The sequence below is a fragment of the Phyllobates terribilis genome, unplaced genomic scaffold (assembly GCF_046119375.1).
Source record: "Phyllobates terribilis strain yellow unplaced genomic scaffold, ASM4611937v1 Scaffold_12__6_contigs__length_324123572, whole genome shotgun sequence".
Lineage (NCBI taxonomy): Eukaryota > Metazoa > Chordata > Amphibia > Anura > Dendrobatidae > Phyllobates > Phyllobates terribilis.
In genome coordinates, this window is record NW_027362772.1 from 134,881,598 (window position 1) to 134,953,686 (window position 72,089).

General features: G+C 43.4%; 1 protein-coding gene across 1 annotated transcript; it reads right to left on the reverse strand.

The window, feature by feature from the left end:
* Positions 1-21,526: 21,526 nt before the first annotated feature.
* Positions 21,527-51,770, reverse strand: LOC141171727 (uncharacterized). Its single transcript, XM_073655374.1, has 5 exons — positions 51,641-51,770; positions 51,310-51,524; positions 49,689-50,908; positions 21,659-22,414; positions 21,527-21,538 (listed from the first exon to the last, which is right to left on the reverse strand). The coding sequence occupies exons 2-5, from the start codon at positions 51,503-51,505 to the stop codon at positions 21,527-21,529; spliced, it is 2,184 nt and encodes a 727-aa protein (XP_073511475.1). The 5' UTR covers positions 51,506-51,524; positions 51,641-51,770.
* Between the last annotated feature and the right edge of the window lie 20,319 nt (positions 51,771-72,089).

The window sequence follows — 72,089 nt, forward strand, 5'->3', positions numbered from 1 at the left end:
AACATTTTTTCAAAGAGGAGAATGCTTGACAAGCCTTGTCAGACCACCTAGAAAAATCCGTCCCCTTTTTAGTCATGTCAGTGAGAGGCTTAACCATGGACGAGAAATTACGAATGAACTTCCGGTAATAATTAGCAAACCCCAGGAAACGTTGTAGTGCCTTAAGATTCTCTGGCCGATCCCACTCAAGAACTGCCCGCACTTTCCCAGGGTCCATACGAAAACCGGACGCTGAAACCAGGAAGCCTAAAAACTGGAGTTCCTGTACGGCGAACACACACTTTTCCCACTTGGCATACAGTTTATTATCCCGCAAGATCTGTAACACCTGCCTAACGTGCTCCTGATGAGACACCAGATCCGGCGAGTAAATTAGGATATCATCCAGATATATGACAACAAACTGTCCCACCAAGCGACGAAAAATGTCATTAACAAAGTGTTGAAACACCGCCGGGGCATTAGTCAGACCGAATGGCATGACAAGGTTCTCATAATGCCCCTCCGGAGTGTTAAACGCCGTCTTCCACTCATCCCCCTCCTTCATCCTAATCAGATTGTACGCCCCCCTGAGATCCAACTTAGAAAACCATTTGGCGCCCACGATCTGATTAAAGAGATCGGGAATAAGTGGGAGCGGATACGGATCTCGGACCGTAATCCGATTAAGTTCACGGAAATCCAGGCAAGGGCGTAGGCCTCCATCTTTCTTCTTAACAAAGAAGAACCCCGCAGCCACCGGTGAAGATGAAGGTCTAATATGCCCCTTAGCCAGACTTTCTGAGATATAATCCTTCATGGCCTGCCTCTCAGGACCAGAAAGGTTATACAACCTAGCTTTAGGTAACTTGGCCTCAGGGAGCAGTTTTACAGAACAGTCATACACGCGATGAGGAGGTAGTTCCTGACACCCTTTCTCCGAGAATACATCCTCAAAGTCCGCCAGAAATGGAGGTAAGACCCAAGGAGTAACCGCACCAATGACCGTGTTCATGCAGTTTTTATTACAGAATTTACTCCATTGGCTTATCTCCCTGGTTTGCCAATTAATAACCGGGTTATGCTTAGCTAACCAAGGAAGGCCCAACACTATAGGAGTGGGAAGACCCTCCAACACGTAGCAAGACAACAGTTCTTTATGTATTGCCCCCACTTGAAGTTTTACGTCCTGCACAACTTGCAAAAAACTTCCCTGCCCGAGAGGCCTGGCATCGATCGAGAATATGGGGATGGGTTTAGCCAACTCACTCAACCGCATACCTTGAACTCGGGCAAACCGAGCATCAACCAGATTAGCCCCGGCCCCACTATCCAGAAGAACAGATATCCTCTCAGTTCTCGTACCCACCACCACCTCCGCCGGTACGAGAAACTGAGACGAACCTAGGGACGAAATACCTACTCCCAGATTGGCGTCCACCACACAACCTGGGATCAACAGTTTTCCGACGACTCTTCACTCTGCAAGGGACGGGATGGACACCCCCCAATAAAATGTCCCTTTCTCCCGCAGAAGAAACACCTTCCTGCCTTATGGCGCACCACCGGTCCCCTCCCCCGAAATGATGTCCCTCCTAATTGCATAGGCTCCTCTGGACTGACCAGGGGAACCACCATATGAGGGGACCTTGTAGGAGGTGGAGTCATCACAGGGGGTAGAGTTATCCCGCACCTCTCCCGAAGCCGTCTGTCCACGCGAATAGCGAGGGCCATAGCGGCTTCCAGAGACACGGGAGAGTCATACTGTGCCAACACATCCTGTAATTTGTCGGATAAACCATGACAAAACTGGCTCCTAAGAGCCGGGTCATTCCACTGGGTGTCCGTGGCACACCTACGGAACTCCGAACAGAATTCCTCTGCCGGACGATCTCCCTGCTGGATCCTACGTAACTTAGACTCAGCAAGGGAGATCCGATCTGGGTCATCATATACGAGTCTCAGGGCAGCGAAAAACCTATCCACTGACTGGAGAACCGGGGAACCCGGGGGAAGAGAGAACGCCCAAGATTGTGGGTCCCCTTGTAGGAGCGAGATGACAATTCCCACCCTTTGTTCTTCACTCCCTGATGACCGAGGCCGCAGCCGAAAGTACAATTTACATGCCTCCCGGAAAACAAAAAACTTGTCCCGCCCCCCAGTGAACCTATCAGGGAGAGCTACTTTAGGTTCTGGTCCGGCTTGCTCCTGAGGATGCCAAACCTTGGACCTAACGTCCGCCAGCTCCATGGACAAACTCTGCAATTGCCGAGCTAGACCGGCTACTGGATCCATAGTAGCTGGAGAAAAACTAAGTGGGTCGGTGAAAATGTCACGCTGTCTCTGTATACTGGAGGTAGGAGGCCTAAGCTGACCCTAAGCTGGGGCCCTGACTAATCCCTCAACCTGGAGGTACTGTTAAAGGTACAGAGGTCCAGGCCGCCAGCGTAACCCCTACCTCCTGAAGATCCCTGCACCTCAGTAATCTAGTCCTGAGAAGGACCCCAATCACAACCAAAGGGAACAAGAAGTAATATGCCCAAACACAGTATTTAGACGAACGAGACAGTACAAGGGAAAAACCAAAACCACCTTGCATACAAACAACTACTCAACTACAACAGAGGGAAAACCAACGGGAAAGGAGATAAATGATAAAGCGAGGAAAGGGAAAAAACACTTCCAAGTACACTTATCTCAGCAACTCCAAACACCACGATCCGCTCTGTCAGTCTGAATGAAATGCTTTCACCGACACCTCCCAAACAGACCAGCAGGTATATGAAGGAGTCTCACTACAGAAGTATTGATTGCAGCTGGGCGAGGCTGGACCTCATCTAGCCCAGAGAGAGAGAGAGAGAATTAACTCCCTCACTGCCGAGAAACACAAAGCACCAACAAGTCAGCTGCGAGAAGTCAGGCTGTGTACTCGTGACGATCTTCGTGGCAACACACCCGTGACAGGTGTTATGTATGCCTTTTTTTTTTCGTCCCCTCACTGAATCCTTTGGCGTTCGGTAACGTTCGATGAACATTTGACGAATAAATCGGCGAATATATGCAAATTCAGCAATCGTAATCCGAATCGAATATTGAAACATTCGCTCTTTCTAGTAGTAACAAACTGTGCAGACCAAAATGTCACAAATAACCAAATATCCCCTTAAAAGAATGTAGATGTAAGCAAAAAAAATGATCCATCAGAATCAATGTTATGGTCAAAGATGCAGCAGACCAAAAATAAGTATATGTACTTATCTTATCTTATCTTATATAGTAGTTGTCCAAGCCCATTGGATCGGGGGGATTTCTGTCATTTGCCAGTGTTTTCGCCATTTGAAACACTACAGACGTACTGGTGTGAAAGGGTAAGTAAGTCACATATAAAACTGTCCCTTTATCTAGAAAACAGCATATCGATCCACGAAGGATAAAATTTGAGTCAAATTTAATAAAATTCATTGGTCATAACAAATCGAACAGTCTGTGGTTCGATTTACAAGGATCTCAAAATAAAAATGTCCAATGCCATTTCAAACACTGCTGAAAACTCAGTGATTAGGCTAATGAGACAAGCATGGCTACTCAGGCTTCCCCATAATGACTTACAGCTATAACATCAGATGGTCTAGCCTAGGTAATCATGGTGGACTTTTACAGCCTGGATAAAAGATGGGTGAAGGCCAATCAGAGCCATTTTAAACTTTTCTAGTATAAGAGTAGGAGGTCAGATTACACATTGTTGTGTACTTGTGTACTACTTCATTGTTGAATCACATTGAAAATGGAAGTGGTAGTCTCAGTCTGTGAATATAAAAGCCAAAGATTCAAGTGATACAGGTAAGTTCTGTAACTGTAAACTGAATTGATTGATGTGAAATATACTGCAGTAACAGCATCTTAATAAAAGCCATTTTTATGCTTCACACACTACAAAGTGGGCAGTATTAGACCCATCAGTGCTAATTTTGTACTAAACCAAAATCCTGAAACCAAGCCTTGTGTATCACAGAAAGTGATCGTCCTGCATTGAGAGACGAGCAAGCCATATATATATTTTTTAAGCCAAAAGAAATATTTCCATTATCCAAAAATTCAAACACAACTGTCTACCTCACAAGTTGTGCGTGTTGTAAAAACACACACAATTTCCACACTTCCTTGTTATAGTAGTCTAATATTAGACCTGTAAATGTCACCAAAATAAAGATTTTGTTTAGTGGTGATTACCATTCATTTTCCTCTAGCCAAATACATTGTGGTCACTAAAAATTTGGTACAATAGAATTCTAGGAGAACTCAGAGCATTATACATATATTTTATTGTCGATTAGAAGCTTTTCAGTATTGCGATTTCTGAGAATTTTTTTCCCCGCAAATCAATTTGTTTTTGAAAATTCGGCAAAGCTGGTGAATTTGAATTTCCAATTATCCGTCCAACTCTACCTGTAACTAGTGATGAGTGAGCATGCTCGTTACTCGAGATTTACGAGCATGCTCGAATGTTTTCCCAGTATCTTCAGCGTGCTTGGTGTTATGTTTGAATCACTCCCGTGTGCATGATTTGCGACTGTTTGACAGCTTTATTACATGTGAGGCATTCCTCACATGTAATAAAGCTGTCAAACTGTCACGGGTGTGTCAGAGGTGAAAGACAGTCGCCCTGCAGTGGTTTGCAGGAGATCTCCACTTTTGGCAATGCAGTCAGCTGCGGAGCCTGTATAGGGACGTTAGGGGGAGACAGGGTGACGCTAGTCCAGATTAGGAGGTCACTTCTTCCCCCTTTCCCTAGTGTCTGGGCACCCTTTCCCTTTCCCCCTGTGTTGCACTCACACCTGGCATGACTCTCAGTGTTGCACTCACACCTGGCGTGACACAAACAGTCGCAAATCATGCACATGGGAGTGATTCAAACATAACACTGCGCACGCTGTAAATACTCGGCGAGCACTCGCCTAAAGGGTTAACAGAACATACTCACTCATCACTACCTGTAACCAAACTGATGTGTAGAAATCAGAACATTCCATCTGAGACATATACCACTACCCTGCACATATCCAATTTTAGATGAGTTCTGTGCACATTGTATTGGACTTCTAAATGTTATTCATATTCATTAGACTTTCAGAAGCTATTTTCAATTTAGATATGCTATTAAAAAATAATCTTTTAATGAAAATGATTAAATCGTGTACATTTCTATTATGCATGCAAAGAAATCAGAAAGTTAAAAGAAGCCAAACTTTGGTTTGTCCAAATGAAAGGCCAATAGTGTTTGATTAGTGGGGTTCACTAATCTCTTCAAGATTTATTAAGGTACAGCGCTGATCCATATATGCCAAAGTGCCTGCTACTGCATAAATGGACGAGTCTGCATATCTAATGTGCCAGGAACATTAAGGAATCAGCTGCACTCACTTTAAGGACCCATTTGATTTGAAAATCAACAACGCTAACACTAAGTACAGTAGGCCATCAAAATACAGTGCCTTGAAAAAGTATTTATATCCACATTTTTCTAAATTTTTATGTTACACCAACAAACTTAAATGTATTTTATTGGGATTTTATGCGATTTCAAAGTAGCAAGCAATTGTGAAGTGTAAACGAAATGAAACATAGTTTTAAGTGATGAGCAAGCACTAAAATGCTTAGGAACTCGTTGCTCGGGTCGAGTAAATTGGAATAATTGAGTGCTCGATCCGAGCAACGGGCTCAATGTAAGTTTATGGGAAACTCGAGCATTTTTCCAGCGGCTTCCCCGACGGTCTGCAGAGGGCCTAAAAATTGCCCAAATCGATGGGAACAGTGCTCACATGACATGAGAACAGCATGGGGGAGACCCCTGGAAGCATCTCTGACTCCCAGGTAACTGCTGTCAACAATGTTGCTATTGAGTATTACGCCACTTTTACGGACTCACAATAAAACATACAATAACTAAACCAAAATGTTTTTTTCCTGGGAAAAATGTTAAGGAACATCCTTTCCAGGGTAATGTCTTATACATAAGTCAAAATAAATATACAAAAGCAAAAATGCTCCTCCACACCTTGGGCTATGTTCACACTTAGCGGTTTTGATACGTTTTTGTACTTTTGTATTGCTTTCAACGGTGAAAAATGCATTCACCAGTAAATGTAATTTTAACATTTTACTACCATATCTTGCCATGTGGTGTGTGAGACATCATCAGACACATCCTGTTTCAATTATGAAGGAGGGACTCTCAAAGTCATAAACACTATTTTTATAGGGCCATCAGGCGGCCTTACTATTCTTAAAGGGCCAGCAGTCAGCGCTCACTATTGTTAGAGGGCCATCAGCCGGTTATGCTTTCTTGTTCCCATTATTAAAGAGCGGGTCTCCTATACTGTTATTACGTATGCAGTGACTGCAAGGGCTGCCAAAAATTTGGATGCACTCCAATACCCCTTTGAAGAGACATAGAGGAGTGATTCAGTAAAAAAAATGTTCTCATTATAAAGGAGTGGGTCTCCTATAGTGGAAATGCCCATGCAGTGACTGCAAGGGCTGCCAAAATTTGGAAAAAAAAAACATTAACAATTTAAAGACACATAGAGGTGCCCCTCAGTAACGAGTATTACATGTTCCCATTGGAAACGAGCGGGTATGCTATCCAGTTATAGCGTATGACGTAAGTATAACGGCTAACAAAATTTTGGAAAAACCCCAATAACAATTTAAAAACACATAGAGGTGGGCCAGAGTAACAAGTACGACATGTTCCCATTAGAAATCAGTGGGTCTGCTATCCAGTTGCAGGTTATGCAGTGAGTACAACGGCTGCAAAAATTTAGGAAAAACCCCAAAAACAATTTAAAAACACATAGAGGTGGGCCACAGTAGCGACATGTTCCCATTAGAAAGGAGCGGTTCTGCCATCCAGATAGAGGGTAGGCAGTGAGTTCAACGGCTGCCAAAATTTAGGAGAAACCCCAATAACAATTTAAAGCAACATAGAGGTGGGCCTCCCATTAGAAAGGAGTGGGTCTCTAATACTGTTTGCCTATGCAGTGAATGCAATGGCTGCCAAAAATTTGGAGGCACTCCAATGCCCTTTTCAAGAGAAGTAGAGGTTGGAGGGCCTCCGTAAAAAAATGTTCCCATTATTAGGAAGTGGGTCTCCCATACTGTTTGCCTGTGCAGCGAATGCAATGGCTGCCAAAAATTAGGAGGAACTCCAATGCCCCTTGCAAGAGATGTAGATATGGTGATATGGTAGATATGGTGGTGATATGGTGGTGGAGGATGAGGAGAAGGAGGAGGACAAGAGTTAATACACAAAATCAGTAAGCGTATACTCATGTCGGGTTGTGAAGACAGAGGTGCATGGGAATAGAGTTAGACCTCACAAAAAAAAGACACTGTATTTGAGTTTATGTTATGCTCCTATCATTCGGTGGTGTTGAGAAGTCTGGCCCAATCCAGCCCTTATTCATTTTTATAAGAGTCAGTCTGTCAGCATTTTCAGTTGACAGGCGGATATGCCTATCGGTTATAATTCCTTCAGCGGCATTAAAAACCCGCTCTGACAAAACGCCAGCTACAGGGCAGGCCAGGATCTTCAAGGCGTAGAGAGCCAGTTCATGCCACGTGTCCAGCTTGGATACCCAATTACCCAATAATTATAGGGCACAGAGCAATTATGGAGGACGTTGGTACGGTTGGCAAGGTACTCCCTCAGCATCTTCCGAAACTTTCCCTCCTTCTGAGAGTACCCGGCGCATCAGGGCCTGTGCGATGGGGGGGTCTTTAAAAACGGTCCCAGAACTTTGACAGTGTTCCCCCTGCCTCTGCTGGGTTGAATCTGTGTCTCTCTCCTCCTCTCTTTAGTTGTCCAACGAACTGTGACCTCTATTGCCAGAGTTTACAGATGTGAATTTTTTTAATAATTCCACAGCAAAGGGCCTTCTGGTAATTCACCATTTTATTAGGCCTGCCTGGCGCAGCAATAAGAGAGAGAAAGTTCTCCATGTAGAATGCGTATAGAAGTTTCACCAACCAGTAATGACTGTAATCCAAAATTTGGACAATGTGAGGGTCACGGGAAAGGCAGCGTAACATAAACTCAGCTACATGTGCCTGACAGCTAACAGGCAAGACTTCCATGTCCTCACCAACAGGATGACTGACCATGCACTTCTCCTCCTCCTCCTCCTCCTCCTCCCTGTCCTCAGGCCATCCACGCTGAACAGACGGTATGACAGTTGTGCCATCTATACTGTGTGCAGAATTATTAGGCAAGTTGTATTTTAGAGGATTATTTTTATTATTGATCAACAACTATGTTCTCAATCAACCCAAAAGACTCATAAATATTCAAGCTTAATATTTTTGGAAGTTGGAGTGGATTTTTTTTTAGATTTGGCTATCTTAGGAGGATATCTGTTTGTGCAGGTAACTATTACTGTGCCGAATTATTAGGCAACTTAATAAAAACCAAATATAATCCCATCTCACTTGTTTATTTTTACCAGGTAAACCAATATCAGTGCAAAAAAATTAGTGATCAATATAGCCACCTTTCTTTATGATGACACTCAACATCCTTACATCCATAGATTCTGTCAGTTGCTTGATCTGTTTTCGATCAACATTGCATGCAGCAGCCACCACAGCCTCCCAGACACTGTTCCGAGAGGTGTACTGTTTTCCCTCCCTCTAGATCTCACATTTTATGATGGACCACAGGTTCTCTATGGGGTTCAGATCAGGTGAACAAGGGGGCCATGTCATTATTTTTTCTTCTTTTAGACCTTTACTGGCCAGCCACGCTGTGGAGTAGTTGGATGCATGTGATGGAGCATTGTCCTGCATGAAAATCATGTTTTTCTTGAACGATACCAACTTCTTCCTGTACCACTGCTTGAAGAAGTTGTCTTCCAGAAACTGGCAGTAGGTCTGGGAGTTGAGCTTCACTCCATCCTCAACCCAAAAAGGTGCCACAAGTTCATCTTTGATGATACCAGTCCATACCAGTACCCCACCTCCACCTTGCTGGCATCTGAGTCGGAGTGGAGCTCTCTGCCCTTTACTGATGCAGCCTCTGGTCCATTCATCTGGCCCATCAAGAGTCACTCTCATTTCATCAGTCCATTAAACCTTTGAAAAATCAGTCTTAAGATATTTCTTGGCCCATTCTTGATGTTTTATCTTATGTTTCTTGTTCAAAGGTGGTCGTTTTTCTGCCTTTCTTACCTTTGCCATGTCCCTGAGTATTGCACACCTTGTGGTTTTTGATACTCCAGTAACTTTACAGCTCTGAAATATGGCAAAACTGGTGGCGAATGGCATCTTGACAGCTTCACGCTTGATTTTCCTCAATTCATGGGCAGTTATTTTGCGCCTTTTTTGGCAAACACGCTTCTTGCGACCCTGTTGGCTATTTGCCATGAAACACTTGATTGTTCGGTGATCACGCTTCAAAAGTTTGGAATTTTCAAGACTGCTGCATCCCTCTGCAAGACATCTCACAATTTTGGACTTTTCAGAGCCCGTCAAATCTCTCTTCTGACCCATTTTGCCAAAGGAAAGAAAGTTGCCTAATAATTAAGCACACCTTATATAGGGTTTTGATGTCATTAGTCAACACCCCTCCTCATTACAGAGATGCACATCACCAGATTTACTTAATTGGTAATTGGCTTTCAAGCCTATGCAGCTTGAAGTAGGACAACATGTATAAAAAGTATCATGTGATCAAAATACTCATTTGCCTAATAATTCGGCACACAGTGTATAGCACTGGAAACCAGCTCCTGTTCTTCCTCCTCCTCCTTTCCTCTTCCTCATTGTCACCCAATCCACGTTGGGATGAGATGAGTAGAGATGAGCGGTGTTCGACTAGAACTGTTCGCCAATCTCAAATTCGAGCTGTTTTGGGCGGTGTTCGAGTTGTTCGACGAACCCGAACGATTTGCAAAAAATTCGGCTGTTCGAGGTTATGTTCGATAACTGTTCGTGCACCAAAAGCGTGTCCTGCATGTCTGGCGCTATTTAGAGCACCAATCATGCAGGGATTGTCTGCCACTCACTGTAATGCCACAGCCATGGTGGTTGTGGCATTACAGTGATTGCCCAAATCGATGGGAACAGTGCCAACAGTGAAACATGAAAAGCCGGCAATTCAGCAGCGGCATACACCGGTACCCGACAATTTAGAACCGAAAGAATAGAGCTTCACACATAGATTAGATAGATATAAACATGTCAGCCACATATATACGAAGTACAGTGAAAGTGCTGCTTACTGTACTTGTCATTTAGCGTAAAGGATTTGTCAAAAAAAATAATAGTGTTTTCATGCACTGTCTCTTTAAAAAAGCCGGCCGGCAATTCAGCAGGGTACCCGACAATTTATAACAGACAGAATAGAGCTTCACACATAGATTAGATAGATAGAAACATGTCAGTCACATATATATGAAGTACAGTGACAGTGTTGATTACTGTACTTGTCATTTAGTGTAAAGGATTTCTTAAAAAAAATAATAGTGTTTTCATGCACCGTCTCTTTAAAAAAGCCGGCCGGCAATTCAGCATCTGTACCCAACAATTTAGAATAGAAGGAATAGAGAATCACACATAGATTAGATAGATAGAAACATGTCAGTCACATATATATGAAGTACAGTGACAGTGTTGCTTACTGTACTTGTCATTTAGTGTAAAGGATTTATTAAAAAAAATAATAGTGTTTTCATGCACCGTCTCTTTAAGAAAGCCGGCTGGCAATTCAGCATCTGTACCCGACAATTTATAACAGACAGAATAGAGCTTCACACATAGATTAGATAGATAGAAACATGTCAGTCACATATATATGAAGTACAGTGATAGTGTTGGTTACTGTACTTGTCATTTAGCATTAAAATAAAGGATTTATTATTAAAAAATTTGGCGTGGGGATCCCCATAATTTTAGGCTCTAGCGGAGGTTAAGCAGACGGCTGGGGCAGATGTTTGAAGCCTGGGAAGGGGGTAATACCCACGGAGCTTCCCAGGCTACTAATATCAGCCCCCAGCTGAATACATAGCCTTTACTAGCTATTAAAATGGGGGACCCCCCAAAAAAAATGACGTGGGGTCCCCCCTAATTTAATAGCTAGCAAAGGCTAGGCAGACAGCTGGGGGCTGATATTAATAGCCCAGGAAGGGAGCCATGAATATTGGCCCCCTCCCAGGCTAGAAACACCAGCCGTCAGCCGCCCCAGAAATGGCGCATTCATAGGATGTGCCAATTCTGGCACTTAGCCTCGCTCTTCCACGCTGCCCTGGTGCGGTGGCAGGGGGTAATAGGGTTGGGGTTGATGTGAGCTTATAATGCCAGCTGACATCAAGCCCAGGTTAGTAATGGAGAGGCGTCTATAAGACACCCCCATTACTAACCCCATAGTCAAAGTTAAAAAAAACAGAAACACCCAGAATAAAGTCCTTTATTTGAAATAAAGACACAATCCTTTATTGTTCTAAATTAAACCATACTTACCGTCACGCCCATTCCAGCTGAAGCCAACGATCTCCTGCAATAAAAGAAAAATAATAAAGCAACCTCATCCTTACCTTTCCATGGTTCCCACGACAGCTTCAGCTCTGCTACATCGAGATGACAGGCTGGACCGCAGCAGAACGCTGCCATCCAGCCTGTCATCCCGCAGACACTGAGAAGTGCAGGCATGCTTGCGCTCTGCAGTGTCTGGCTGTGACGGCATCCAGATGAGCCGAGTTCATGTCCAATGAACTCGGCGCACCTCATGCACGTCACTGACAGCGTGGGAGAATTCTCCTGCACTCAGCACTTCAGCGTGAGAATTCTCCCACGCTGTCAGTGACGTACATGAGATCAGCTGAGTTCATTGGACATGAATGAGCTCACCTCATGCACTTCACTGACAGCGTGGGAGAATTCTCACGCTGAAGTGCTGAGTGCAGGAGAATTCTCCCACGCTGTCAGTGACGTGCATGAGGTGCGCCGAGTTCATTGGACATGAACTCGTCTCATCTTTATGCCGTCACAGCCAGACACTGCGAAGCGCAAGCATGCCTGCGCTTCTCAGTGTCTGCGGGATGACAGGCTGGATGGCAGCGTTCTGCTGCGGTCCAGCCTGTCATCTCGATGTAGCAGAGCTGAAGCTGTCGTGGGAACCATGGAAAGGTAAGGATGAGGTTGCTTAATTATTTTACTTTTATTGCAGAAGACATTGGCTTCAGCTGGAATGGGCGTGACGGTAAGTATGGTTTAATTTAGAACAATAAAGAATTGTGTGTTTATTTCAATTAAAAGACTTTTTTCTGGGTGTTTGTGTTTTTTTTAAATACTTTACTAGAAATTCATGGCGGTCATGTCTAATATTGGCGTGACCCCATGAATTTCGGGCTTAGGGCCAGCTGATAATGCCAAGCTGGCCCTAACCCCTTTATTACCCAGTGAGCCACCGCACCAGGGCCCTGGATGAGTTGGGTACAGCGCCAGAAGATGGCGCTTCTATGAATGCGCCATTTTCCGGGGTGGCTGCGGACTGCATTTTGCAGCGGGGGGGGACCCAGAAAGCTTGGGCCTCCCTGCGCTGCAGATTCCAGCCCCCAGCTGCCTGGTTGTACCTGGCTGGACACAAAAATAGGGCGAAGCCCCACGTATTTTTTTTTTAAGTTATTTCATGAAATTCATGAAATAATTAAGAAAAAAAGGGCTTCCCTATATTGTTGTGTCCGGCCAGGTACAAATAGGCAGCTGGTGGTTCGGGGCAGCCCGTTCCTGCCTGCTGTACCTGGCTGGACACAAATATAGGGCGAAGCCCCACGTCAATTTTTTTTTAAATTATTTCATGAAACTAGATGTTGGCCCGATTCTAACGCATCGGGTATTCTAGAATATGTATGCGGCAGACCCGACGCAATCAGCAGAGCGGTGTTTAAATTTGGCGCCAAAATCGCTGACTGGTCGCGGCCAGCAACCGCGACCAATCAGCAAAGCGGTGTTGAAATTTGGCGACTATATCGCTGATTGGTCACGGCCGGCGGTCACGACTAATCTGCAGAGCGGGGTTTAAATTTTGCACCAATAATGCTGATTGGTCGTGGTCGCGACCAATCAGCAAAGCGGTGTTTACATTTTGCGTCAATAATGCTGATTGGTTGCCGTCGCAACCAATCAGCAAAGCGGTGTTTAAATTTGGCGCCAATAATGGTGATTGGTCACGACCGCGACCATTCAGCAGAGCGGTGTTTAAATTTGGCGGCAACAATGTTGATTAGTCGCGGCCGGCGGTCACGACCAATCAGAAGAGCGGGGTTTAAATTTGGCGCCAAAATCGCTAATTGGTCGCGGCTGGCAACTGTGACCAATCAGCAGAGCGGGGTTTAAATTTGGCGCCAATACTGCTGATTTGTCGTGGCCGGCAACCGTGACCAATCAGCCGAGCAGGGTTTAAATTTGGCGCCAATACTGCTGATTGGTCGCGGACGGCGACCGCGATCAATCAGCAGAGCGGTGTTTAAATTTGGCGCCAATAATGCTGATTAGTCGCGGCCGGCATCCGCGACCAATTAGCAGAGCGGGGTTTAAATTTGGTGCCAATCTCGCTGATTGGTCGCGGCTGGAGTCCGCGACCAATCAGCAGAGCGTTGTTTAAATTTGGCGCCAATCTCACTGATTGGACGCGTCTGGGGTCCGCGAAAAATCAGCAGAGCGTTGTTTAAATTTGGCGCCAAGCTCGCTGATTGGTCGCGGCCGCTATTTAAATGTGGCGCCCAAATCGGTGATTGGTCGCGGGCAGCGTCCGCGACCAATCAGCAGAGCGGTGTTTAACTTTAGCGCCAAGATCACTGATTGGTCGCGTGCGGAGAGCGCGACCAATCAGCTAATCGTATTGGTGAGGACCGGGGAGCGCCGCTGCCTGGTTGGATACTTCCGCTGCGAGAACCCGGGACATGAGCGACTGGTCGCAGCAGAAGTATCCCGACCCGCAGCGCAGCTCCCCGCTCCTCCCTTGACACCCTAGCCGCTGATGTCCCCACAGTATCCGCATGGTGTTACAAAGATCCGGACATTTGTGTTAAAAATCGCTGATTGGTCGCTGGCGCTGCCAGCGACCAATCACCGATTTGGGCGCCAAATTTAAATATCAGCCGCAACCAATCACCGATCTTGGCTCCACATTTAAACACCGCTGAGCTGATTGGTCGCCGACGCTGGGCGCGACCAATCACCGATTTTGGCGCCACATTTAAATAGCGTCCGCGACCAATCAGTACAGCGGTGTTTAAATGTGGAGCCAAGATGGGTGATTGGTCGCGGCCGATATTTAAATTTGGCGCCCAAATCGGTGATTGGTCGCGGGCAGCGCCAGCGACCAATCAGCGATTTTTAACACAAATGTCCGGACCTTTGTAACACCATGCGGATACTGTGGGGAGATCAGCAGCTAGGGTGTGAAGGGAGGACCGGGGAGCGGCGCTGCGGGTCGAGATACTTCTGCTGCGAGTACCCGCTCATGTCCCGGGTTCTCGGAGAGGAAGTATCCAACCAGGCAGCGCCGCTGACATCCATGCGGCTAGGGTGTGAAGGGAGGACCGGGGAGCGGCGCTGACATCCAATTGGTCGCGGTCGCTATTTAAATGTGCCGCACAAATCGGTGATTGGTCGCCGTCTTGACCGCGACCAATCACTGATCTTGCCGCCAAAGTTAAACACTACTGTGCTGATTGGTCGCGGACGCTGCCCGCGACCAATCACCGATTTGTGCGCCAAATTTAAATATCAGCCTCATGCACGTCACTGACAGCGTGGGAAAATTCTCCTGCACTCAGCGCGAGAATTCTCCCACGCTGTCAGTGACGTACATGAGGTGAGCCGAGTTCATTGTCGGCTCATCTGGATGCCGTCACAGTCAGACACTGAGGAGCGCAAGCATGCCTGCGCTTCTCAGTGTCTGCGGGATGACAGGCTGGATGGCAGCGTTCTGTTGCGGTCCAGCCTGTCATCTCGATGTAGCAGAGCTGAAGCTGTCGTGGGAACCATGGAAAGGTAAGGATGATGTTGCTTTATTATTTTTCCTTTATTGCAGGAGATCGTTGGCTTCATCTGGAATGGGTGTGATGGTAAGTATGGTTTAATTTAGAACAATAAAGGATTGTGTCTTTATTTCAATTAAAGGAATTTATTCTGGGTGTTTGTGTTTTCTTTTAACTTTGACTATGAGGTTAGTAATGGGGGTGTCTTATAGACGCCTCTCCATTACTAACCTGGGCTTGATGTCAGCTGGCATTATAAGCTGACATCAACCCCAGCCCTATTACCCCACTGCCACCGCACCAGGGCAGCGTGGAAGAGCGAGGCTAAGTGCCAGAATTGGCGCATCCTATGAATGCGCCATTTCTGGGGCGGCTGACGGCTGGTGTTTCTAGCCTGGGAGGGGGCCAATATTCATGGCTCCCTTCCTGGGCTATTAATATCAGCCCCCAGCTGTCTGCCTAGCCTTTGCTAGCTATTAAATTAGGGGGGACCCCACGTCATTTTTTTGGGGGGGTCCCCCATTTTAATAGCTAGTAAAGGCTATGTATTCAGCTGATATTAGTAGCCTGGGAAGCTCCGTGGGTATTACCCCCTTCCCAGGCTTCAAACATCTGCCCCAGCTGTCTGCTTAACCTCCGCTAGAGACTAAAATTAAGGGGAACCCCACGCCAATTTTTTTTAATAATAAATCCTTTATTTTAATACTAAATGACAAGTACAGTAACCAACACTATCACTGTACTTCATATATATGTGACTGACATGTTTCTATCTATCTAATCTATGTGTGAAGCTCTATTCTGTCTGTTATAAATTGTCGGGTACAGATGCTGAATTGCCGGCCGGCTTTTTTAAAGAGACAGTGAATGAAAACACTATTATTTTTTTTAATAAATCCTTTACACTAAATGACAAGTACAGTAAGCAACACTGTCACTGTACTTCATATATATGTGACTGACATGTTTCTATCTATCTAATCTATGTGTGAAGCTCTATTCTGTCTGTTATAAATTGTCGGGTACAAATGCTGAATTGCCGGCCGGCTTTTTTAAAGAGACAGTGCATGAAAACACTATTATATTTTTTAATAAATCCTTTACACTAAATGACAAGTACAGTAAGCAACACTGTCACTGTACTTCATATATATGTGACTGACATGTTTCTATCTATCTAATCTATGTGTGAGGCTCTATTCCTTCTTGTCTAAATTGTCGGGTACCTGTGTATGCCGCTGCTGAATTGCCGGCTGGCTTTTTTAAAGAAAGTGTCTTCTGAGCAGTTTGTCAGCTTTTGGACACCTTTGAAGGTGTTTTCTATGTGTTTCTATGTGTTTTTGTTTGCCTGCCATTGGTTTTAACGGTGTTCGACGGTGTTCTAAGGTGTTCGACGAACAGTTAGACGAACAGTTCCTCGAACATCCCGGTGTTCGACGAACCGAACCGAACCTGAACACTACGGGGGTGGCTCAACACTAGAGATGAGGCTGGGCTGTGTGGAATCACGCTGTATGGCTCCTTGCTACCTCATATCGTGCTCCGCCTGCAATGCATCCTCTTTAATTGTGAGCAGAGACCGTTTCAGAAGACAGTGAAGTGGGATGGTGATGCTAATTATGGCGTCATCACTGCTCACCATCTTGGTGGAGTCTTCAAAGTTTTGGAGGATGCTACAGATGTCCGACATCCATGTCCACTCCTGAGGTTTTATGCGTGGAGTCTGACATGAATACCGACGACCTTGTTGATGCTGGTAGTCAACAACTGCCCTCTTCTGCTCACAAATCCCTCCCAACATCTGCAATGTAGAGTTCCAATGTGTGGGGTCATCGCACACAAGTCGGTGAGCCAGAAGCTGCAAATGCTGCTGAAGCACGGTGAGGTCGGCGGAAGCTGTAACTGACTTTCTAAAATGGGCACACACATGGCGTATTTTGACAAGCAGATCCGGCAGATCTCAGTAGGTTTTGAGAAACTGCTGAACCACGAGATTAAGCACATGGGCCAGGCATGGTACATGTGTGAGCTTGCCTCGCCTCAGAGCCGCCACTAGGTTATGGCTATTGTCACACACAACCGTGGCTGTATGGTCAGCTGTGTCAGCCACAGATCTGCCTGCTCTTTCAGAGCTGTCCACAACTCTTCAGTGTTGTGCGGTTTGTCACCTAAGAATATTAGCTTCAGCACAGCCTGTTGCTGCTTGGCCTAGGCAGTGCTGCAGTGCTTCCAGCTTGTGACTGATGTGGTAATTTTGGAGATGGAGGCTGAAGAGGAGGATGAGTTGCAGAAGCTGTAGAATTTGGGGGCAACCCTGATTGACCCAGGGCCCGCAATCCTCGGCGTTGGGAGGACATGTTCCGTCCCTAGGGCCGATAGGGTCCTGGCTCTAACTACATGAACCCAGTGTGCCATCAGTGAGATTTACCTTCCCTGCCCTCAAGCACTTGTCCACATGTCCATAGTTAGGTGGACTTTCCCAGTAACTGCCTTGTTGAGGGCACGACTAATGTTGTGGGACACGTGCTTGTGTAATGCAAGGACAGCACACCGGGAGAAATAGTGGTGGCTGGGGACCGAGTACCGAGGGATGGCTGCCGCCATCAGGTTGCAGAAACTTTCCATCTCCACGAGCCTAAAAGGCAACATTTCGAGCGTAACCATTCCCTAAATGTGTGAATTTAGTAGTGTGGCCTGTGGGGTGTTGGCTGCATATTTGCGATTGCGTTCCAAGGACTGGGGTAGGGATGTGGATGTGCTCGCTGATGGTGCTACTTGAGAGTGTGCAACAACAGGTGCAGGGCAGGAGGCATCTTTGCATGCGCCATGGGCAGGGGATTGGCATGCACCCATGACAGCAGAAGAGGCAGTGGTGTCACCCAAACACACTGTTTCTGGACCCTGGGGTTTGGCCCTCTTAGTTGTGTGCTTTACTGCCATGTGCCTGATCATGCTGGTGGTGGTCAGGATGCTAGTTTTGCTACTCCTGCTGATGCTGGCCTGGCCTTTTTGGGGTTATCTGCAGAGTCTTTAAAAAACAACCACTGTAGAAAAAGAAAATCCCGGCACTCACGTGTTGATAATCAGTTGATTTATTCCACAACTCACACAAGACGTTTCAGCCTGTCCAAGGATTTTTTCAATTGTGGTTCAATACATTCAGTCAAGATATTTATAAACAAATCCACGGAAATGACATAATTCTCATTAACATAAAAAAAGAGTAGACCAATAAAAAAATTATATATAACAGAATTTACAACAACATACAAAAAATTAAGTAATAATAAACTCAGGTTGCACAATGAAAAAGAACAAGTGAATTCATATATTTAAATAATCCCCGACTACACATAAAACCATATACATCGCAGATTGTAAAATTTATTGCATGCATATACCACATTATATCTTTATTTCTCCATATTCTTTTAGCTAAAAATATGTAACATTTCATAGTTTTTCCAGAAAAAATCCTTAATGTTTTTAAGATTTTTTAATATTTCCCATGGAATCAAATATATCAATGACAAGTAAATTCATATATATAAATAATGTCCAACCAAATATGAGAAAATAAATCCTAAAATATGGATTCCATTTCATAAATGTATCAAAAATATTCCCATCTAAATTTCTCAATGTTCCTTTTATTAAACACATTCAACATTATATAATTTTTCTGGAAAAAATTCCTTGATATTTTTAGATTTTTTCAAAAAGATTTTTATTAGAACAATACTGTTTATTACATTTGTATATACAACTGATTCCTCATGAACAGCCTGCAACAAGTGACTAAATCTATCTTTTATTCTCTTGCCCTTTATAATTCTATTAATAAATACCTTATAAAGAGATCAGTATACTGCCATATTCCCATAGATCCCAATTCACATAGTAGAAAAAATTCATCATATTATTTCTATATCACTTTATATCACATTATAAATTGTAACTACATATAAAGCTACTGCTGAAAGAATAATCACAGACATACGGGAATAGAGAACATCTATGTCCTAAGTGATTCTCACCTCCCCCAGATCGTTGTCTGAGATAAGAGTGACTTTTTAAATTTATCCTTTGTTATCCTCTATTCCCTAAATTAGACCTTATTTATTTTGTTAAAGGTGACAGTATAAATAACTGTCCACCCGTGATTCCTAGAAATACATAGGGAAGCCGTCCAGCTTACATCATGTCTTATCTCCGCATTCAATCTTATTTAACCCGACAAAATGTGGCAAGTATAATATGCATCCCATTTGTTCCTATGCAGATACTTCAGGATTTCATCGCATCTGAGATGTCTAGAAAGACAAATAGGATATATATGTATATTACTCATTATCCTAATCACATAATACCACTAACATCATATTCTCGATTCAGGCCATTCGGATATAAAGTTCCCAAAGTATAAATCCAAAAGGCTTCTCTACGTAAAAGGATTTTTTTGATACTACCTCCTCTGCTAGGTGTATCTATTTGTTCTAACACCTGATATTTCAATTGGGCTATTGAATGTCCTTTTTCCTTAAAATGTAATGGAAGGGGAAGCGAAGTATCTCCACACCTGATAGTGGATTTATGTTTATTAACCCGTGTTCCTACTGACTGCATTGTTTCTCCAATATATGAAAAGCCGCACGGACATTTTATCTGGTAAACCACATTTGTAGATTTACACGTATAGAAGCCCTTAATATTAAATCTTTTACCTGTCCTAGGATGACTAAAATATTCCCCCTTAATTACATTACTACATTGAGCACAATTCAGACAGGGATACGTTCCTTTATTTTTTGTTGAAAGAAAAGTTTGTCTTGGAATTATTGCATCGCTCCCAACATCCGCCCGTATTAGTTTATCCTTCACATTGGGCAATCTCTTGTTACAGATGAGGGGAGGTGCATTAAATTCCATCACACTCGGATATGCCTGTCCTAGAATATACCAATATTTCTTTATAATCTGATCTACTTTTAAATTGACCGGATGATATTCCCTCACAAAGCATATACGTGATTCATTCCTTCTACGTGTTTTTTCATCAATAACCACCTCTCTTAATGCCCCATCTAGAATACGTTGGGGATAGTCTCTCAATCTAAAATTTTCACACATTTCCTCAATTCTTTTTGAACAGATGGAGGGGTTGGTAACAATCCTAGTCACTCGCTGAAACTGTGATTTGGGGATAGCCTTTTTAACAGAATATGGGTGTGCACTCCTAAAATGTAAGATACTATTCCTGTCCGTATCTTTTTTATATAAATCTGTCTCAAAGTCCCCTTTCTCATTCCTAATTACCATAGTGTCCAAAAAATTTATCCTCTCAGTGCTATATGAAATGGTAAATTTTAGTTCACTCCATACACTATTCAAATCATCATAGAATGTCATTAGGGTTTCTTGTGGCCCCTCCCATACGCAAAAAATGTCATCTATGAACCTAAACCAGGCTCTTCCATGTATCTTGAATAGAGGATGTTCATAGACATAATGCTCCTCAAAAAATTACATATATGTATTTGCGTATGGGGGGACCACATTCGCACCCATTGCCGATCCCCTCTTCTGTTTATAATATACATCTTGGAATAAAAAATAGTTCTCATACAGAACCACCTTTAGTAACTACATCACTATATCTCTTTGAACCCCTGGAAATTCATTAATCTCAAGAAGCCACCTCACTGCGTTTAATCCTTTTTCATGTTCTATTGATGTATATAAACTTGTAACATCTATTGTAGTAATGATGGCATCTGAAGATATATTATGAATAGTTTTAATTTTTTCCCAAAAATCTCCTGGATCTAATAAAAAAGATTTATTTTTCTTTACTAGAGGGGTCAAAATGTGTTCCAATGTTATAGATAGAGGGGATAATACTGACTCTGTGGACGCCACAATTGGTCTGCCAGGAGGATCAATTAAAGTTTTATGCACTTTCGGTAATATATAAAATACTGGGGTGATAGGATCATCTTTAATCAAAAAATCAGCCAACTTTGAATCAATATTACCCCCTAATTTATATCTATCTATCATTATCTCAATTTTCCTTTGTATATCTTTCAATGGGTTCCCTTTTAATGGTTGATAAGTTGTAGAATCTGATAATTGTCTCATTATCTCCCCAATATATCTCTCCCTATCCATTATTACAATTGATCCCCCTTTGTCAGCGGGCTTTATCTCTATCGTCTTATCATCCTGTAAAAGTTTAAGGGCTTCCCTTTCTTTCATGGTTAGATTACTACTGTAAGAAAAACCTCCTAGTTGTATCCGATTTAATAAAGATTCAACTTCTCTTGTAACAAAGCTAATATATGTTTCTGTCGGGTGATAAATCTTAGGTGGCGAAAAACTGCTCTTAATTCTCAAATTTAAATCTACTAACTTCAAACACTCCTCCTTATCTACAACAGATCTAATTGGTGCCGGTGGTGGTATAGTGGAGAAATGTGTTTTTAACCTTACATTTCTAAAGAAACGACTTAAGTCCAGATCTAATTGAAAACCATTAAGTTTAGACATAACACCAAAAGATAAACCTTTCTGTAGCAGTTCTATTTGTGACGGTTGTAAAGTCTTAGAGGAAATATTAATAACTAGCATGTCCTTAGTACCTGCGACCTTATTGTCATCGCTGGAGTAGTTCCTCCTGTGATGACGACCGGCTCTCCTCGATTTCTTCTGAAATGTCGTCCTCTTCCTCTCCTGAAAAAAGGGCGCTGCGGGTTCCAAGATCCTGAAGTATCACTCCCAGAATCCGAAGAATATTGACTGCTGCGGAAAAAAGTTCTGGAGTATTTTTCATAACCAAAAGCCGGGTCCCGCCACTTGTAGACCTTATTCATAAGATAATCCTCTGTGTCTCTAGCAAACTTTCGGCGTTTTCTTTCCTGTAGATCCTTACGAAAATTATCCATGGAGATATTCAGAGAGTCTTTCAGGGCAGTCAATTCATCCACTTTTAAGCAAGTACTCAATTGAGTCTCGATATTATTAATTTCAGTCCCCAAATCAGTAATAGCTTTTTGTAATCTATCAATTGTCAGGAGAATTAAGTCCAGTGAACACTTATTTATAATCTGTTCAAATCCGTCACAAAAAGCCAAATCGTCTGAGAAAAGAGTTGGGCGTAGGTGCACTCTCAACCCTCGTGGTATTCGTTTCTCCTTGTAGTATTCAGTTAATGTTGCTGCATGGAGTTCATAAGAAACCAGCCTTTTCATCTCTTTTTCCAGATCTCGTCTTTTAAATTCACTTGTAGGTATCTTAAGAAATTCTGTCGAGATTGTGGATAACGAAATAATCTTTGCAGCCTCCTCTTCATTAAAAGTTTTGCTTACCGCTGCCATCAGGAAAGACGTGTGCTCGTACTTCAAACGATCAGCATCAAAAAGGAATAGTCAGCACTCCGTATAGCTAGAGAGGTGAACGTGGAAAACAATGTCTGTAGAAAAAGAAAATCCCGGCACTCACGTGTTGATAATCAGTTGATTTATTCCATAACTCACACAAGACGTTTCAGCCTGTCCAAGGCTTTTTTCAATTGTGGTTCAATACATTCAGTCAAGATATTTATAAACAAATCCACGGAAATGACATAATTCTCATTAACATAAAAAAAGAGTAGACCAATAAAAAAATTATATATAACAGAATTTACAACAACATACAAAAAATTAAGTAATAATAAACTCAGGTTGCACAATGAAAAAGAACAAGTGAATTCATATATTTAAATAATCCCCGACTACACATAAAACCATATACATCGCAGATTGTAAAATTTATTGCATGCATATACCACATTATATCTTTATTTCTCCATATTCTTTTAGCTAAAAATATGTAACATTTCATAGTTTTTCCAGAAAAAATCCTTAATGTTTTTAAGATTTTTTAATATTTCCCATGGAATCAAATATATCAATGACAAGTAAATTCATATATATAAATAATCTCCAACCAAATATGAGAATATAAATCCTAAAATATGGATTCCATTTCATAAATGTATCAAAAATATTCCCATCTAAATTTCTCAATGTTCTTTTTATTAAACACATTCAACATTATATAATTTTTCTGGAAAAAATTCCTTGATATTTTTAGATTTTTTCAAAAAGATTTTTATTAGAACAATACTGTTTATTACATTTGTATATACAACTGATTCCTCATGAACAGCCTGCAACAAGTGACTAAATCTATCTTTTATTCTCTTGCCCTTTATAATTCTATTAATAAATACCTTATAAAGAGATCAGTATACTGCCATGTTCCCATAGCTCCCAATTCACATAGTAGAAAAAATTCATCATATTATTTCTATATCACTTTATATCACATTATAAATTGTAACTACATATAAAGCTACTGCTGAAGGAATAATCACAGACATACGGGAATAGAGAACATCTATGTCCTAAGTGATTCTCACCTCCCCCAGATCGTTGTCTGAGATAAGAGTGACTTTTTAAATTTATCCTTTGTTATCCTCTATTCCCTAAATTAGACCTTATTAATTTCGTTAAAGGTGACAGTATAATTAACTGTCCACCCACAACCAGACTGGGGAAGACCTAACAGTTGTACTGGTAACTTCCGTCGTGTTGGCGTTACGGGGAACGCTTTCCCACCTTGTGTCTGCGGCCACCACACTGCTTCTTTCTGCCTGTTGTTGTGTTACGCCTCCCTCCCCCTGTGTGCTGTTGTCCCCGCTCTGCATGTCCCCCTGCCAGGTTGGGTCAGTTACTATATCATCCACCACCTCGTCTTCCACTTCCTCACCCTGGTCCTCCTCCTGACTTTCTGGCAATTGTGTCTCATCATCATCATCCACCTTGTACAACAGTAATTGCACTTTCCCACCTTAGCCTTTGTTTGACCGTGGCTGCTCAAATATTTGCCCATTGCTGCAAGCGTTCTCCTCTTTACCCACTTCAAGTAGACCAGACGAGAGGCCCGAACCTATAAATGTAAAAGTGAACAGCTCTGCTGAGTATCCGAGTTTGGGATCACTTGTCTCCGGGCACTCGGCAGAGTGGGAGGAAGGAGAATCAGGGTGAGAAATATGTGGTTCAGACTCACAGCTACTGAAATTTGACAGTGTGGAAGACAGGGCTGTGGTGGTGGAAAAGTGACTGAAAGCATTATCTGCTATCCAACCAACAACCTTTTGACACTGCTCTGTGTTTAATAATGTGGTTCTGCGGTCCCCTAGTAATTGGGACATGAAGGTCAGGCATCTGGATGTTTGTTGTGGCACAATTTCAGCTTGCCCATGGTCGCAACCTTGGCCTCTGCATGTACCATCACGTCCACTTTCCTGTCCCTTGCCACGCACCTTGACCATTTTAAATGGAGGACAATATTTTCCACGTTAACTACAAAAAGCTGGATTTAAACCGCAGTTATATGTGATACGTCTGATGGACAACCACGGTTTTAAATAGCAGGCCTGTAGTTTACTAATACTATTATTCACAGCGACATCATGTGAATAACTTCACCGGCACACTGCAAAAAAAATGGAAATGGAAGCCAGAAATGGCTGATTTTGGAACGCAGTTATATGTGATACATCTGACGGATAACCACAGTTTTAAAAAACGGGCCTGTAGTTTACTAATGCTATTCTTCACAGCAACCTTGTGTGAATAGCTTCACTGACACACTGCAACAAAATGGAAATGGACTTGCAGTGACTTTGAAAACTTAGGCAAGAAAGTGAAAGAATTGGGAGCACAGGTGGTCTTCTCATCCATCCTCCCAGTGGATGGCCATGGAACAATGAGGTGGAATAAGATTCTACAGTTGAACAACTGGCTACGTCGATGGTGCCATCAACAAGGATTTGGATTTCAGGATCACAGAATAAATTACCTATATAATGGACTACTTGCTAGGGATGGGGTGCACCTTACGAAGACTGGAAAACGTGTATTTGGAAGTCGCCTTGCTACACTCATCAGGAGAGCTTTAATCTAGAACAATGTGGGAAGGGAAGCAAAAGGCCAGAAAAAGCTATACAGCTGACAAATACTTTTGAGATCTCTGCTATTGGAAGTGGAAAGAGAGAACAAAGGCAAAAAAATCTAAATAATGCAAATATGGGAGGAAGAGAAACCAATCACTTGGTGGGATGATACACATGATTGGAATACAAGGCTAAAATGATTCAACTTATTTGCAAGAAACAGACTTGATAAACGAGGAGGAGGTGTCGCTTTGTATGTTAGAAAAGCGTATATCTGCACAGAGATTGAAGCTTTAGAGACTGGGAGTTCTGTGGAAACTGTTTGGGTAAGAATACAAGGAGAGAACAATGGAAAGGACACCATTGTAGGCATTTACTACAGGCCACCTGGGCAAACTGAAGATATGGATGAACTCTTTATGTATCAAATGACCAAGTTCTCCAAAAAATATGACATAGTGGTCATGGGAGATTTCAACTATCCAGACATTTGTTGGGAATCTCTCTCAAGTAAAACTAACAGGTCAAGTAAATTCTTATCCTCTCTTGCTGACAACTTTATCTTCCAAAAGGTAGGGGAGAAAACAAGGGGATCTGCTACTTTGGATCTAATCCTTATAAACAAGGAGGAAATGGTTGAGGAGGTAAAAGTGGCTGGGACCCTAGGAGGCAGCGATCAAGCTATTATAGAATTTTGGATAACTAGAGGTGGAAGACATGTGAAGACTCAAACTTCAAGGTTAGATTTCAGAAAGGCAGATTTTAAGCGACTCAGAAAGAGAATAGGAGGGATCCAATGGCTGGATGTCCTTAAGGACAAAAATGTCCAGGAAGGATGGGAAATTTTTAAAAATGAGATTCTCAAAGCACAATCATTAACAATCCCGAAAAGTAGGAAGAATGGGAAGCATTTAAGGAAACCAGGATGGATGAACACAGAACTTAAACACATGCTAAAAAGAAAGAAAGAAATGTTTATCAAATGGAAAGAGGGAGGCATATCTAAAGAAGATTATAATGCAGTCTGCAGAACCTGTAGGGCACGTTTCAGGTTAGCTAAAGCTGACAATGAATTAAGGCTCGCAAGAGATGTTAAAAAGCAATAAAAAAGGATTTTGGGGGTATGTCAAAAGTAAAAGAAAAGTCAAAGATGGTATAGAATTTTTACGGGATGAAAATGGTGAAATGGTAAGAAAGGATGTTTTTAATTCCTATTTTGCATCAGTTTTCTCTCAGAAAGAAAATGTAACATCAACTGATCTTCACTGTCCTATTAAAGGAATAGAAGAATCCAGGTTATCTGTAAACATAAAGATTGTGAGGGAATGTTTAGCTAGCATAAATGAGTTCAAGTCTCCAGGTCCAGATGAATTACACCCCTGAGTACTGAAAGAGATCGTATAAGAAATTTTAGAACCACTCTCCATAATCTTTGAAAATTCTTGGAGAACAGGAGAAGTCCCAGAAGACTGGAGAAGAGCAAATGTTGTTCCTATCTTCAAAAAGGGGAAGAAGATGGACCCAGGGAACTATAGGCCGGTGAGTCTGACTTCTATACCAGGAAAGATCTTTGAAAAAATTATTAAACAACATGTATGTAAGTACCTGGATAAGAATGAAGTGATTAACCAGAGTCAGCAAGGGTTTGTAACCAACAAGTCATGTCAGACTAACTTAATTTCCTTCTATGACAGAATCACTGACTGGGTGGATCAGGGAAATGCTGTAGACAAAGTATCTCACACCATCCTTATTGAAAAAAATGACCAAGTATGGAATGGACAAGGCAACTGTTAGGTGGATTCATAACTGGCTTAGTGATCGGACTCAAAGAGTGGTCGTAAATGGCTTCACATCCAGTTGGATGAATGTCTCAAGTGGGGAACCACAGGGCTCTGTCCTGGGACCTGTATTGTTCAACATTTTTATCAATGATTTAGATGAAGGAATTTAGGGTAAACTGATTAAATTTGCTGATGACACAAAGCTAGGAGGGATAGCTAACACTAGAGGAGAGAGCGAGAGGCTTCAAAAAGACCTAAATAAACTGGAGCAGTGGGCAGCAACTAACAGAATGGTTTTTAACAGGGAAAAATGCAAAGTACTACATTTGGGCAATAAAAATACAGAATGGGAGGAATAGAGCTAAGCAACAGCACATGTGAAAAAAACTTAGGTATACTAATAGATCATAGACTGAACATGAGTCAACAGTGTGATGCAGCAGCAAAAAAGGCAAATACAATTCTGGGATGTATTAACAGAAGCATACAGTCTAGATCACGTGAAATCATTATCGCACTTTACTCCTCTTTGGTCAGACCTCATCTGGAATACTGTGTCCAGTTTTGGGCACCACATTTTAATAAAGACATTGACAAATTGGAGCAAGTTCAGATAAGAGCGACCAGAATGGTGACCGGTCTGCAAACCATGTCCTATGAGGAACGGTTACAGGATTTGGGAATGTTTAGCTTGCAAAAAAGAAGACTGAGAGGAGACTTAATAGCTGTCTACAAATATCTCAAGGGCTGTCACATTGTAGAAGGATCATCTTTATTCTCATTTGCACAAGGAAAGACTAGAAGCAATGGGATGAAACTGAATGGGAGGAGACACAGATTAGATATTAGAAAAAACTTTTTGACAGTTAGGGTGATTAATGAGTGGAACAGGCTGCCACGAGAGGTGGTGAGTTTTCCTTCAATGGACGTCTGCAAACAGAGGCTGGACAGATATCTGTCTGAGATGATTTAGTGAGCAGGGGGTTGGACCAGATGACCCAGGAGGTCCCTTTCAACTCTACCATTCTATGATTCTATGATTCTATGAAGCCAGAAATGGCTGATTTTGGAATGCAGTTATATGTGATACGTCTGATGGAGAACCACGGTTTTAAAAAACGGGCCTGTAATTTACTAATATTATTCTTCACAGCGACCTCGTGTGAATAGCTTCACCGATACACTGCAACAAAATGAAAATGGAGGACAGAAATTTGGAATGCAGTTATATGTGATACGTCTGGCGGAGAACCACGGTTTTAAAAAGCGGGACTGTAGTTTACTAATACTATTCTTCACAGCGAACTCGTGTGAATAGCTTCACTGACACACTGCAGCAAAATGGAATTGGCAACCAATATTTTCCATGTTCAGTTCAAATTTCTGGATTTTTATCGCTGTAATATGGAAAAGATCTGATTGCATTCTGCAGTTCTAACAAGCAAATGGAGCAGAAAAATGGTGTTCACTGGATTGCTTTTTAAGCAAATAATCAGGAATAAGATTAAAAAAAATGAGCCCTGGCCCCTGATATCTGGAGCTATGTCTACAAATATCTGTAATAGCAGGATCAGTCAGAACGTGCAATGGACCCTCTTGTGCAGTATGTACCGTAGTCTGCCACATACACTGCCCGCCTTGCTTTTTAAGCAAATAACCAGGATTAAGATAAAAAAAAAATTAGCCCTGGCCCCTGATATCTGGGGCTATGTCTACAAATATTAACAACAGCAGAAGCAGACAGAATGTGCAATGGACCCTCTTGTGCTATATGCACCTCAGTCTGCCACATACCCTGCCAGCCTGCCTAAGTCTTGTTATCACCACTGAATATATGCCGCTGGATTAGTCCTCAGAAGGACTGTTAGTTCAGATGGATATATAGATATGCCGTGGAATACCTATACTAACTATAAACAAGCAAATCTCTCTCTGACGCAGCAGCAGCTCTCCCTATTCTGCCTGTTTCTGGGGTAGACTGTGACGAGCATAGCGGCACCAGGTCTTATATAGACCCGATGACGGAATGCGGCATGCCAATCACTGTAATGCCACAACCAACATGGCTACGGCATTACAGTGTGTGGCAAGCAATCCCTGCATGTTCATTGGCTCTCTAAAGAGCGCCAAACATGCAGGGCTGGGACCCAAGCTTCTGCCGAGCAACCCGGAAATACTCGCCGAGCACTGAGCTTGTCGAGCACCGTGATGCTTGGGCGATTACCGAATAGTGGCGAGCGTGTTCGCTCATCAATAATAGTTTTCTAATTATTTAAAAAATATTAATCTGAAAATTTTGACGTGCATTTGTAGTCAGTCCCCAAGTCAATATTTTGTAGGACCACCTTTCGCTGCAATTACACCTGCAAGTCTTTTGGGGTATGTCTCTACCACCTTTGCACATCTAGAGTCTACAATTGTTGCCCATTCTTCTTTGCAAATCAGCTCTAGCTCAGTAAGATTGGATGAAGAGCCTCCATGAATAGCAGTTTTCAATCTTGCAGCAGATTTTCAATGAGCTTTAGGTCGGCACTGTGACTGGGCCATTCATAGACATGAATATGCATTGATCTAAACCATTCCATTCTAGCTCTGGCAGTATGTTTAGGTTTGTTGTCTTGCTGGAAGATGAACTTATGCCCCGTTCTTAAGTTGTTGGGAATGGCGTTTTCAGTTTGATGTGCAATGATAATTTGTCTCATCTAATCAGAGCACCTTCTTCCACATGCTAGCTTTGTCCCCTACATCGCTTTCTGCAATCTGCAAATGGGACTTCTGATGGCTTGTTTTCAAAAATTACTTTCTTGTTCCCACTCTTCCATAAAGGCAAGATTTGCGGAGTATACAGCTAATAGTTATCCTATGGACAGATTCCCCCACCTGAGCTTTAGATCTCTGAAGCTCTTCCAGAGTGACAATGGGCTTCTTGGTTGCTTCTATAATTAGTGCTCTCCCTGCTTGAGATGTCAGTTTAGGTGCACAGCCAAGCCTTGATTGGTTTTCAATCGTTCCATACTCCTTCCATTGTTGGATGATGGATTGTACAGGTTTCCATGAGATGTTTAGAGATTGGGCTACTTTTTATAACCTAGCCCTGCTTTACTCTTCTTCTGACTTGTCTGGTGGGTTCCTTGATTTTCATGATGCTGTTTGATATTTAATGTTCTCAAACAAATCTCAGAGGCCTTCACAAAACAACTGTAGTTATACTGAGAATAAATTGCACACAGGTGGACTGAATTTACTAATTATGTGACTCATGTAGGCAATTGGTGACTCTGAATTTTTATTTAAGGGTATAAGACTACAGGGAGCTGAACCCAAATGTACATCACAATTTTCAGATTTATACTTTTATTTAGAAAACCATGTATCATTTCCTTTACACTTTACAAATACTTGCTACTTTGTGTTGGTATATCACATATAATTCTAATAAAATACATTTATTTCTTGGGGTGAAATGCGAAAAATGTGAAAAAAGTTCATGGGGTGACGAATACCCTTTCAAGGCACAGTATTTGTTGTGGAAAACCCCTTTTAAATGCACTAGCATGATATCCAAGAATAATAGGAATTTATCGTGAAACTTTAAGCTACTATTTTGTGCAGTATCATTCTCCACCAATTATTGAAAAATCAAAAAAACTATTGTTTAACCCGTATGTGGATTTTTTCTTTGTATACAGTAATACGATATTAGCTGTTATGTAGTAAATGTGGAAATGCATTTGTGCTCTGTTTATTCTGAAAATGATTAACTGCGAAAAATAAGACAAACAAGGTGGAATTAAAAAATAACATTAGACTACACATTGTTACCTTGATTAATGGCTTGTTTGGAAGCTCAGGTTCCTGGAGGATTAATGCTAAAGCACATATGACCCAGTGGGCCCGTTCTCTTCTATAGCATTGTAAGTGTTATAGATTTATCAGACTGGAACTGCAGATTACTCATGTGTGAACTACACAATTTGCATGCCTGAAATGCACAGATGGAAAAAACAAATTGATTTAAATACCATCACTAGGATGGTATTTAAAGGGGTTAGCCAGTAATTTTTTTTGTAGAAGGGGCTAAGAATTAACAGGCAGGTAGTTACTAACCATCTGCCTTTTCTGGAAAGGGACGATCTATTCTGGCCAAACCTGCGATTTCCCTGCTTCATTTCACCTCTCATCAACAAAGCAACACCTTCTTTCTCACGCTGCTCTGTTGATGCAGAGTCACTGCAGGATGCTGATTGACAGCCTGCTCCCCTCAGTTAGATGGGGGGAGCTGGCTGTCAATCAGCATGACATCAGCAGTGATGCCCCGTCAACAGAGCAGGGAGGAAGAGAAGACAGCAGTTTCAATGTGAAACAGTTTCCAGTGAAGGCCGCATATTTGCAGGTGTAAATCGTCCGTAAACACTGAGTTGGTACAGATCAGTACCGGACAGAAAAGTCAAGTGGTTAACAACTACATGCCTGTTAGTTCTTATCACCATATGCAAAAATAATAAAAGTCTCGGATAAATCATTCAAACACCATCCTCCTGTTCTTGGGTACAAATCCGCAAACTGCCTCTCCAGAGAGGAAGAGGACTAGAACTCTAGGGCCACCTATTGGAAGTAGCAATCCTAAAAGTCAATATCAACCCTTTAACGTGCTTTGCCATATGATTTAGGATAAAAGCCAAACTAGTATCTCAATTTGTGGGAAAGGTGTTTTGGGGTTTTGCCCCTCATCAGTGCAAAGTACATGATCTGATTTGGCTAGAGTTCTAGTCCTCTTCCTCTCTATAGAGGCAATTGGCATATCCAAACCTAGCTAAACCAGAATCTCAATTTGCAGACAGTGTTTCTAATTATTGCCCCTCATCATTGCAAAGTATGAGATCTGATTTGGCGAGGTGAGAGGCTTAAGACTGAGATCTAAGGGGTAACAAGCCAGGCCTGGCATGTCAGAGTAAGGAGACTTATTGTTAAGTGGACGGTAGCAACAAACTTTATTAAAATGAAATGCAACCGAACACGGGGTCCGCGATGCAGCCTAGAAGACTGCGGCCGAACACCCACCGGGTAAGAGTGTAAAACAACCAACTTAAAGTGTAAATCCCTCAATTGTTACTACACACCTGGACGGGAAAAGGATTCGCACTATCTCCGTTAACTACACGGGAGATGTGCGACAAATAATGTAGCTGTAGCTCTGCTAACTGCACAGAGGCTACGCAGCAGGGGCTAGGACGTATGTGTGACTCACGCCGGCATGTACGTGCTCCCAACCGGGGTGTGACCGGTCTGTGGAGTAACTCTCCAAGTGGCTAACAGGTGGTGCCAGGGATACGGAACCCGTAGTCTGCTCGGGGTATAGCAACCCCCTTGCCGGAGCCAGACTGCCAAATGGGAACTACCTGCCTTCCCCCGCTAAGCCTGCCTAAGCGACCTGTGCTAATCAGCCAAGCGAACTTTGGCATCGGCAGGTCACAGAGAGAGCTGCTAGAGAGCAGGTGGAGCCCAGACAGACAAGCGTCCACACATGTACACAACTTAGACAGAATGATCAGAGCGCACCGCCATGCTTGTGGGTGGGCTATTTAAAGACTAAGCCCTGCCCACAGTCACATTATTGGTCGCACTACTCATGACGTCACCCGCGGCCAATCAGGAGGTGCCAGGTCACCGGATCAGCTAACACCAAACCACCAATCACGGCCCGCCATGTCACTGGCATGCTCAGTGCCGTGCATCCTGGACTTAGGCTGTAGCAGCCCTGTTCCCCTCCACAACCTATGCTTAACACTACTAGGAACAAAGACCCAAGAGACAACTTGTACATCTCGTGCACTAGGTAGGCGGTGGGACCGACAGTGATGCTGAGCAGCATCTGCGCTGGCTGGACCATATGGGAGACCACAGAATCCACTGATAATTCTGACCCAATTTCAGATCCAGCAAACACCTGACACCTAACCCTTATACACCAGGCATGCTCCTCTGGGAAATTAAATATGCAAATTGCCTCTTTAGAGAGGAAGAGGATTAGAACTCTAGTGCCACCTCTCAACAAGCCAAATACCCCAAAACGCCTTTTCTGCAAATTGAGATTCTGGTTTGGCTTTTATCCTAAGTCATATGGCAAGGCACATTAAAGGGTCAATATTGACTTTTAGGATTGCTACTTCCAATATGTGGCACTAGAGTTCTATTCCTCTTTCTCTCTGAAGAGGCAATTTGGATATTTAATTTCCCAGAGGAGCATGCATGGTGTATAAGGTTTCTCACTGACATGCCATGCTTGGCTTGTACTCTCCACAAGAAGAAATTTTACGTCTTAGATTCCTGTGTGCAATTCCTCGCAGATAATTGATTCTTGATTCTTGTATAGAAACTATTGCTAGATATGCTTTTCTGAAACCTTTAGGTAGCTCATAAAGTTGTGTTTTCTGCTAACCTGACTTCCCCACCCTGCTGAGATGAGGGTGGGGAATTACATTTTCCTTTGGACCTAAAGGTTTCCATGGGAAGAGCAATGTTCTTCACTAAACTGCAAGACTTAAAACCTACCCCCATCAGCCAGTTTGGGCTTTGAGGGTCAAACCCTATTTTTCAAATCTGATGTGTCACTTTGTGTGATAAAAGAAACCCTCGGAAATACTTCAACATATCCCTGTAATTCTGTTTTTTTTTTAGATATTGTAGTTTGTGTTAGTGGTAAATATATCTCAACATGTTTTGTGTTTTTTAATGAAAATATTTGAAATTTGAACATTTTTTAAAAATTAGCAATTTTCAAACTTTGAATGTTTACACTCTCAGGCCTTATTCAGACATCAGTGAGTTCTGTTCGTGTTCTATTAGTGTTTTTCCTGCGGGCTGAGTCCAGAATCAAAATTACCCAAACAAGTCATTAGGTCCGTGGCTATCATGGACAGCACACATATGGCAATAATTATTATTGCAATGAGTAGGAGAAGTTTTGCTGTTTTTTTTTCATCAGTAAAATAATCACTGATGAAACATAAAAACTGACCAGATACTGATGAAAATCAGATCCAAAACATTGGTGAATAACAGTCTGCGTTTTTACGTATGACAAAAATCACAGACGTCTGAATGAGATTCTAAACCAGGTAGTTATACCACACAAATTAGGTAATAAACATTTGTTTTCCATTTGTCTACTTTATTTCAGCATAATTCCTTGTGAGGATGTTAGATGGGTTAAAATTTAGTAGCAATTTTTCATTTTTTTCTAGGAAGAGTACAAATCTTTATTTTTTACAAACCCATTCAGATTTGAAGTGATTTTGAGGATCTTCTAAATTGGAAAAACAGGCAAAATGATATTATTTTTAAAATAATACCCCTCAATTTATTCAAAACTTCTTCATTGCTCCGTGATCCAGTGGGGGGCTGCACCACCCAACCCATGTCGGCGATCACTGTGATTGGCTGATCAATTATGATCAGCCAATCATAGGGCTGTCATAATAAAGTTTGAGAGAAAAAATCATTGTGACAGCACCAATCAAAGCAGTCACAATGGATGGAATGATCGTGACGTCACCTCTCCTGATGAACCCCTTTGGCACTGATTGGCTGAGCGATAGTTACTGACCAATCAGCTCTAAAGGGGTTAATCTAAAATAGCGATCACCGCTCTGCACACCATCTTTACCTCAGAATTTGAGTGCAGAGCAGTTGTATACCCCCACTGTGCACCTGAGAGAGAGAATATCATTGGTGACCAGTGTGATCCTCCTGCGATCTGTCTCATGCCATCTCCTGTGTTGTGTCTCCTGTGACCTGTCTGTTGTGCTGTGTGCTGTCTGGGTTTGGCTGCTGTATGACTGATCTGTGATCACAGCAGCAGCTGTTCCCCAATCCCTGTTCCAGTACCACAAACATCCCCCCACCCATAACCCGCCCCACTCCCATTTGTATTTTTGGCGCACTTTTTTGGCACCCTGCGCTGAGCATTTGTGCTCTTCCTGTGGCCACAGTGCTCTGATCAGTATCGCTGCTGATCAGTGTCTGCGCCAAGGGTCGTTTTCTTTTATTTAGCTAGTTAGAGTAGTGGACGTCGCAGTGTAAGTGACGTCCAATTTTTTTTTAGAAAAAAAAATAATAGTACAGAGTAGCTTTAGGCTATGTGCCCACAAAGCATAAATGCTTCTCCCTGGCAGGAAAAACGTATGCGGATTTTACATGCGTTTTTCCTGCCAGGTAGAAGCGTTTGTGAAGCGTTTTTGAATGCATTTTCGCATGCGGATTGACAAGCGCTTTCCAAGCGATTTTAGCATCACTTGGAAAAGTGCTTGACAACTTGGTCCCACTGTATAAACCCATGCAACCGGCACGGATTTATATAGTGTGACCAAGTTAATAGTTAAAAAAAGAATAAAAATGGTAAAAAATAAAAAAAAACATTATACTCACCTTCTGATGGCCCCCGGTCTCCTGTACGGTGCGTCCGGTGTCTTGGGCGGCTCGCGTTGGTGTAAAAGGACCTTCCATGATGTCATTTAGTCATGTGACAGGTCAAGCGACCGCCGACGTCAGCGGTCGCGTGACCTGTCACATGACTAAATGACGTCATGGAAGGTCTTTTTACACCATCGCGAGCCGCCGGGGAGCCAGGACGCACCGTACAGGAGACTTGGGGCCATCAGAAGGTGAGTATATTGTATATTTTTTATTTTCATTTTTTTTTTTAACAGGTACTATGGTACCCGGGTCTGGATGAGAGTTTCCTCTTCTCCAGACCCGAGTACCATTCACACATTGAATAGCTTAATATCCACATGTGCACATGTAGTCATGAGGATATTAAGCGATTCAATTCAAGTCAATGGCGGCATTTACGTCACGTTTCCGCAAAAATAATGGACATTCTGCGGATTTTTCCGCAATGATAATCCGCAGCGGAAATTTCCGCAGAATGTGCATAGCACATGCGGATTATCATTGGGGACCATGGGGCACGTATTACCAAGCGTTTAAGAGTTTTCGCTGCGGAAATTCCGTGACTAAAACGCTTGAAAAGCGCATAGTGGTCACGCAGCCTTATAGGTAAGGAGGTAGCACATTAGAGTAGCAAACGTCGCAGTGGAAGTTACGTCTGATTTTCTTTTAAAAAAATAAATAATAGTACAGAGTAGCTTTATAGGTTGAGAGGTAGTGTTTTCTTTAGAAAATGAAAAAAAAAAGAATTGTTATCACCTGGTAACTTCCTAGCTAGTGCATTAGGGGAGCATACGTTGCGGAGTTAATGACGTCCGTTTTTATTTTACAAAAAAAAAATTAGTTAGCGCCGAGTAAAGTTGTAGCTAGTGCATTAGGGGAGTGTACGTTGCAGTATTAGTGATGTTTTTCATTTTTCTTTTGCAAAAAAATAAAGGAATAGTTAGCGCCAAGTAACCTTATAGGTAGTGCATTAGTGTAGTGAATTTCACTGTAATTTTTTTTATAAAAACTTTTTTTACATCTACTTACTCTCTTCATTTTTTCTTCTAAGTGTTTCTTCTAAATTTTTCCTTGTTCCTTTTTTTCTCTATTCTCTTCTTTTTTTCTCTCTACATTTTACTATAAATAGTACCCTTTACTCAAGCCCCACACAATACATGTGTAAAAACATCAATTACATACACATCCCCAGTGTTTTGAAGAATAAAATAAAAATGGCCCATTCGTCAAGAAGACACTATTCACTAGAGGAGGCATATGCTTTCCCTGCCATCAACACAGATTCAGGCAGAGAGGAAGATTCCACTTTCCTTTACTTCTCTTCCTCCTCCTCCTCATCTAGTCAGGAGGGACCCCCAAGAAAAGGCACCCTAGGACCAAGGCAACTCCTACAGCAATCGATCTCATATGGACTCCACCCTCCAAAAATTATCAGCCTGTTATTCCGGATTTCATAGACAGCTCAGGAATCCAATTTGACACTAGAAGTCTCACTCAAATTGACTTTTTCAAATTCTTTTTCAGTGAGGAAATAATAAATCTTATGGTGGCCCAGACAGATTTGAATGCCCGTCAATTTTTCACCCAAAATCCAAAGTCATCATACCCCAGATGGACCCCTGCAAATGCAGAAGAAATTATGACATTTTAGGGCATTTTGCTGGATATGGGCATAGTCAGAAATCTTGCTTCCGCAATACTGAAGTAGTGATATATCTACAGCAAACTTCTATTCCGTATGGCCATGACAATGACACGATTAGAAGCAATCCAAAAATGTTTGCATTATAGTGATAATATGCAGTGTCATTTCGCCATTACTCTGTACTCGCCTGAGCAACACAGTGCTCGACAAGTTTGGCGCTCGGCAAGTATTTCTAGGGAGCTCGGGTACCCACCCTGCATGTTTGGAGCTCTGTAGAGAGCCAATGAACATGCAGGAATTGCTTGCCGCGCACTGTAATGCCATAGCCATGTTGGTCGTGGGTATTACAGTGATTGGCTGGCCGCACAGCGTCATCAGGTCTATATAAGACCTGGTGATGCTAGGCTAGTCACAGTCTACCCTGGAAACAGGCAGATTAGGGAGAGCTGCTGCTGCTTCAGGGAGAGATTTGCTTGTTTAAAGTTATTAAAAGTATTCCACAGCATATCTATATAGCCATTTGAACTAACAGCCCTTCTGAGGACTAATCCAGCTGCATGTATTCAGTGGTGATAGCAAGAGTTAGGCAGGCAGGCAGAGTTTGTGGCGGACTGCAGGGAATACAACACAAGAGGGTCCATTGCACGTTCTGACTAATACTGCTGTTACAGTTATCCATAGAAGTAACCCCAGGTATCAGGGGCTAATTTTTTTATCTTAATCCTAATTATTTGCTTAAAAAGCAATCCAGAAACACAATTTTTCTGCTCCAGTTGCTTGTTAGCACTGCAGAATACAGCCAGATCTTTTCCATATTACAGCGATAAAAATCCAGAAATTTGTAGTGAACGTGGAAAATGTTGGCCTCCATTTACAGTTTGCTGCAGTGTGTCTGTGAAACTATTCACACTAGGTCACTGTGAAGAATAGTAACCTACAGGCGTTATCTACAATTTCTGCTAGGAGGTGTCCAACTATATCCCAGTCCTTAGTTCTTGTAGAGACCCCTCCCTTATATCTATAGGTCTGCATTCAGACTAGCCGAGGACTTAGGCTGGTCTGTTCACAAGGAACAGGTCCCCCGCTGCATCGTAGGGAATCAGCTTAGTCCTATTGTAGGGACAGTTTTCCTATCTTTCCTTAGTGTTTGTAGCAGTTCATAACAGTAAGTCCAGCCCAAAAATAAAACACTCTAAGGAAAGAAATCCTGATTTCAGCATGGTGTCGGTTCAGGAGTTGGCTCAACGCCTGCAGGTACTGTCTTTGGAGGTGGCCGAGCTCCAGCAACACGTGAGTAGCTGTCCTGGAGCGCAATTTGTCGAACCAAAGGTAGGACTGCCAGATTTTTTTTATGGCAAACGGCAAGATTTTTTTTCCTTTAAAAACTCTTGTTTATTATATTTTCGTTTAAGACCCAGATCCTCGCGCATTGGGTTTATAATGTCACTTTTGCGCAAAGAACCACAGAGATGGGCCTTTTCTCTACAACCTAATGATCCGTGTTTTAGATCTGTGGAAGATTTTTTTTCTGCTATGGGGTTGTTGTATGATGATCCTGATCGAGTCTCATCTGCTGAAACTGAATTAAGACGTTTGAAGCAGGGATCAGGTGATGTGGAAAATTATTGTACATACTTCAGAAGATGGTCGGCTGAGGTGGAATGGAATGACTCCGCATTAAAATGTTTGTTTCTTGCTGGTCTAGGTGAAAGGGTTAAGGATCTGCTGATTGCCTTCCCAAAACCTGAAACCTTGCAGGAGGCAATGCAATTAGCCATACGTGTGGACAGGAGACTGCGTGCTAGGAGTAATGAAGAGAAATCTACTGCTATGGCAGCTCCTAGTTTTCAGAGGGTCTGCTTGGAGGGTGGAGAACCGATGGAGATTGGGGCGATATCACCCCACTCTCAGGAAAAAGACCGCAGGTTTGCTAAAGGATTGTGTTTTTATTTTGGTAAATCTGACCACTTTATTAAGAACTGTGTGCTTCGTTTGAACAAAGAAAAAAAAAAGAGGTCAGTTACGCCCGCATAGCTTGTTTAAACTCAAAAGGAGTATTTCTTTCTGGAAGCACCTCATTCCAGGAGGAGTTGATTGAATTTCGGGTATTTGGTGATTGTGGTTCTACACTCAATGCGATTGATGAGAGTTTTTTGGAAAAATTTAAATTAGAATCCAAACTTTTGTCATCTGCTATTTCTGTGGTTGCTGTTGATGGCTCTCCCTTGAAAGGTATTACTCACAAGGTTTTTGAATTTCCCCTCACCATTAATGGTATCCACCAAGAGAATTTGGATTTGGCGGTATTAAATAATTTGCCTGCTCCAGTGGTTTTGGGGTTACCTTGGTTAAAATTGCACAATCCTGTACTGGACTGGTCTACCAATGAAATTAAGTCTTGAGTGTTATGATAGATGTTGTAACGGTCGCGTTGCTGCTGTGGAAAGAGGGGAATTACCTGTACCTATTCAGGATTTTTGGAAGTTTTTTTCAGAGGAGGAGTCGCAAGTTTTGCCTCCTCATAGGGACTATGATTGTACTATTGAGTTTGTCCCTGGAGCAACTCTTCCCAAGAGTCGCTTATTTAATCTTACTATCCCTGAGAGAAAGGCCTTGGAGGAATACATACAGACAAGCTTGGCCGCCGGTCACATTAGACCTTCTAAGTCACCTGTGGCTGTTGGATTTTTTTTTGGAAAAAAAAAGGACGGCGGTTTACGTCCATGTATGGACTTTCGCGAAATTAATAAAATTACAGTACGCAAATCCTACCCACTGCCATTAACTCCTGACTTGTTCAACCAGTTAGTGGGGGCCAAGTGGTTCTCTAAGATTGATCTCCGGGGGGCATACAATTTGTTACATATGAAGGAAGGTGATGAGTGGAAAACTGCTTTTAACACTCCAGTGGGTCATTTTGAGAATCTGGTTATGACCTTTGGTCTTACCAATGCACCAGCGTTTTTTCAGAACCTGATTAATGACATCCTAAGACCGTTGATCGGTAAGAATGTGGTGGTGTATTTGTATGACATTTTGATTTTTGCGCCGGATCTGGAGTCTCATTGGCAGAGCATACGTGAGGTATTGCAGTTGTTAAGCGACAATTCACTTTTTGCTAAGCTGGAGAAATGTGAGTTCGCTGTGCATAGAATTAGGTTTTTGGGCTACATTATCTCCAGCGAGGGCTTTGAGATGGACCCGGTGAAGGTTCAGGTGGTGCAGGAATGGCCTAGGCCTATTGGTTTGAAACCAATACGGAGATTTTTGGGTTTCACCAATTATTACAGAAAATTCATTAAGAATTTTTCTATAATTGTTAAGCCGCTGACCGATCTCACCAGGAAAGGTGCGAATACGGTCCAGTGGACTACTGAGGCCATTGAAGCTTTTGTTTATCTCAAGGAGAGGTTCAGTTCCGCCCCCATCCTTATGCAGCCTGATGAGACCAAGCCTTTTTTGGTCGAGGTTGATGCTTCTTCGGTAGGGGTCGGTGCTGTTTTGTCTCAGGAAAACAAGGATGGAGTACATCCCTGTGCTTTTTTTTCTGAGACCGAACTTAATTACGATGTCGGTAATCGGGAATTGCTGGCGATTAAACTCGCATTTGAACATTGGCGTCATCTCTTGGAAGGTGCTAAATTTCCCATTCAGGTTTTTACTGATCATAAGAATCTGATCTATCTTGATGCTGCCAAGCGCTTGAATGCCCGTCAAACCGCGAAAAAAAAAGTGCCCACCTAGCTTAATTTTTCTGTTACTTACATCCCGGGTACCAAGAATGTAAAAGCTGATGCTTTATCTCGCAGTTTTTCTCCCATGGTTGGTACCGAGGAGGAGGAGAGCATTTTACAGGAAGGTGTTGTGATAGCAGCATTGGACTCCGTTTTGGAAGATGGGATTCTGAAAGCCCAGGAGGATGCCCCATCTAACACTCCCCATGGGAGGTTGTTTGTGCCTAGGAACTTTAGGAGAGATTTGTTTGTGGAGTGTCATGAGTCTCAGTTGGCAGGTCATCCAGGAATTTCAGAGACTAAGAGACTTGTAGGTCACAGTTTTTAGTGGCCTGGGTGGCAGAAGGAAGTCATTAAGTGGGTGCGTCAATGTACTGTGTGTGCTAGATCTAAGTCTTCACATGCTTCTGCTGCGGGGTTGCTTTGCCCTCTGGAGGTTCCTAGTGCTCCTTGGACGCATCTTGCTATGGATTTTATTACTGACCTTCCTGCCTCTGAGGGTTTCACTGTTATCTGGGTGGTCGTGGACTGTTTTAGCAAGATATGTCACTTGGTTCCCTTCATCAAACTGCCCTGCGCCAAGACACTCGCTAAGGCTTTTGTTAAAGAAATTGTCAAGCTCCATGGCGTTCCTACCGGCATTGTTTCCGATAGGGGACCTCAGTTCGTGGCTCGTTTTTGCCGTGCCTTTTGTGAAAGGTTGGGAGTCCATTTGTTATTTTCATCTGGTTATCATCCTGAGTCTAATGGACAGACAGAAAGAAAGAACCAGGATGTTGAACAGTTTATGCGTTGTTTTGTGGCTGACAATCAAGAGGGGTGGTCTGAGTTTCTGCCTCTGGCTGAATTTGCTCTTAACAATCATACATCCTCTTCTGCTGGGTGTTCTCCATTTTTTTGTTGTACTGGGAGACATCCGTCGTTTGGGTCATTCTCCAAATTGGTATCGGCTGTGCCGGAGGAGGAGAATTTTTCCAGTGATTTGGACAGAGTTTGGACTGATGTACGTCGTAACCTTCAAGAGGCTAAAATCCAAGAGGTACTTTGACAGGAAACGTCAAGAGGTTTTGTTTAATGTTGGTGACATGGTTTGGTTGTCCTCTAGGAATCTGCGGTTGAGGATTCCTTCTAAGAAATTGGGCCCGAAGTTTGTAGGTCCGTTTAAGGTTCTTCAGGTAGTTAACCAATCTGCTGTTAGGTTGGAGGTTCCTACCTCCTGGAAGATTAATCCGGTGTTTCATGTTTCCTTATTGAAAAAAGCTGATGTTTCTGATAGGGACGCCCCTGTCTCTGTTCCTCCGGTGGAGGAAGACGGTGAATATGAAATTTCTCGCATTCTTAATTCTAGATGGCATAGAGGGAGATTGCAGTATCTCGTCGCTTGGAAAGGTTTCGGTCCCGAGGATAACTCCTGGGTAAGGGCGGATGATGTCGCTGCTCCTAGACTTGTCGGAGCGTTTCACAGGAGGTTTCCTGATAGACCTGGACCTGGAGGATCCGGAGGATCCTCATAGAAGAGGGGGTACTGTTAGAACCCTCCTGTTAGTTTTTTCTATTTTGCCAATCACATGACTTTTTGCTTATATAATCCAGCTCCGCCCTACTGGCCTTGCTGGACTTCAGTGTTACTTTTTCTCTTAAGCTAGCCAGGTGCTTTGTACCTTACTCTGTAGCTTGCGTGGTCTTTGACCACTTGTACTTTTGTTTGTTTGTTTGTCTTTGCTCTGCTACAATTTCTGCTAGGAGGTGTCCAACTATATCCCAGTCCTTAGTTCTTGTAGGGACCCCTCCCTTATATCTATAGGTCTGCGTTCTGACTAGCCGAGGACTTAGGCGGGTCTGTTCACAAGGAACAGGTCCCCCGCTGCATCGTAGGGAATCAGCTTAGTCCTATTGTAGGAACAGTTTTCCTATCTTTCCTTAGTGTTTGTAGCAGTTCATAACACATATCTGTGAACAATGTTGTCAAAGTATTACGCTTTTACCGACTGACAAAAAAAAATATGCAAAAAACAAGCTAAAATGGAAAAAATGTTAAGAAACATTCTTTCCAAGGTAATGACTTGAATATAAGGCCAAAGGAAAAAAAAAAAATATGGACTGTGGAAGACATTGATGCGACCAGAATGAACACTGATCTGTAGCTGGTGATAATGCCACCTAGCAGCTCCTGTCCCTATTGTAAATGCATCTAACAGTGCTATCGATAGAGAATAGAATAGATTTTATTTTTTTTTGGGCAGCACCAGCAGCACGCAGTATAAATCAATAATACCTGGCTGGATAGGTGTAATACACTATCCATACTGCGATACCTCACCCGTAAAAGAATTTCAGATAAGACAGTTAATATTCTAGAATACAGAATCTATTTGAATTGTCCTTCCCATTATTAAGGAGTGTGTCTCCTATACTGTTATTGCATATGCAGCGATTTCAAGGGCTGCCAAAAGTTAGGACAAACTCCCATACACATTTGAAGAGACGTAAAAAAAATAAAAAATAAATAAAAACACAGTAGGATCTTTCTTTAGTATAAAGACTCGCCAATGTAACCTCAATGTAATCACATTGTTCAGCTCCTGCACATCATCTTCCTCCTTTTGTTCGGCTTCAATCTCCGAAATGACCACATCAGTCACAAGCTGGAAGCACTGCAGCACTGCCTTGGCCAAGCGGCAGCAGGCTGTGCTGAAGATAATATGCTTAATGCTTAGGTGACAAACCGCCTACCGTTGCAGAGTTGTTGAAAGCTGTAATACAGCAGGCAGATCTGTGGCTCTCAGCGCTGAACATTCAGCCAGGCATGGTCGTGTGTGACAACGTCCGTAACCTGGTGGTAGAAAAATGACAGTCAGAGTATATACGGTTTCCTTTTATGCCAGTCCTTTAACCGAGCTAAAGAATATGGCTGAGGTGAAATACAACTGTCACCGAGAAGCAGTGTCAGGCTGAAGAACATTGGGCCCACCAGAGGATTTGATTCTGAGGGTTCACCTTTCTCCCCCGCTCAAGAGCACCATAGCAGCTGTAAAGTTTGTGATATCATGAACTCTCCTGATGGAGAAGCCAGGGCCCACCTGAGGATTCTCTGGTGGGACAGTCTAACCCTGCCGAGAAGCAGCACTGGCTAAGAGAAGTCTATGTGAAGGTTCCTGGACACTCTATGGCTGTTTTTTAATTGAGGGGTAAGCCCACGAAAACATGGGGAGAACATACAAAATCCTTGCAGATTTTGTCCTTGGTGGGATTTGAACAACCACTGAGCCACTGTGCTGCCCTCTCTGTTATCCCTCTGGTATCTAACATGCTGGAGAAACTTGCACCTGCTGTCACTCAGTATCTTCAGCTCCTCTGTGAGAAACTAATGTATTTGGGCAGCCACTCAGTCTACCAAATAAAATTCCTGAGAAGGAAATTTTGGATGGCCTAGCTTCTGGTACTGGGTGCCAATACCAAACCACTGGAAATATTCCAGGCTGGTTGGAGGCAAGCTGATTCCCACAGAAACGTACCAGCAGCAAGCTAAGGAGATGGTGGCCTCTATTATCATCACAACCTGCAAAGTTTGTGCTATGAACTCTCCTGAAGGAGAAGCCAGGGCCCACCGAAGGAGTCTCCGGTTCTCTGGTGCGCCCGTCCAACGCTGCCGAGAAGCAGCCCTGGCTTAGTAAAGTCTGTGTGAAGGTTTGAGGACACACTATGGCTGCTTTTTTACTGCGGACTGGTTCCAGCAATCTATAAGATTACAATCTATAAGATCCCTTAACTGGCTCCCAATTGACCAGAGACTTCAGTTCGAAACCATAACCATGACATGCAAAGTCATCCACAACCTGTCTCCTCCATATATCTGTGACATAGTCTCCAGGTACAGACCTGCACGCAACCTCAGATCCTTAAAGATCTCCTTCTCTACTCCCGTCTTATCTCCTCTTTCCACAATCGCATACAAGATTTTTCCCTTGCATCCCTTCTACTCTTGAACTCTGTACCCCAACATATCAAACTCTTGCCTACTGTTGAAACCTTTAAAAGGAAGCTGAAGACCCACTGATTCCAACAAGCCTACAACCTGCTCTATCATACTGCTGCATGACCAACTGTACCCTCACTACTGTATCCTCACCCATCCCTTATAAACTGTTTGTGTGCCCTCACGGGCACAGACCATCTCTGCTCTTGTACCAGTTAGTGACCTCTTTTCACATGTAAAGCGCAATGTAATAAATGGTGCTGTAATAAAAAATAATAATAATTATACTACTTGTACTTTGAGTCAATTGATAGGACTTTCCAGGTTTAATATTTGTCATGTTGCCAAAAATGTCTGTATTATTATTGCAGTAATAAAGGCTCACGTCTGATGAGATGACCACAGTTTTAGGCAGTGACCTGGGAGTCAGAGATGCTTCCACAGGTCTTCCCCATGCTGTTACCATGTCTTTTCAGCACTGTATGCATGTGTCTTATGATGTCTCACACTCCACATGGCCAGATAATGTAGTAAAAAGTTAAAATGACATTTCCCGGTGAATGTATTTTTCACCATTGAAAGCAATGTAAAAGTGCAAAAACGCATCAAAAATGCTACATGTGAACATAGCTCAAGGTATGGAGGAGCATTTTTGTTTTTGGCTATTTATTTTGCCTTTTATACAAGTCATTACCCTGGAAAGGATGTTCCTTAACATTTTCCCCAGGAAAATCCATTTTGATTTTGTTTTTGTGTTTTATTGAGTCAGTAAAAGTGGCAAAATACTCTGACAACATTGTTGACAGCAGTGACCTGGGAGCCAGAGATGCTTCCAGGAGTTTTCCCCATGCTGTTCCCATGTCATTTGAGCACTTTTGCCATTGATTTGGGCAACTTTTAGGCCCTCTGCAGACCGCCGAGAGGGGCTGCCAGAAAAATGCTCGAGTTTCCCATAGACTTACATTGGGCTCGTTGCTCAGGTCGAGCACCCGAGTATTCCAATTTGCTCGACTCGTACAACGAGTACCCGAACATTTTAGTGCTCGCTCATCACTAAATCCTAACTTTGATCATCTATTTAAAATTCAGGCAGTAGTTGACCACTTCAGCAGAAAATTTACTGAAGCGTTCAATCCCCAAAGGGACATCTCTATAGATCAGGATGCCAAACTCAAATACACAGAGGGCCAAAATTAAAAACTTGGACAAAAATATTTATAAAAAAAAAATTGAGGACGTTTTTCCTTATCATCAAATATAATGATGACATTTATCATATGGAAACAAATTTAAAGGGGTTGTAACACGAAAAAAGTACATTTCAATTAATAGATCTTAAAATAAAATTATCACATAATCACAAATTGGGCATACTGTAATAATATAGTATGTTATGTAAGAACAGTAAAAAGCATATGGCCAAATGGCCTAACTTAAATATGTAATAAAGGATAAAAAACATTTAATTAATAATAATACAGATAATAAAGTATGATCTCAGCAAAAGTGTCCCCAGAACACAGCATGATACCTCCACAGTGCATTTCTCCACAGTATCCTCCACATGCACAGTATGATAACCCTAATATACCCACCTGTACCCCCTAGTGAAGTACGATGACTTCCAACTGTGATCCCCACACAGACCTCTACACAGTATAATAGGCCCCACATATTACTCCATACAGTATCATGGGCTCCACATAGTCCTCCATACAGAATAATGGGCCTAACAAATATCCTCTGTACAGAATAATGGGCCCCACATAGTTCTACATACAGAATAATGAGTCCCACATAGTCCTACATACAGAATACTGGGCCCCACATAATCCTCCATGCAGTATAATGGGCCCCACATAGTACTCCATACAGTATAATGGGCCCCACATAGTTCTCCATATAGTAAAATGGCCCCATATAGTGCTCCATACAGTATAATAGCCCTACATAGTGCTCCATACAGTATAATGGGCCCCATATAGTCCTCCATACAGTATAAACGCCCCATATAGTCCCCGGAGTTGTTGTGAGCCAAGGTGATTTTCTTAAGGGCTAGATTTGGATAGAGGGCCAGAGTTTGACATGTGTGCTATAGATGAATCTCTGGTTCATTTCAAAGGAAGACAAAAATTCAGACAATACCTGTCCAGTAAGAGGGCCTGGTACAGAATGAAACTATGCAAGCTGTGTGAGAGTACCTCAATGTACACCCACAGATTTAGGGTCTACGAAGGGAAGGACACCAAGATTGAACCCCCCCTCTGAATGTCCCCCTGTCCTGGGGATGAGTGTGAAAATTGTTTGGGAATTGCTATCACCTCTTCAAAGATAACTTTTACACCAGCATCCCTCTCTTCAAGACCCTCTCTGTCAGAGGTACAGTTGCATGCAGCATCATACGATAAAGTTAGAGAGGCCTTCCTAAGCCGATAATTGGACAACAGCTGAGAAAGGGCGAAAGCAGAGCTCAATGAAGCGACAACATTGTATAAGAGGGATGTCCTTATCTTGATCACCATACACGGTGACAACAGCTCCCTTGTCACTGTCCGAGGTACCACAACACAAGTCGCAAAGCCAGATTGTATCCTAGATTATAATACGTACATGGAGGGTGTAGATCTCTCAGACCAGGTCCTCAAACCATTAAGTGCCATACGAAAAGTTAAAATATGGTACAAAATATTGGCCACGTACATTGTACAGATGGCACTGTGCAATGCTTTTGTGCTGTTTCAATTTACAGGCAATACGGGGACCTTGCTTCAGTTTCAGAAGGTATTCATCAAGGCCCTAATGTTTTTCACTCAGGAAAGAGAGGGTCCCAGTACTTCTGAAACTGATGGTGCCCATATCGTATCATGTTAACTATTTCACGGAGAAGTTCCCCAAACAGTGGAGAAAGGAAGATCACTAGAAAGGTGCAGAGTATGCTCCAAGAGGGGGATACAAAAAGACACAATTTACCATTGTGAAACCTGCCCTGAGAAACCTGGCCTTTGCATTAAGGATTGCTTCAAAGCGTACCACATGTCCATAAATTAATAATATTTGCTTTTACCCTGTTGACACAACATACTTTTATAATCTGATGTACTCTGCACAACTTACACATACCACCATAAATATAAATTCATACACTGACCGCTTTTTTTTGTATCGTTCGCTGGCTCCACTTCTTCCCCCCTTCCTCCCACTATTGGGGTTCCTCAGTGTTCAGTCCTTGGCCCTCTTCTCTTCTCTCTCTACACAGCCCCAATTGGACAGACCATCAACAAATTTGGTTTTCAGTACCTTCTTTATCCTGATGACACACAACTATACAACTCATCCCCTGACCTTACCCCCACTATACTACAGAACACCAGTGACTGTCTGGCCGCAGATTCTAACATCATGTCCGCTCTCTATCTCAATCTCAACCTTTCCAAAACTGAACTTCTTCTGCTGCCACCGTCTACTCACCTCCCTAAATCTGACATCTCCCTCTCCGTGTGTGACACCACAATAATACCGAGCCAGCAGGTGCGTTGTCTGGGTATTGTGTTTGACACCAATCTTTCCTTCACATTCCATATACAATCTCTTGCCCGCTCTTGTCGCTTGCACCTGAAGAACATTTCTAGAATCTGCCCTTTTCTCACCTTGGAAACAACAAAAACCCTCACTGTTGCCCTGATCCACTCCCACCTTGACTACTATAACTGTATATTAATTGGCCTCCCCCTCTCTCGACTTTCCCCTCTTCAGTCTATTCTTAATGCTGCAGCCAGGGTCATCTATTTGGCTAATCGTTACTCAGACTCCTCCGCTCTGTGCCAGTCATTGCACTGGCTGCCCATGAATTATAGGATCCAATATAAATTGCTTGTCTTCACCCACAAAGCTCTCCACAGTGCGGCACACCCTTTCATCTCTTCCCTCATTTCTGTTTATCGGTCTACCCGTTCTCTAAGGTCCGCAAGCGACTTTCGACTAACATCCACACTAATCCGTACCTCCCACTCCTGGCTTCAAGACTTCTCCCGAGCTGCACCTATTCTTTGGAATGCTCTACCCCAATAAATTAGGACGAACCACAACTTACACAGTTTTAGGCGCTCCCTAAAAACACTGAATGAGGATAAAAAAATGGTTTTGTAAATTTTGTTGGAAAAAGGAGAAATTGCTGGTCAACTTTTAACCCTTCTAACTTCCTAGCAAATAAAAATTATGTTTCAAAAAATGTTCTGATATAAAGGAGACATGTGAGAAATGTTATTTATTAACTATTTTGTGTTACATACCTCTCTGGTTTAACACTAGGACTACTGGACTCGTGACCCCGCCTAGAACTACTGAAAGGAGTCATTTTGACTCCTTGCTTATTTTCGTTTATTTTTAGAGTTTCATTTGTGGTTATTTATTAATAATTATATTTTTTGTAATGTATTATTATTGTGAGATCCAACAGTAATGCTTTTGATTGTTTTTTTCCTGCTTTTCTTATTTTTCTACAGAAAATAACAATAATTATAATAGACGTTTTTCAAACATTTTTTTTTATTCAAGTGCACACATATAAACAACAACTGAAGAACAAAAAGCAGAGAAAATGTAGGTGGAGGAGCATAAAAATGAAAATATGGCGCAGAATTCACCTTCTAAACATTTGGTGTTTCGCATTTTAGGCATTGCCTTTGATTTATGGCAGTACATTGCCCACACAAAGACTTACCACAAGTCTTACAATTTCCGACAGATCTATTTTTCTTGCACTTTTCTTTGATCTGGCAAAATTTTGTTTGAACCATCACTTCTGAGAATGTAGAAACTTGGGACGTGGAACCCTTTTCCCTATCTGTGACATAAGGACCACTCAACTCTCTCACAAGCGTTTGCAAAAATGCCTTGCGTGACATTTTTTGGTGGGTAATCTCCTTGAATATTATCCATGCATTTATACCCGCAAAGTCTAAGGCATTTTCAAATGCATGAACAGGCCATCTCCTTGTGCATGTTCGTGTGGTATATTTTCGTGCCATCTGATCCACTACATCTACTCCATATTTTGTTTCATAGTAAAACTTTACAGTTTCTGGAGTTTTTTTAGCGGAATCAGACGTAACAACAACATCTGGATGGACGGAACTCAAAATGACAACTTTTTTGTTGGGCTTTCCTTGATATACTGTAAGTGTAAAATTGTCTTCATTTCTAAACACTTTAGTGTTGTACAATTCCTCTTTCATAGATTTTATTTCTTTAGGCACTTCTCGCCTTATCTTGTTCAGTGTTCCCACGATGGTTGTTCCTTTGCTTTTTAGCTGTTTAGCTAATTTTACTGAAGTAAAATAATTATTGGTTGTAACATTGCGACCTTTTTTCAAAAACGGGTCCAATAACTTCATTACCACATGGTCAGCTAAACGGTCCTCAGCACGGTGTGTGTCATCTTTGCCTAGATAAGGGAAGCCATTTGCCAGATATTTGCTCCTCTTATCAACAGCTAGCCAATATTTGTGGCCATATTTATCTGGTTTGGAAGGCATGTACTGCGTGAATGGACACCTAGTTTTGCTTGGGAAAAGTTGCTCAACCACCGTTATGTATGGGCCAGGTTTGTAACACGCAATACAATTTTCAATAAACCTGTCCCACACAGTAGAAAATAGAGCAAACTTGTCCGTTTGCAGTCTCTCCGATCGAGTAGATTTCTCATCAAATCTGAGAAACCTCATAATTTCAACAAAGCGGTCCCTAGACATTGTCGCTTTGCAAAACGGTATTCCCCAGTCATTACACCAAATACTGCTAATCGAGTGACGGTTCGTGCCAGATATTCCACGAGCAAAGAATATCGCAATGAATGCATCTAGCTCCTCATCAGATAGAGTAAACTGTAAATTATTGTTCCTGCATGCTTCTGCAAGCGTACAGTTCTTTATATGTGTCAATATATATGAATCAAAAAATAAACGCCATGCGCTCAAAGGACTATCGATAATGATATTTCTTCTGGCGTATCCTGTAGGGCCAGGTGCTTCTCGAAGAATATTTTGGCTGTCACGCCTACCAGGCAAGTGTTCTCCAATTTCAACAGGTTTCCATTGAATACCATCCGCTGAAACTAGTATTCCTTCAGATTCGCCTTCTCTGGTGTTTGTTGTTGCATTACCTTCGCCGCCATCGTTATCTGTTGTTCTTTCATTTCTGGGACGTTTTGCTGATTTTTTCTGTCCACGACCAGGAGGATGGTCACGAGGCAACATAACTGCATGAGCCCGATCCCCAGTTGATGTGCTTGGAATATCTGTAAAAAAGTTGATGAATATTTAGAATTTTTGTTTTGTAAGGGTCCGTGCACACTGGCTGGATTAGCGGCGGAATATCCGACCGGATATTCTCACCACAATCCGGCCCGTACCTGCCCGCTCAGGTACAGAGCGGAGTTTCATACCTGAAGCTCCGCTCCGAACCACGGGCTGGAGCCGCTGTCTGGGACGGAGCCGTGCTCGCGCGTAAGCAAGCGCTGCTCTGTCCCTGACAGCGGCTCCAGCCCGGGTTTCGGAGCGGAGCTTCAGGCATGAGCGGGCAGGTACGGCCTGTATTGCGGCAAGAATATCCAGATGGCTATTCAGCCAGAATTCTGCTAGTGTGCACAGGCCCTAACTCAGTGTGTGGAAGAACAAATAAATACACATAACTACTTACCTTCTGGATTTGTTCCTTCTGAGTCTTCAGATTCACTTGATATGTTCTGAGGAATGAAATCTTCATCACTGTCAGAATCAAATACATGTTCCTGCAATTCGGATTCCGATTCATCCTCCGGTATGGATTGCAAAGTAGCCAGAATATCCTGAGGCTTTATCAAACGTCTTCTCTCCATATTCCTCACAAATTCCATAATTATATATAGTTCCCTGCTGAAAAATAGAAATGAAATGAAAACTAAAAGAAATAATAACTGTTCTGCCACCTTAAAAAGTAGGTGGGCTGAATCAGTTGACAGACAGCTAAACTATTTCATAACAATTCATACCTGTATGAGTCTTCAGAGCTCGTATGTCTGCGTCTGTTCTCTTTGTCTCTTCAGCTGAACTGAAAGTAAAGTTACTATCCAGAATACTGTCTCCTGCTAGGACCTTAGAAAAACACCACCCTTCATTAGCATAAGATAAGAGCCTAGAGTAAACAAGCTATTTTGTTCAGCATTACACAGTAATACAAGCAGGTAAAACACAAGGAAAATGTGAAAAGTTGACATGTAAATTGAACTACATCTATATGAACATCAGGGTAAATAAGACAGAGTGAAAAAATTATGCACAAAACTTTATAGCAACATTTAGTGACAAAAGGACCTCAAAATATAGTAGGGAGTCAAAATGACTCCCTTCAGTAGTTCTTGGTAAATTTTGAAAAAAACGCGCAAATTTTTCACCAAAATTATTTATTCTCACAAAATCTTTTTTCACATCATATTTGAGGAAAAGTCACCGAGTTTCAAGCCGGAATTCTGAAAAATGTAGTCACAGAAGAGAAATAAAAAACGAAAGGAGTCAAAATTACTCCATCAGTAGTTCTAGTGTTAATGGCATAAAAATGAAAAATTTGAAAATTGTAAAATTTTCAACATTTTAGCCAAATTTCCTATATTTTCACAAATAAATACAAGTCATATTGAACAAATTTTACCACTATTATGAAATATAATATGTCATGAGAAAATATTCTCAGAATCAGTGGGATCCGTTGAAGCATTCCAGAGTTATTATCTCATAAATTGACACTGGTCAGAATTGAAAAAATTGACCTGGTTAAGAAGGTGAAAACAGGCTTCGGGGTGAAGGGGTTAACAGAACTTGGTAAATTAGACAACTGATGTTTGGGAAGAGAGAGGTATACATACTTTCATACAATTACAGCTACAATGTGAATTCATTATATCACAGACAGTTTACATGTATTTATAACTAAGACTTGCTTACACTGCTCAAGTAAAAACTTAAAATCTTGCTGCCTGAAGTACCGAACTCACAGGACTGGTTCATGGAGAGTGAATGAGTTATGGAACTGATTTTGAATGTATACCAAGGCTTATTAGCTTATATATTTAACTTCCTTCTGACAAATCAAACGGGAACAAGATGTGGGTGAGACTGCAGATAATCTATAGGATACTATATTAAGTCTTACACTCTGCTTGTCTATTTCTGAAGCCCATAGATTGTCACAATTGTATCTCTTACATGGAAAATATAAAACACCTAGTTTTTTTGCTCAAAATTTGAGGTTGGGCAGATGTGAACTGCACATGATGTAGTGACCCAGAGGCTACGCTTATACATATGATGCGTGAGTGCACCAAATCGGGTTCATTTTGGAAGGCAATTTTAGAGATTTTTATAAATTGTATGGGATATCATATCAGGCTGAGCTACCATTGCTTATACTCAGATTTAAAAGTGGTATCTCTGGGAAAACCCTACATACTTGGAAATATACAGTATTTTTTTTACAGCCAGAAAACGTATAGCCTCACAATGGATTTATTCGACTTGTGTTATGGTAAATTAGTATTCTCCTATGGTAAATTCACTATAATTAGGCAGCTGAGTTACTCTGTACTCAGTCTAATCTCTGTTCCGTGGAGTTCTACTTTTCAGAGGTGCACACACCTGTGGCCGACTGTTTTATGCACGCTTAAAAAGATCGGCACCCCCGGATCTTAGGCCAGACAGAGTCCACAGTGTTTCCATCTGCCTCATTATAGAGATCTAGATGGTGGCCCGATTCTAACGCATCGGGTATTCTAGAATATGTATGCGGCCGACCGGGCGCAATTAGCAGAGCGGTGTTTAAATGGGTTGTGCACTACTTCAAATTAACTTCACAATGTATCCCCTCGGTGCCCCTAATGAATTTTGTCATTACGTCATGTTGTCAATACTGCTTGTGACAACATCGCTGACCACACACAGCCAGCACGTAATTCCCCCGGCTGCAGCCGGCTTTTGCTTCCGCTTACATCACGACTATTTGCGGAAGCAGCCAGGGGTCTGCTGTTTCGCGTACCACAGTGAATGACGGGCTGTGGCCGGGCTTATCTTCCATCGTGTCACACCCAGCATCCACCGTGTGCTCTGTCAATGTATGCTTGTGAGTTGAATGGCAGGTGTGACGGGATGTGGGATAACCCTGCCCACAGCCCATCACTCACCGTGGAACGCGAAACAGGAGTCTCCTTGGCTGCAGGTGCAAATAGTCGTGACATAAGTGGAAGCAAGAGTCAGCTTCAGGCGGGGGTACATGCTGCCTGTACGCGGTCACCCGAGTATAAGCCGAGACCCATAATTTTTAAACAAAAAAAAGGGACAATTTATTGACTTGAGGATACGCCTAGGGTGGGAAATGCAGCACCTAATGTTAAAATTCCATATGCTGGTATGTATGGCTTCCTCATTCTGTAATTGTGGTTTGTATGGCTCCGTCATTCCCCTAATCCTGGTTTGTATGGCTGACTTATCTTGGATTGTATGGCTTCCTCATCCTAGCTTGTATGGCCCCCTTATCCTGGATTTGTATGACCTACTCATTCCCCCATCTCCACAGCACAGTTAAAAAACGAAACCCTAATACTCACCTTGTTTCCTTTTCTCTGCTCCAGCGCTGTCTGTCCTGTTTTCAGCAGCTCCTCGCAGGATGTGAGGCACAGCACGCACTCTCAGATACTGCCCTGAGTTGCTGCTGTCTGTAAATTCGCTGCTTTCCACTCCGGGACTAAGTGCGTGGAGAGGCACAAATCTGCATTCACTTTAGTAGCAGATGCTGCAGATGGCGCTATGAAGATTTAAGAATGATACAGTGAATACACAGAATTTTCTGTGTAAAATAATACTTTATTATTACATATTATTGCTTATAGAACTTAATACAACTGAACAAAATTATTAAACAGATGATCGAAATATATAGACTATTCCATGAATATCTAACTATATTTTACAATAAATCATCGGACAAAATAAGTACGACCCTAGAATATATTTCTTAACAATATCAACTTAAAATATTTTTGTGCACATTTTTGGTGAAAACTTTTGGACTATCTGTAAGCAACTTTCCTTGTAAATGGGTATCCAAAACTTGCACCTTGACATTGGATCTCATTTTAACTCTTGAAAATGCAACATAGAGTTGTCCATGACCAAAAACGGGCTCCGGTAAATATATGCCAACACGGTGTAGCGTTTGACCTTGTGACTTGTTTATTGTCATGGCAAATGCTGGTTTTACTGGAAACTGTCGACGTCGAAGCCTAAATGGAAGACCGGTGTCTGAAGGACATAAATCAATGCGTGGAATGAACACTTCGTCTCCTTTTGCAGATCCAGTGATCACTCTTGTTTGAATTATGTGCGAATGGAGTCCAGTAACAATAAGGCGAGTTCCATTACATAGACCATTTCTTGTATTTAGATTCCGCAGCAACATTACGATTGCTCCAACTTTAAGTTGTAGTCTGTGGGATGGCATTCCTGATGGCGTAACACTATTTAAAAATTCAACTGGATAATGCTCTCGTTCATCTTCATTGTCTACATCCACGGAATCATCACTTTTGTACAATTTATACTCTCCAGGCATTCTATCCATCACACGGGAATTTAGCAGAGCTATGTCATCATTCTTGGGACAGAGAATTGCATGGGAAGAGGCCCTCTCAACACTTCTTTGGTCGTTCACATCAATTTCAACACGTTGTCCAAAAACATCAGTTACGATGCAGTCAGTGCACAACATGTCTTCTGGTATTTCATTAATGTCTTCTCCAAGGTTATATTCATTGCTAAGTTCACCATTACCAAGTTTAAGAAACCAGTTGCTGTACTCTGGGTCAGAAGATCGCATGTTGTTAATTAGTTGGAGTTTATTAAACTCTTTGCAAAGGTCAGACATTTTTAAGGTGGACTCGATAATATTTGTTCTTGTTCCATTTGGTACAACTGGAAGGCATTGCCTAAAATCTCAAGGACAAAAACTTTACCTCCAAAAGGAATTTCATTTTTTTCTCCAACATTTGTAGCCATAACTTCACGCAGAAGTCTGTCAATTAAGCTCAAAGCATATTTGGGTGCCATGGTGCGCTCATCAAGTATCAAAAGATTTGCACTGTTTAACGGTTTTCCTGCAAATGTGTCTTGTTTGATTCAGGAAATGGAGATTTCATTGACTAGAACTGGTATCCCAAAGAGTGAATGCATAGTGCGACCTCCTCATAAAAGGTTTGCTGCAATACCTGTTGTAGCTGATGGCAATACGACTTTTCCCAACCCTCTAACGTGATGCATTAAAACTTCATAGAGGTATGTTTTCCCGCTGCCTCCAGGACCGTCAATAAAGAAACATTTTGGCGTTGGATCGGCTTGGTTTTCTACAGTGCACACAATAGTGTCATATGCAAGCCGTTGTTGTTGATTTAAGGAGTTTTTCTTCTGTGTTGCCAGCAATAATTCATAAGCTTCATCATACTCTTGAATTTGTGGAACTTGACTTGCAGGCTGTGGCAAATTAATGTCTGAAAACGTTTTTCCATGCAGTAGTAGGACATTTTGGACATCTTGCATGGCATAAGATTCGCAATTTTGACAATTTCCACTTTTGTTGTGAAGACGAAAGCAGTAATCTTCAATTATATGTAGTGTTGAGCCACCCCCGTAGTGTTCGAGTTCGGTTCGGTTCGTCGAACACCCATGTGTTCGCCGAACTGTTTGTCGAACTGTTCGTCGAACACCTTCGAACACCGTTAAAACCAATGGCAGGCAAACAAAAACACATAGAAACACATAGAAAACACCTTCAAAGGTGTCCAAAGGCTGACAAACTGCTCAGAAGACACAACTAACACATGGAAAAGTGACAAGTACATATAGTCATGCGAAAAGAAAAGAGGTGGAGGAGTAAAAGGAGGGGGAGACACAGATATAGGCATGTCATGCCCTTCTAAAATCCAAAAAGTGAGAAGCTGACACGTTCAGTCCGCTCCTGCCCGTGCCACCTCCGTGTCGCCGGGTTTGTGCCAGAGCCGTGGTGAACCCTGACGGCCAGCCCCCCTCTCCCAATACTGGTGCCTGTCTGCTGGTGGGTCGAGCGAGCCCCCCTGTGGTGGAGGCAGCTCTAAGCTTTTTAATTTAAATTGTCTCTCTAATTTGAATAAATACACATTAAATCCATTTACAAGGATCTATTGGAGGGCAAGTCTCATGCCAGCAGCCGCGTAATTCCAGCTCCAGTAGCGTCCACTAAAGCTGCTGCAGTTAAAAAGCTTTTATAAGGATCGAGCTCGGCTGTCCACCGCAAGGCATCCTACTGCCAGTCCGAGCCCCTATGCATTGGGGTGCCTCCTGATGCTCTTCACTGAGTATCCCGTGGTCCCGAAGCATTTCCTTTGAAAAAATGAAGTGTCCAAACTACAGGTGGTGTAGCTTGCTTAACAGCCGGGATAATCCGCTGACTAGCAGACACTGCTACTAGGCACAAAGTATTTCCTGGGCTAGATGCAGTTAAAAATTTGTAATTAGATACTCTCGTTGGATGCTGAGAAAGCATTCCATAGAGTCTCCTGGCACGTCATATATGATTCTCTTAAAAAGCTTAGGGTAGGGGTCTAGGGGACCCTTTTATAGCCAAAATCACGGCCCTGTATCGCAATACGTCACCTAGGCTGAAGATAAATGGAACTGTAGCACCCTGAGGGCTCGGTTGCAACAGAGGTATTGCACCTCACCCAGAGGTGTGATATCTCACTCTCAGGTAAGGATGTAGTGTGGATCAGGACCCGACACCTGCATGCATTACACCACATTGCCGTGGGGCAGGGCGACCAATATGCCCCTGAGATGGGCACGACAGTCCCTGTCCCTGGCTGGAGTGGGGGGAGGGAACACTGAGGAAGGGGAACCCTGTAGTGCAGGAGCAGGGAGGAAGCAGTTCCTGGGTGCATTGAGAAGGGAGTATAAAAGGTGGGCACCATCTTAGTTCAGTGCAGAGAAGTCTGAGCAGAAGTGGCAGGGAGCAGGGGCTCTGCATGAGCTCTGCTCCGGAGGCGGGCCTAGTAACAGAGGCCCAGGCCTGGAAGAGGGAGAAGGAAGGAAGAGGAGCGGAGAAGGCTCCAGGAACGAGGAACGAAGGGATCTCAGGGGTGCGGACGGGCGAGTCGCCACCGCACGCCCGAATCCACCTGCGTGGAGGGGTCAGGCCAAAGGGGGAGACCGGTCCCCGAACTAGTGGAGGCAGGAAACGACCCTCAGCTAGAAACCGGAGGCTCTGACATTTTATGTGGCGCAGCCCCTTGCTCCACCCGCTAGGAAGGCACCACATAGGGTCAGGGAAACTGGCGCCAAGTTTACCAAGAGGAGGCCCGAGGCAGCCGGACAGAAGTGTTGGTAAGAAAGGCCAGACAAAGGACACACAAAGGGGGTCCTGTGAAGCGCTCCAAAGTTATCTGGGAGTTGTCTGAGCCCCTCACCTGGTGAGCACAGTACGACGTGGGCAGCCGTTACCTGCAGACGTGGTCTGGATAATAAGAACTGTGAGTAAAGGCCCTGAACTGCATCACTGACTCCGTGTCGTTACTGCTGCTGCCCTGCACCATCACCCCCATCCTCCGCATACACTGCCCTGAGGCTATACTCCTCCCGTGGGGAGTTATGCTACGCTCTGCTGCACCCACAACACCAGCCTTAGCGGTCTGCCCTGTAGCGGCGGTTCACTCTGACCGCAATCCACGGGTGGCGTAGTCGGACATTTAAACATCAAAACCACATAAATAGTTCCGCCACTGGTTTGACCGCCCTGAGCCACGGAACCGGATCGCCGCCACGAAGACTACAACCACCAGCATCCACCAAAAAGGGTCCGGCTCCGGGTGTCCCAAGGCCCAGGGGGTGCGTCAGAACATTTTCATCACCTTTCACAATCACCAATGGGACAAGGCAGGGATGTCCTCTGTCCCCTCTCTTATACATCCTAGTGACGGAGCACCTGCTCTTATCAATTCGCCATAACCCCAATATTAGGTGGATTGAGGTGCGAGGCACCGAGTACAAGTGCTCTCTATTTGCTGATGATGTCCTAGTATATATCACTCAATCACATATATCCATCCCTGCTGTTATGGCTGAAATAGATCACTTTGTTACATGGTAAAATTTTAAAATCAATGCAGCGAAGTCTGAGGCCCTCGATGTCTCCCTCCCTAAATCCATATAGGATTCCATCCAGTCCAACTTTCCCTTTGCCTGGCCCTCACAGGGTATCAAATACTTAGGAATTCCTATTCATAGAGACCTCTCCCATCTATGTTATCTTAATTTTGGGCCCTTTATTGAACAATTCCATACAGACCACGGTTGGCAAGTTAGAACTGTAAGATTCACTACGTGAACCACTGGTGTTTTGTGGAAAAGCACATCTACACCGCGTTCCAAATTATTATGCAAAAAGTGTTTAGGAGTGATAAGGGAAGAATTTGTTTGTTTGTCAGTTAAACTCATTGATGGTGATGTGTGTCAGGGCTCTTTATATCACTGTAAGCAATTGCAGACACCTGTGCTAATTAGTTTGGCAGGTGTGTCCAATGAAAGGCAAGACTACTTAAGAAGGCTCACTCACATTATTAAGCAGCCTACATTTTCTGCCAAAATGGGAAAGAAAAAGGATGTGTCGGCTGCTGAGAAGCAACAAATTGTGGAGTGTTTAGGTCAAGGCATGACTACAATCAACATTGTGCGATGATCAGGATGAAGTGTCTTGGCAATCAAGAAGTATGTAGCTGATTCACAGTACACACGTGTGCGTGCTGATAAGGGCAAATTGAGGACTCTTTCCTACAGGCAATTACGTCAGGTTGAAAGAGCAGCGGCAAAAGAGCCTTGTCATAGCAGCAGACAAGTTTTTGAAGCTGCTTGTGCCTCCAACGTCCCCCGAACAACAAGATGCAGGGTCCTTCAGAGGTTTGCAGCTGTGCATGCGCCATCCTGTCGACCTCCTCTATCCACTTCACACAAGCAGAAACGGCTCCAGTGGGCCAAACATTACATGAAGACTGATTTCAAAACTGTTTTGTTCACGGATGAGTGCCGTGCAGCGCTCGATGGTCCAGATGAATGGAGTGGAGGATGGCTGGTTGATGGACACCCCACGCAAACACGGCTACAGCGCCAACAAGGAGGAGGTGGAGTAATGTTTTGGGCTGGAATCATGGGGAGAGAGATTGTCGGCCCCTTTAGGATCCCTGAAGGCGCTAAAGATGAACTCCATAATGTATGTGGATTTTCTCAAACAGCACTTCCTGCCATGGTTCAGGAAGAAGAACCGTGTATTTCACAGCAAGATCATTTTTCTGCATGATAATGCACCATCTCATGCTGCACATAAAACATCTGCATCTCTGGCTGATATGGGCATAAAAGGGGACAAACTTATGGTGTGACCCCCATGCTCCCCTGACCTCTACCCCATTCAGAACCTTTGGAGCATCATTAAAAGGAGTGTCTATGATGGCGGGAGGCAGTTCACATCTAAGCAACAGCTCTGGGAGGGTATTCTGTCCTCATGCAAAACAATTGAAGCAGAAACCATCCAAAACCTGACAAATTCAATGGACGAGAGAGTTCAGAAGCTCCTTTCGAACAAGGGGTCCTATGTGAAAATGTAACATCACCTAGAATAAAGTTTTGAGTTGAAAACTGTTTGATTTCAGTTTCTAACAACCTGCTAATGCTTATAATTTCAAAAATGACCATTTTTTTGGTCTTTATTAAAATGAAAAGGTTGATCGAAAAGTTTGGGGGATCTAAGAGTGTGGCAACCCAGTAGTCATGATTACTTCGAATTCTGACAATATGAGGGTCATGCTGCAGGTAGTGCAGCAAGAAGGCACTTATGTGTCTTGCGCATCTCGGAGCCCCAAAATTATTTTCCGGGCTAGATGCAGCTAAAAATTATTTTTAATTTTAAATCTGGTGAAGCTTATTATAGATGGCCTAATAGGATCAGTGCTGCACACTGCTACAAAGCCCAAATTATTTTCTAGTCAAGATACAGATAAACATGATTAGTAATTTGAAAGCTTAAAACGGTTGGTAGGGTGATTTTAACCAATCATCAAGCTTTTACTCTCCCCAGGATGACACAGGGGTAGAAAAGTCGTTTCGGATCCATGATTTGTTCATCTTTATGAACGTGAGTCTGTCTACATTATCAGTGGAGAGCCCCTTGCGCTTATCTGTCAGCACACCACCAGCAGCGCTGAACACACGTTCAGACAGAACGCTGGCTGCGGGGCATGACAAGATCTCCAAGGCGTAAGTGGCTAGCTCCGGACATTTATCCAGATTGGAAGCCCAAAAAGAGCAAGGGTCCAGTGACACAGTCGTGGCTTCAATGTTTACTTGGAGATACTCCTGTACCATCGTCTCTAGGCGTTGACTATGTGTCAGACTTCTTGTCTCCTGTGGCCTTGCAAAGGATGGGCTAAAAAAGTGGTGAAATGATTCCGCAAAATTGATGTTACCAGCAGATACTGTGGTTCTGTTACGGTTTGAGTGCTGAACACTTGACGGTCCCACGGTTGGCAAGTTGGAACTGTGAGATTCACTACGTGCACCACTGGTATTTTGTGGAAAAGCACATGTAAGATTCTGCAACAGTCTCTGCTGATACTCCTGCATGCGTGCATCCCTTTCTATGGCAGGAATAATTTCTGCAAATTTACTTTTGTACCGGGGATCTAACAGTGTGGCAACCCAGTAGTCAGGATTATTTCTAATTCTCACAATTCGAGGGTCATGTTGCAGGTAGTGCAGCAAGAAGGCACTCATGTGTGTTGCGCATCCAGGAGCACCAAGTCCCTGTTGTGTTGGTGGCGAGGTAACAATCATGCTTCCTTCCTCTGTCCTCTCCCCCCAACCTCGCACAACAGAAATGTGATCAAGGTCTCCCTCATCTGATGAGTCTTCCATCAGTTCGTCCTCCACTTCTTCCTGGGCTCCTGCACCTTCCTCACTAGTTTGGCTGCTACCATGCGCCCTGGTAAAATCATCTCCCCCACCCTCACATGCTTGCCGCCTTGGTGCTGCCGACCGTCTGGACCTTGCAGATGTTAGCCCTTCCGCATACAACTCCTCCTCCTCTACTTCCTCCACCTCCTCTTGTGCCACCACCTGACTCCGAATTCTGTTTAACATGTGCTCCAGCATGTAAATCACCGGAATAGTCATGCTGATAATGGCATCGTCAGCACTAAACATCTTCGTCGCCATTTCAAAACTGTGCAGAAGGGTGCATAGGTCCCTGATCTGAGACCACTCCTCCAGGGTGATTTGCCCCACCTCTGAATCTCGTTGGCCCAGGCTATACGTCAGAACGTATTGCACCAGGGCTTGTCGGTGCTGCCACAGTCGCTGCAACATGTGCAGAGTTGAATTCCACCGGGTAGGCACATCGCATTTTAGCCGGTGAAGTGGCAGGCCCAACGACTTCTGTAGAGATGTAAGTCGCTGAGCTGCGGGATGCGAACGGCGGAAGTGAGCACACAGCGACCGTGCCCTCTGCAGAAGGCCATCTAGTCTCGGATAGTGGGCTAAAAATTGCTGGACAACCAGGTTCAACACGTGAGCCATACAAGGCACGTGTGTGACATTGCCCCGGCGAAGGGCCGCACCCAGGTTTGCAGCATTGTCGCACACGGCCTTCCCTGGTTTCAGGTCCAGTGGAGACAACCATTCATGAAATTGGTTCTCCAGAGCTGACCACAACTCCTCAGCTGTGTGACTCACATTTCCCAGACATTTCAATGTAATAACCGCCTGATGACGTTGAGCCCTACTGCCAGCATAGTAAGGAGGTGTGCAGGATCCCTTCTGCGCAGTTAGAAAGCTTGTGGCATGACCAGACAGGCTTTGGGTGCAGGTGGAAGACCGAGAGGAGGTTGAGGAGGCAGAAGCAGTGGAGGAAAAATGACATAAAGAGGATTGACGCACAACTCGTGGGGACGGCAAGACTTGGACAGCAGCCCCTTGTCCTGCTGTCACCATAGTTACCCAGTGCCCAGTCAGCGACATGTAACGCCCCTGTCCATGCCTACTCGTCCAAGTGTCTGTGGTGAAATGCACCCTGTCACACACAGAGTTTCTCAAAGAAGCGGTGATGTTGTGTGCGACATGCTGGTGGAGCGCAGGCACACCTTTCTTTGAGAAGTAGTGCCGACTGGGCATCTGGTACTGGGGCACTGCGACGGACATAAGGTCTCGAAAATCCTCTGTGTCCACCAGGCGGAAAGGCAGCATTTCTGTAGCCAAGAGCTTGCAGATGGTGAAATTCAACCTCTTAGCTTTCTCATGGCTAGGAGGAAATGGTCTTTTACTTGTCCACATCTGAGGGACCGAGGGCTGGCTATTGTGCTTAGACGGGGTTGATAAGGGTGTCCCCGGCAAACTGCCGGTCTGTGAGGAAGATGCAGGCGGACATGTTAGGTTGCCTTGATCCAAAGGTGGTGCTATCGATGTCGGACAGCGCTCAAGACCAGCTGGTGTTACCACCTCCAAAGAAAATGATGACCTGCCAATCACGCTGGCTGTTGCGGGTAAAGAGGTGGCAGGTCTGCGCCCCAAAACAGGTGTGACTGCTGTCCCCCCAGTCACAGAGGATGAAGAGGCCGCGGATGCACAAGATATGGCAGACGGTGGTTGGCCCGGCCGGCTAGACCGCATTGTAGCACACTGAGCTTCCCACTGCAACTTATGCTTCATGTCCATGTGCCGGTTCATGCATGAAGTACTCAAACTATGTATTTTTTGGCCTCTACTTAGCTTTTGCTGACAAATGTTACAGATAACACGAGTTGGGTCATCTTTATCGATCTTAAAAAATGCCCAGGCTATGCAAGGCTTAGCACCCATGCGACCTGAAGAGCCACCACGACTTGTGGTGAGAGGCAGAGTTGTGTTTGAGGATGCAGTTGTTGACGTGCTTCCAGTACTACGTCTCTGTCCAGGAAGGCGCAACCTGACCTCGTCGTCACTAGCATCTTCCTCCACCTCCTCTGCTGACCTCATCTCTTGGCTGACTGTGGGTTGACAGTAAGTGGGATCTCCGACCTCATCATCATCACCCTGTGCGTTATCACACCCGTCGTCCTCAGAGCCAACCTGTTCCTGCCCTGACAAAAAACTAAAGTTGTCGCTCCAATCAGGTATTTGAGTCTTATCATCGACTTCCTCATTGTCTCCACCAACAGGAGTTACAGTTTGGGAATGAGGGTCTACATTATGGTCAGAACCTTCTGCGTCTGGTCCTGGATCCGACTCATAAAGATTCTGGGCATCAGTGCAGATCATTTCCTCGTCTGGATTCACAGAAGCGCTGGAGTCGACCTCTGATTCCCAGGCTATAGTATGAGTAAACAGCTCTGCAGACTCAACCATCTGTTCTACCTCATACTCAGACGGGCAGCTGGAGATTTGGGAGCTGTGAGGAAGCAAGTGCGATTTGGGTGACACCTTTGAGGACTGGAGTATTTGTGATGTTGAAGTTGATGTGGAGGAGAGCCCACTTAAAGGAGCACTTGATATCCGTTGAAGCACCTGCTGTTTTTGTGCCTCATCTGGAATTTGTAGCGATTGGCGTGGCCGTAAGAAAGGGATCTTATCACATTGTCCGCTAAAAGAAGTAGACATTTTAGTTTGGCTGGAAGATGGTCTTTCTTCTGCACCTACCCCACGGACACAACCTTTTTTCCCCTTCCCAACACGCCTATTCCCCTTTCCACCAGCAGCAGGCCTTTTTCCACTCATTTTGGTGGTTAACTAATTCACAACTCTGGAGTTGTTTGCACAAAAAAACAATGGATGGTAACCGAGCAGAGCTGAGTGGCCAAACTGTGGTATTAGGCCAAAACTATTGGCTGGGTTAGATGCAGAAAAAAATTATTTTTAATTTGCAACCTGATGGAGGTCAGTATAGATGGACTAATAGACCAAGTCCCACACACCGCTAGAAGCCCAAATATTTTTTCAGAGCTAGATGCAGAAATTTTTTTTATTCAATTTGCAACCTGATGGAGGTCAGTATAGATGGACTAATAGACCTAGTCCCACACACTGCTAGAAGCCCAAATATTTTTTCAGAGCTAGATGCAGAAAAAAATTATTTTTAATTTGCAACCTGATGGAGGTCAGTATAGATGGACTAATAGACCAAGTCCCACACACCGCTAGAAGCCCAAATATTTTTTCAGAGCTAGATGCAGAAAAAAATTATTTTTAATTTGCAACCTGATGGAGGTCAGTATAGATGGACTAATAGACCAAGTCCCACACACCGCTAGAAGCCCAAATATTTTTTCAGAGCTAGATGCAGAAAAAAATTATATTCAATTTGCAACCTGCTGGAGGTCAGTATAGAAGGACTAATAGAACAAGTCCCACACACTGCTAGAAGCCCAAATATTTTTTCAGAGCTAAATGAAGAAAAAAATTATTTTTAATTTGCAACCTGATGGAGGTCAGTATAGATAGACTAATAGACCAAGTCCCACACACTGCTAGAAGCCCAAATATTTTTTCAGAGCTATATGCAGAAAAAAATTATTTTTAATTTGCAACCTGATGGAGGTCAGTATAGATGGACTAATAGACCAAGTCCCACACACTGCTAGAAGCCCAAATATTTTTTCAGAGCTAGATGCAGAAAAAAATTATTTTTAATTTGCAACCTGATGGAGGTCAGTATAGATGGACTAATAGACCAAGTCCCACACACCGCTAGAAGCCCAAATATTTTTTCAGAGCTAGATGCAGAAAAAAATTATATTCAATTTGCAACCTGCTGGACGTCAGTATAGAAGGACTAATAGAACAAGTCCCACACACTGCTAGAAGCCCAAATATTTTTTCAGAGCTAAATGAAGAAAAAAATTATTTTTAATTTGCAACCTGATGGAGGTCAGTATAAATGGACTAATAGACCAAGTCCCACACACCGCTAGAAGCCCAAATATTTTTTCAGAGCTAGATGCAGAAAAAAATTATATTCAATTTGCAACCTGCTGGAGGTGAGTATAGAAGGACTAATAGAACAAGTCCCACACACTGCTAGAAGCCCAAATATTTTTTCAGAGCTAGATGCAGAAAAAAAATATTTTTAATTTGCAACCTGATGGAGGTCAGTATAGATGGACTAATAGACCAAGTCCCACACACCGCTAGAAGCCCAAATATTTTTTCAGAGCTAGATGCAGAAAAAAATTATATTCAATTTGCAACCTGCTGGAGGTCAGTATAGAAGGACTAATAGAACAAGTCCCACACACTGCTAGAAGCCCAAATATTTTTTCAGAGCTAAATGAAGAAAAAAATTATTTTTAATTTGCAACCTGATGGAGGTCAGTATAGATGGACTAATAGACCAAGTCCCACACACTGCTAGAAGCCCAAATATTTTTTCAGAGCTAGATGCAGAAAAAAATTATATTCAGTTTGCAACCTGATGGAGGTCAGTATAGATGGACTAATAGAATGATGCTATGCCCAAAAGATTTTACTTCACTAGGTGCAGTAAAAAAATTGGTATTCTATACAGAGGTGGTATATCTTGCAACAAAGATAGGCTACTCCACTGACTAACACACTCTGCAATAGGCCAAAAAGGATTAGCTTTGCTAGATTCAGCCAAATGCTGTGAAAAAAACTTGCACAGCACTGGCACAGACCTGCCTGGCAAAAACTGATAGGAACTGATGTAACCTAGTCCTGAAAAGGACTCCAATTACAATTAGTCTTTACTCCCACAATCTATCTATTTAAGAGCACAGACCTGCCTGATAAAAGTCGTAGGAAATGCTGTAACCTAGTCCTTAAAAGGACTGCAATCACAACTATTCCCTACTCCCAAGCTATCTGTATATTTGTGCAAAAATTGGCTTGAAATTAACAAGGTATAGCGCACACAGCAACAGCGGTGCCGTCTAACACGCAGCTGCAGCAGTGAGAAAATGGTGGCGACGGGGAAAATGGCTTGGTCTTATAGGGCAAGGACATGTGACATACACTGCCAATCACACATGCCCTTGCTTGTGTGAAAAAAAGCACTTCGCTCCGTGTGTGCGCTGCTGATAGGCTGACAGATTGCACCTCCCCACTGCAAATGCGGGAAAGAGAAAAAAAAATGGAGATCTTCATTGTTCCTGCAGAGATCCATCCCCCGCCCCGCTGTACACTCAAACTGCGTATTAACATTAATTTTCATCATTACTGAGAAAAAATCCAGTTATGATTTTGGTGCACGAACAGTTATCGAACATAACCTCGAACAGCCGAATTTTTCTCAAATTGTTCGTGTTCTCCGACCGGCTCGAACACCGCCCAAAACAGCTCGAATTTGAGATTGGCGAACAGTTCGAGTAGAACAACGCTCATCTCTAGTCATTACTGCTGCTGCCCTGCACCATCACCCCCATCCTCCGCATACACTGCCCTGAGGCTATACTCCTCCCGTGGGGAGTTATGCTACGCTCTGCTGCACCCACAACACCAGCCTCAGCGGTCTGCCCTGGAGCGGCGGTTCACTCTGACCGCAATCCACGGGTGGCGTAGTCGGACATTTAAACATCAAAACCACATAAATAGTTCCGCCACTGGTTTGACCGCCCTGAGCCACGGAACCGGGTCGCCGCCACGGAGACTACAACCACCAGCATCCACCAAAAAGGGTCCGGCTCCGGGTGTCCCAAGGCCCAGGGGGCGCGTCAGAACATTTTCATCACCTTTCACAATCACCAATGGGACAAGGCAGGGATGTTCTCTGTCCCCTCTCTTATACATCCTAGTGACGGAGCACCTGCTCTCATCAATTCGCCATAACCCCAATATTAGGTGGATTGAGGTGGGAGGCACCGAGTACAAGTGCTCTCTATTTGCTGATGATGTCCTAGTATATATCACTCAATCACATATATCCATCCATGCTGTTATGGCTGAAATAGATCACTTTGTTACATGGTCAAATTTTAAAATCAATGCAGCGAAGTCTGAGGCCCTCGATGTCTCCCTCCCCAAATCCATATAGGATTCCATCCAGTCCAACTTTCCCTTTGCCTGGCCCTCACAGGGTATCAAATACTTAGGAATTCCTATTCATAGAGACCTCTCCCATCTATGTTATCTTAATTTTGGGCCCTTTATTGAACAATTCCATACAGACCACGGTTGGCAAGTTAGAACTGTAAGATTCACTACGTGAACCACTGGTGTTTTGTGGAAAAGCACATGTACACTGTGTTCCAAATTATTATGCAAAAAGTGTTTAGGAGTGATAAGGGAAGAATTTGTTTGTTTGTCAGTTAAACTCATTGATGGTGATGTGTGTCAGGGCTCTTTATATCACTGTAAGCAATTGCAGACACCTGTGCTAATTAGTTTGGCAGGTGTGTCCAATGAAAGGCAAGACTACTTAAGAAGGCTGTCTCACATTATTAAGCAGCCTACATTTTCTGCCAAAATGGGAAAGAAAAAGGATGTGTCGGCTGCTGAGAAGCAACAAATTGTGGAGTGTTTAGGTCAAGGCATGACTACAATCAACATTGTGCGATGATCAGGATGAAGTGTCTTGGCAATCAAGAAGTATGTAGCTGATTCACAGTACACACGTGTGCGTGCTGATAAGGGCAAATTGAGGACTCTTTCCTACAGGCAATTACGTCAGGTTGAAAGAGCAGCGGCAAAAAAGCCTTGTCATAGCAGCAGACAAGTTTTTGAAGCTGCTGGTGCCTCCAACGTCCCCCGAACAACAAGATGCAGGGTCCTTCAGAGGTTTGCAGCTGTGCATACGCCATCCTGTCGACCGCCTCTATCCACTTCACACAAGCAGAAACGGCTCCAGTGGGCCAAACATTACATGAAGACTGATTTCAAAACTGTTTTGTTCACGGATGAGTGCCGCGCAGCGCTCGATGGTCCAGATGGATGGAGTGGAGGATGGCTGGTTGATGGACACCCCACGCAAACACGGCTACAGCGCCAACAAGGAGGAGGTGGAGTAATGTTTTGGGCTGGAATCATGGGGAGAGAGATTGTCGGCCCCTTTAGGATCCCTGAAGGCGCTAAAGATGAACTCCATAATGTATGTGGATTTTCTCAAACAGCACTTCCTGTCATGGTTCAGGAAGAAGAACCGTGTATTTCACAGCAAGATCATTTTTCTGCATGATAATGCACCATCTCATGCTGCACATAAAACATCTGCATCTCTGGCTGATATGGGCATAAAAGGGGACAAACTTATGGTGTGACCCCCATGCTCCCCTGACCTCTACCCCATTCAGAACCTTTGGAGCATCATTAAAAGGAGTGTCTATGATGGCGGGAGGCAGTTCACATCTAAGCAACAGCTCTGGGAGGGTATTCTGTCCTCATGCAAAACAATTGAAGCAGAAACCATCCAAAACCTGACAAATTCAATGGACGAGAGAGTTCAGAAGCTCCTTTCGAACAAGGGGTCCTATGTGAAAATGTAACATCACCTAGAATAAAGTTTTGAGTTGAAAACTGTTTGATTTCAGTTTCTAACAACCTGCTAATGCTTATAATTTCAAAAATGACCATTTTTTTGGTCTTTATTAAAATGAAAAGGTTGATCGAAAAGTTTGGGGGATCTAAGAGTGTGGCAACCCAGTAGTCATGATTAATTCGAATTCTGACAATATGAGGGTCATGCTGCAGGTAGTGCAGCAAGAAGGCACTTATGTGTCTTGCGCATCTCGGAGCCCCAAAATTATTTTCCGGGCTAGATGCAGCTAAAAATTATTATTAATTTTAAATCTGGTGAAGCTTTAGTATAGATGGCCTAATAGGATCAGTGCTGCACACTGCTACAAAGCCCAAATTATTTTCCAGTCAAGATACAGATAAACATGATTAGTAATTTTAAATCTGGTGGAGCTTATTATAGATGGCCTAATAGAATCAGTGCTGCACACTGCTACAAAGCCCAAATTATTTTCCAGCCAAGATACAGATAAACATGATTAGTAATTTGAAAGCTTAAAACGGTTGGTAGGGTGATTTTAACCAATCATCAAGCTTTTACTCTCCCCAGGATGACACAGGGGTAGAAAAGTCGTTTCGGATCCATGATTTGTTCATCTTTATGAACGTGAGTCTGTCTACATTATCAGTGGAGAGCCGCGTGCGCTTATCTGTCAGCACACCACCAGCAGCGCTGAACACACGTTCAGACAGAACGCTGGCTGCGGGGCATGACAAGATCTCCAAGGCGTAAGTGGCTAGCTCCGGCCATTTATCCAGATTGGAAGCCCAAAAAGAGCAAGGGTCCAGTGACACAGTCATGGCTTCAATGTTTACTTGGAGATACTCCTGTACCATCGTCTCTAGGCGTTGACTATGTGTCAGACTTCTTGTCTCCAGTGGCCTTGCAAAGGATGGGCTAAAAAAGTGGTGAAATGATTCCGCAAAATTGATGTTACCAGCAGATACTGTGGTTCTGTTACGGTTTGAGTGTTGAACACTTGACGGTCCCACGGTTGGCAAGTTGGAACTGTGAGATTCACTACGTGCACCACTGGTATTTTGTGGAAAAGCACATGTAATATTCTGCAACAGTCTCTGCTGATACTCCTGCATGCGTGCATCCCTTTCTATGGCAGGAATAATTTCTGCAAATTTACTTTTGTACCGGGGATCTAACAGTGTGGCAACCCAGTAGTCAGGATTATTTCTAATTCTCACAATTCGAGGGTCATGTTGCAGGTAGTGCAGCAAGAAGGCACTCATGTGTGTTGCGCATCCAGGAGCACCAAGTCCCTGTTGTGTTGGTGGCGAGGTAACAATCATGCTTCCTTCCTCTGTCCTCTCCCCCCAACCTCGCACAACAGAAATGTGATCAAGGTCTCCCTCATCTGATTAGTCTTCCGTCAGTTCGTCCTCCACTTCTTCCTGGACTCCTGCACCTTCCTCACTAGTTTGGCTGCTACCATGCGCCCTGGTAAAACCATCTCCCCCACCCTCACATGCCTGCCGCCTTGGTGCTGCCGACCGTCTGGACCTTGCAGATGTTAGCCCTTCCGCATACAACTCCTCCTCCTCTACTTCCTCCACCTCCTCTTGTGCCACCACCTGACTCCGAATTCTGTTTAACATGTGCTCCAGCATGTAAATCACCGGAATAGTCATGCTGATAATGGCATCGTCAGCACTAAACATTTTCGTCGCCATTTCAAAACTGTGCAGAAGGGTGCATAGGTCCCTGATCTGAGACCACTCCTCCAGCGTGATTTGCCCCACCTCTGGATCTCGTTGGCCAAGGCTATACGTCAGAACGTATTGCACCAGGGCTTGTCGGTGCTGCCACAGTCGCTGCAACATGTGCAGAGTTGAATTCCACCGGGTAGGCACATCGCATTTTAGCCGGTGAAGTGGCAGGCCCAACGACTTCTGTAGAGATGTAAGTCGCTGAGCTGCGGGATGCGAACGGCGAAAGTGAGCACACAGCGACCGTGCCCTCTGCAGAAGGCCATCTAGTCTGGGATAGTGGGCTAATAATTGCTGGACAACCAGGTTCAACACGTGAGCCATACAAGGCACGTGTGTGACATTGCCCCGGCGAAGGGCCGCACCCAGGTTTGCAGCATTGTCGCACACGGCCTTCCCTGGTTTCAGGTCCAGTGGAGACAACCATTCATGAAATTGGTTCTCCAGAGCTGACCACAACTCCTCAGCTGTGTGACTCACATTTCCCAGACATTTCAATGTAAAAACCGCCTGATGACGTTGAGCCCTACTGCCAGCATAGTAAGGAGGTGTGCAGGATCCCTTCTGCGCAGTTAGAAAGCTTGTGGCATGACCAGACAGGCTTTGGGTGCAGGTGGAAGACCGAGAGGAGGTTGAGGAGGCAGAAGCAGTGGAGGAACTTTGACATAAAGAGGATTGACGCACAACTCGTGGGGACGGCAAGACTTGGACAGCAGCCCCTTGTCCTGCTGTCACCATAGTTACCCAGTGCCCAGTCAGCGACATGTAACGCCCCTGTCCATGCCTACTCGTCCAAGTGTCTGTGGTGAAATGCACCCTGTCACACACAGAGTTTCTCAAAGAAGCGGTGATGTTGTGTGCGACATGCTGGTGGAGCGCAGGCACACCTTTCTTTGAGAAGTAGTGCCGACTGGGCATCTGGTACTGGGGCACTGCGACGGACATAAGGTCTCGAAAATCCTCTGTGTCCACCAGGCGGAAAGGCAGCATTTCTGTAGCCAAGAACTTGCAGATGGTGAAATTCAACCTCTTAGCTTTCTCATGGCTAGGAGGAAATGGTCTTTTACTTGTCCACATCTGAGGGACCGAGGGCTGGCTATTGTGCTTAGACGGGGTTGATAAGGGTGTCCCCGGCAAACTGCTGGTCTGTGAGGAAGATGC

Excerpts from the sequence above, each read along its gene's own strand:
- LOC141171727 (XM_073655374.1), bottom strand. The coding sequence starts at position 51,505 with ATGGAATTTGTGAGGAATATGGAGAGAAGACGTTTGATAAAGCCTCAG. Across the intron at positions 50,909-51,309 it reads AGAAGGAACAAATCCAGAAG|ATATTCCAAGCACATCAACT; the intron begins GTAAGTAGTTAT and ends ACTTTTTTACAG. Across the intron at positions 22,415-49,688 it reads CTAAAAAAACTCCAGAAACT|TACGAGCACACGTCTTTCCT; the intron begins GTAAAGTTTTAC and ends GATCGTTTGAAG.